This window comes from Theobroma cacao, chromosome 9 (assembly GCF_053813885.1).
Source record: "Theobroma cacao isolate CCN51 chromosome 9, ASM5381388v1, whole genome shotgun sequence".
NCBI classification, from domain to species: Eukaryota; Viridiplantae; Streptophyta; class Magnoliopsida; order Malvales; family Malvaceae; genus Theobroma; species Theobroma cacao.
Window position 1 is genome coordinate 48,858,729 of NC_142647.1, and position 60,948 is coordinate 48,919,676.

General features: G+C 33.7%; 4 protein-coding genes, 1 long non-coding RNA gene and 5 pseudogenes across 12 annotated transcripts; 6 read left to right on the forward strand and 4 right to left on the reverse strand.

Moving 5' to 3' along the window:
• Positions 1-17,843: 17,843 nt before the first annotated feature.
• LOC108663305 (uncharacterized) lies at positions 17,844-19,373 on the forward strand (annotated as a pseudogene).
• A 3,207-nt stretch (positions 19,374-22,580) lies between these two features.
• On the forward strand, positions 22,581-23,931 carry LOC18590806 (uncharacterized; annotated as a pseudogene).
• A 2,035-nt stretch (positions 23,932-25,966) lies between these two features.
• On the forward strand, positions 25,967-27,480 carry LOC108663365 (chitinase 2 pseudogene; annotated as a pseudogene).
• Positions 27,481-27,925: 445 nt separating this feature from the next.
• LOC148761058 (uncharacterized) lies at positions 27,926-28,767 on the reverse strand (annotated as a pseudogene).
• Positions 28,768-29,301: 534 nt separating this feature from the next.
• Positions 29,302-30,506, forward strand: LOC18590809 (uncharacterized). The gene is made up of 3 exons (XR_016028653.1): positions 29,302-29,359; positions 29,746-29,924; positions 30,169-30,506. It is a non-coding gene; the product is annotated as an uncharacterized LOC18590809 (long non-coding RNA).
• Positions 30,507-34,706: 4,200 nt separating this feature from the next.
• Positions 34,707-35,959, forward strand: LOC18590810 (uncharacterized). The gene has a single exon (XM_007016550.3). The coding sequence runs from the start codon at positions 34,733-34,735 to the stop codon at positions 35,921-35,923; it is 1,191 nt and encodes a 396-aa protein (XP_007016612.3). The 5' UTR covers positions 34,707-34,732; the 3' UTR covers positions 35,924-35,959.
• A 2,251-nt stretch (positions 35,960-38,210) lies between these two features.
• LOC148761059 (uncharacterized) lies at positions 38,211-38,744 on the reverse strand (annotated as a pseudogene).
• Positions 38,745-38,798: 54 nt separating this feature from the next.
• LOC18590811 (DNA-directed RNA polymerase III subunit 1-like) lies at positions 38,799-44,616 on the forward strand. 3 transcript variants are annotated; one of them, XR_001929560.2, is made up of 7 exons: positions 38,799-39,512; positions 39,603-39,656; positions 40,030-40,250; positions 40,454-40,645; positions 42,229-42,569; positions 42,751-42,953; positions 43,977-44,616. XR_001929560.2 is itself a non-coding variant. In XM_088809510.1 (4 exons), the coding sequence occupies exons 2-4, from the start codon at positions 40,143-40,145 to the stop codon at positions 42,256-42,258; spliced, it is 330 nt and encodes a 109-aa protein (XP_088665636.1). In that variant the 5' UTR covers positions 38,799-39,656; positions 40,030-40,142; the 3' UTR covers positions 42,259-42,456. The 3 variants fall into 3 exon arrangements, 2 of the variants coding, with proteins under 2 accessions (XP_088665636.1, XP_088665637.1); XM_088809510.1 differs by lacking the exons at positions 42,751-42,953; positions 43,977-44,616 and having other exon boundaries at positions 38,799-39,656; positions 42,229-42,456; XM_088809511.1 differs by lacking the exons at positions 42,751-42,953; positions 43,977-44,616 and having other exon boundaries at positions 38,799-39,656; positions 40,030-40,208; positions 42,229-42,456.
• Positions 44,617-44,628: 12 nt separating this feature from the next.
• Positions 44,629-47,807, reverse strand: LOC18590812 (BTB/POZ domain-containing protein At5g60050-like). Its single transcript, XM_018127958.2, has 2 exons — positions 46,753-47,807; positions 44,629-45,797 (listed from the first exon to the last, which is right to left on the reverse strand). The coding sequence occupies exons 1-2, from the start codon at positions 47,335-47,337 to the stop codon at positions 44,844-44,846; spliced, it is 1,539 nt and encodes a 512-aa protein (XP_017983447.1). The 5' UTR covers positions 47,338-47,807; the 3' UTR covers positions 44,629-44,843.
• A 1,348-nt stretch (positions 47,808-49,155) lies between these two features.
• PHOT1 (phototropin 1) lies at positions 49,156-60,434 on the reverse strand. Of its 6 annotated transcripts, none has more exons than XM_088809509.1 (24): positions 60,067-60,434; positions 59,581-59,645; positions 57,867-58,609; positions 57,551-57,733; positions 56,343-56,434; positions 54,936-55,206; positions 54,637-54,853; positions 54,451-54,521; positions 53,808-53,914; positions 53,501-53,550; positions 53,246-53,350; positions 53,060-53,119; positions 52,888-52,977; positions 52,541-52,617; positions 52,350-52,434; positions 52,015-52,095; positions 51,574-51,677; positions 51,257-51,306; positions 51,073-51,179; positions 50,885-50,959; positions 50,637-50,688; positions 50,283-50,395; positions 49,924-50,064; positions 49,156-49,542 (listed from the first exon to the last, which is right to left on the reverse strand). In XM_088809509.1, the coding sequence occupies exons 3-24, from the start codon at positions 58,589-58,591 to the stop codon at positions 49,441-49,443; spliced, it is 2,958 nt and encodes a 985-aa protein (XP_088665635.1). In that variant the 5' UTR covers positions 58,592-58,609; positions 59,581-59,645; positions 60,067-60,434; the 3' UTR covers positions 49,156-49,440. The 6 variants fall into 6 exon arrangements, with proteins under 6 accessions (XP_088665635.1, XP_017983116.2, XP_017983115.2 ...); XM_018127627.2 differs by having other exon boundaries at positions 50,837-50,959; positions 57,867-58,593; positions 60,067-60,433; XM_018127626.2 differs by having other exon boundaries at positions 50,837-50,959; positions 60,067-60,433.
• Between the last annotated feature and the right edge of the window lie 514 nt (positions 60,435-60,948).

The following is a 60,948-nucleotide window of genomic DNA, read 5'->3' on the forward strand; positions in this document are numbered from 1 at the left end:
ATTCCGTTGGTATTATTATTTTGTTAAACTTTTAATTCTAAATATATTAATAATTATTTTAAAATTTATTAATGCTTTACATTAAGAAAATTAAATATATACATAGTGAGTGTGGCTTTAAATATTTATATATGTTTTCCTTTGGTTATTATTTTTTGTATATTTTGAAAACTTATAATAGAACCACAAATATTATATAACAGTTCCAAATTCAGTAATGTTTTTTATAAAATGTTTATAAAAATAACATAATAAATATTTTAATTTTATAAAAAGATATTATAAAATCTAATATATAATTAAATAAAAAATAATAATACTTTAGGGTCTAATACTATAGCTAATATAAATTAAGAAGACTATTACATATATAGTAAACTTATTAATATATAATATGTTTAAAATATATTAGTTTATTATATGTATATATAATATATTAACATTTTATATATATACATATTAATAAGTTATAATTATTAGACCTATATATATAATAATAATATTTTGTAATAGATAATATTATGTAAATATATATCACTGTATAATTATATATGTATTAGTTAAATATAATATACATATATTTAATTTATATGTAAATATTAATATAACTTATAATAAATTTTATTTATATGATTACACTTAATGATAATTCTATTTTATAGAATTATTTTAATCTAAATTTGTTAATATTAGCTAAGTCCTCAATTTTCAATTATAATTTACTTATTTTTAGTTATTTTTATAATTAGGTTACTTTTAAGTTAGTAATTTTAATTTATGTTATTCCTTTTGATTTGGTTATTATTTATTAGTTTTTATATTTTTTTGTAGGATTAAAAGTAATTGGGCTTAATTTTGGAAAGTAAGGTGTTGAAAGACCTAGAATCTGCTTGCATATGCTTTAGTATTTTGGTCATCTCTCGAGTTACAAAACTCCAAATAATGCGATTCTTACACCATGGGAAATATAAGAGACACAGCTACAACTTTTATGGAGATCATTTTGCCCAGTTCTACTTCGAAGATAGAGAAAATTGTATAAAAAAAAAACTGCACGTACTGTGTCAGGGATGGAAATTTGTAAAGGTGGACAATTGATTTTTGGGCCTTTCATTACACTTTTAAGCCCAATTAAACCCCACGTCAGCTTAAGGAACTTTAGGTTAAGTTTATTAGTATAAATAGGATATGTTTAACAATATTAGGAGCACAGAACTTTTGAAAAATTTAAAAAGTTAGAAGTTGAGGCTGAAACTTGGAGTTCAAGATGACAATTATTGTTTTGTTTTCTTCAGTGACTTTTATTTTTCTTGTTACTTTCAATGGTTGAATTTATTATAATGTTATTTGTTTTTGCAATCATGAGTGGCTAATTTTTTTTTCTAGGATTGCAATTGAACTCATATGTAATTTAGATTTTTAATCTCTTTCTTATCTTTAATGGGATTTGAATTGTTTATTCCAATTGTTTTTAATGCTTTTTAATTGCCTGATCACCAATTAAATTGATTTATGAACCTAAACAAAGTTGGGAAATGGAGTTTAGTGTAGACTAAAATTGGGATAGCATATGATTATATCAATTGATTTGCGTATATGATAGAGATATACCTGTAGGCCATATGTAGCCAGATTAGAGCTTGAACTTAATGAGTCTGTTTTAATTTCAATTCATATAGGGATATAGTGTTTTGGTTAAAATAGATATTTTTATAAGATGAGTCGAGAGACCCTTATAAATAATTTAGGACTCAAGTTAGCAATTCAACCCATTGAAATAAGTTAAGGAATAGAGGTAAGATTTAGATGAAGTGTGAGGGATATTGTAATCCTAGACTTGTTTGATTTGATTTTTACCCAATTATATTATTGTTTTGATTTTTCTTTTTAGTATAAATTTTGGTTAATTAGTTTTAGTTAATTAATTTAGTTATTCTAATTTGATTGTTTGAATAAGATTAAATTGTTATAATTTTAGTACTTAGTAAAATTTTAAATCAATTATCTGAGAGATCGATACTCTGCTTGCTAATATACTGTTTATTCGATACGTATACTTACGTAATAAAATTTTAATTGACACTTAATAATTTTATAATAAAGTTATTACCTTAGTTTTTATAACATATATATATTTACAATTAGTTATTAATTATACAAAATTTGTAATTATATATAACATTATAACATTATGATTTACATTGATCATATATTCTTATTAGGTAATTCTAATACTACTTTGAGTATGTCATCCTTTGCGATTAATTTCATATTATAATTTTAATAATTGAAATCATGGGTATTTATAAATATATAACTATATATATAAGTTATACAATAATAATAATAATTGATGTACTAATATTGATTAATATAAATTATTAAGAAGAATGATAGTAAACTAATCAATTAATAATATACTTAAAGTATATTAATTAGTTTGTTATACGTACATATACAAATCATAATCATAGTAATTTAAATTTAACTATGTATATTTATAAACCTATATTAATATGAAATTACAGGTGATATATATTTTAAATGATATAACTTAATGTTAATATTAATATATGATAGTAAATATCTTTCGTATTAATATATTATAATTATTAAAGTTATATATAGTAATGTTTAGTGTCACGACTTGGAACTCCTATCGGGCCCGTGACAACCGCCATGACGTCCCGATAGGCACTTATTACCCCGAATGACGATCGAAACCCCGCAAGGCTTAGCATCAGCTTCCGCATCTCCCTGGTGAGCGAAGTTATTAAATCTCGCATTTCAAGAAATCATAAGTCGTTTTCAATTCAAAATAATAAAATACTATTTTCTGGCTCACAAAGGCATTTTTATCGTTTTTCTTCGAAAATACAGAAACCCACCAAAAATATGGTGTAAAAGCTAAATATGTTCATACATACTTCAAATCAGATAACTATAGTACAAAATTACTTTTACAGTGACACGTGAGTCCCCAACTAACCAAGAAGGTGTAGGGCTACGAACCCTTACTTTCTAGGACGTAACTCCGAGATTAATTCTCGTCTTAATTAACTATCAACAAACTATCCTAAGCCTGAAAAAAATGGATAGAAAGAGGGGTGAGATTACATAATCCCAGTGAGTAAACAATTACCATCAAAAGCATCTAAAACCGAATAGATGGAGACAATATAAAAACGTTATATTTCAATAATGTTCATAATGCAAAATTCGTTTCAATCTATACCAAACAATTTCTTTTCATCAGAATTTTCCTGGCTTATGAGTTTCTTAAACTTGGCCCCTGCCAGAATCATTCTCGTGAGTACTTTCGTCAAGGTATCCTACTGAGACAGCCAAGGCTGTTAAAAAGTCACATACCCATAAATATGTTTTCGCATCTGACACACAGTCGTTCCTTGGCATTGGCTGAGTCTCACTCTCACGTGGTGGCCCGAACGTGAGGTGCACTCAAATCTTACCTCAGGAGATACTTCATCCAAGATCTCTCTCCGGAGGTAAATATATAATTGGGTTATCGTGCCCCTCTCATAAGCAGTCCATGGAAACCCCCACCACTACAGTGACCGTTTAATATACCACCAGACCCATAAAATTTTCAATAGCATAATATGACGAATAAAATTTAATCTAGTCTACCAAAACCAATCCAAAACTGTTCATATATTTCATACCAACCCCAAAAATTTAGCCATCATGCTACCATAATGTCATAAGCCACAGTTTTCATAACATATAAAATCATAAATTCAACACAGTCTCTATATACTCAATTTTCTCAAAACAATATTTGATTTCAAAATCAATATAAATCTCATTTTTATTAAAAAATATTTTAATTGGAAAACATAATATTTTATAATTTAACTCACCATTCAATAAAAGCATCAAACAAGTATAATTACTCTAGATATTTAAGACAATAAATTGTCCACTCACAGTTCTAGGAGTCGATTTACTCCATATCCCAATCTTCAAGCACAATCTCTGTACTTTTATAAGTGTAATTTACTCACTACCTATCCACAATATACAATACATAATTCATCACATTAATGCTTGACCATTATAAAATCAATTCAGGCTCGGTGTATATGCATGATATGATATGCAACTTATCCGATTACCACTTAAATGCGGTGCTGACCTAATTCGGCCTATTCCCGATTAATGACAATTGTGTCCGATTTGGCTCCAAATTGCTCCATTTCATTTCTAATACCTCAATTCACCAAACATTATTCAAATAGCACCAATTTCAGCATCAAAACCTTCCCATTTCTTCATGGAAAAATTCGGCCATTACAGTGCACTAACAACGTGATTTTTTATACTTAATTTTCTCACCATTATTCATCATTTTCTAAGCCATTTCTCTTGAAATAATAACAATCCATCACCCACACACATCAAGGAAGATTCGGCCAATGAAGGTTCATGGGAAAAATGGATTCTTTTATTGTTGTTTTGCCTCTAAATATGCTAAACTAACTTTAATAACTAATATAACTTAAATCAAACAATTCCAACTTCATTCTCTCTCCATACCCATTTTGACCAGCCATGAATTCATCATGAAAACATGTAATTTAACCATGAAAAATAAGGAGAAATGCTTAAGGAAAATAGATTTCAAGTTTAAATTGAAAAATCTTACCTTTTTCACTTATTTTCTTTGATTTTCCACACTTTTTCTCTTCAAATTCTTCACCTAGGGTTTGATCTTCCTTTCTTTCCCTCTCTTCCTTGCTTGGCCGAATATTTGGAGAGATAATGGGCTGATTTATGCTGATTTTTAAGTTAAATAATAAAATATCCTAAGCTTGACACTTGTCATTTTTTTATTGGTCTATTTTTTAAATATTTGACTTTTAATTTTTTAATTCTCCACCACACATTTCTCATGTTTATCCATTTCTATGATGAATAAAATCTCTCAGTCTTAACAAGTGTCAAGGGTGAAAATTTACCGATTTGCCCTCAAGGTGGCAAAATTACCATTTCGCCTCTATACTCCAAATTATATCGGAATTAAAATTTTTCACTTCTAAACCTCAAATCATACTCCAATACTCAAATTATACTCCAATAAGTCAAATGGGGCCAAACAATCTTTTCTAAAAATTCTCATTTTGTCCCCACGTAGCAAATGACCATTTTACCCCTAGATAGTAAAAATTTCGGTTTGACTCCAAATTGATCCTCGAACTCCGAATTACCATTTTGAGTCATCCCTGAACTATGAAACTCTTAATTTCACATTCAAATTCCTATTTGAATTAGTTCGAGGCTTAATCGACTTAATGGTACCATTAGGGGCAATATCATCTTTTAACGATTCTTCGAACTTCCCAAATATGCAAACATTCTATTGAGCATGTAAATGACGTCGTAATTATTTTATAGAACAGGGTTTGACATTTAGTGTTAAACTGATAATATATATATTTAATTTATATATAAGCATTACTTAACTTATAATAAATTTCAAGTTAAATAATTACAGTTAATAATTAATTTTTATTAATTATCACTTTTATTTTATAACATATTAGTTATAATTAGTTATTATTTATACAAACTATGTAATATATAACATTTTATTTTACATATAATTTGTGTTATTTCATATATACACAATAAAATAATACTGGGTTTGTTTAGAACTTAATAATATTAAATATATTATATTATACATTAATGTCTAATATATTATGATTATTTAAATATATTGTTTTTGTAATCTTTATAGTTTATATAGTAAAGTTTAATATGAACATAATAAAAGTTTATTATTATTAATAAAATATAAAATGTTTAAATTTTGTTGTGTGTGATAAAAAATTAAGTATGCCTTTACCAACTCTACCACCCATTCAACATTTTCTAATGTAAGGTTTGGTATGAGGGAAGTGGAAGCACATTCTTTATAATGTGCTCAATTAAATTACATTACAATGCTTGTTTTTCAACAGATCATTGTAATGTAAGATTGCAAAACATTACAGCTAAGGGATGTAATGTGATTACAGTCTAAAACTAATGAATCACATTTCATTGCACTTTGTAATGTTATTAAAGACATTTTTACCTTTCAACTTTATTATTTTGTTAAAAACATTTTATAATGTTATAATTAAAATAAAAAATACTAAAATAAAATATATATAATATAAGAATAAAAAATTAAAATAAAAAAATATAAGAAATTAAAATTTATATAATATAGGTAAAAAAATCAAAATAAAATATATAATATAAAAAATTATATTAAAGAAATGAAAATAAAATATATAAGATTATGATAAGAAATGAAAATAAAATATATGACATTAAAAATATATTTAAAAGATGATATTATATAAAAACTAATAATAAAAAATACAAATATATTAAATTTACGTTTTCATAAATAAAGGTTATTTTGAAAATTAGCATTACATTTTTAGCAAAATACTTGTAAACTAAACACTGCAATGTTATCTTTCTTGCATTTTAATCATTATTTTACTTGTATACTAAACACTGTAATGTTATTTTTCCTAAAACTGCATTGCTTGCAATCACATTATTTGCAATTACATTACTTGTAATCACATTGTATTATAAAGTTCCAAACGTAACCTAAGAGTTTGCTTATTTAGCAAAATTAAACATTCCCTAGGCAGATCCCCAAATCCCAAAACCTTAATTTTTAGCCAAATCCCCCTCTCATTTGAAACCCATGGGAAGCCCTTGACCTTTGCCCCCCTTCCCATGCCGAATGACTGCTGAAGCTCCTTTGTCGACTGAAGCTTGCTTTGCTCTATTGCTGTGTTGACTAAAGCTTCTCTCCAAACTCTCCATTTCCTTTGCAATTTCGATTTTAAGGTCCAAAGGTTATGATCTTTTTCTGGTTCTGTTTGCTTGAACCTTTCCATGTCTTGTCTTTTCTCCTTGTTGCCAAGTTCCTGTTGAGTTTCTATTGTTCCAACTACTTCACCTTTTTACTGGCTTTTCTGCTAGGTTTTCTACTTTGGTGTTTTGGTTTTAAGATATTGATTTGGAGGACTTTTAGCTGTTTTGCTTTTTGTTTTTGCTGCTTCTTGGCTTTAATGTTGCTGTCTTGGTTTTTTTTTTTCTCTGTTGTGCTAATGTTCTTTTGATGTTGAGTTACCATTGGTTGATTGATCTCTTTCATCTTCAACAGGCCCTGGTTTGGCTTTCTTGTACAGTGCTTTCTTTCATTGTGTTATGTTTTGTAACTTTGTTTTCAAGGTCTTTTTTCTATTTCCTCTTTTCTTTTTCTTTTTTTACCATTTGGGGGTTTTTTCCTGTTTTGTATTGATTCCCAAGAAAGGATTTCGCTCCTGTTTGATTAATGAATTGTTATCTTTGTCAACTTTACTTACTTTCTTTCCTTTTTGTCAGGTTAAGCAGTCCAATAATCTTAGAGATTTACTTTTTCTTTGATCTATATCTGTCCTATATCAAAATATAGTTCAAGTTATGTCAAATTTTTGTCATAATGTTATTACTATAGGATGAAAATTGAATCTTTAATTTCTAAATTTTTGGCAAATTATCATAGTATTAAATTAATTAATTGATTGTGATTATGTATAAGAGTTTAAAACTCTTTTTGTGGTGGTTTAAACTAAGTTCAAAAGGGAGCTTACTAGGATTGGAAAATTAGTGTGAGTTTAACATTTTTCGGGTGATACTTTTTCCCTTTTGTAAGTAAAGGTGCATACCTGGGAAATTGTCAGTTAAAATTCTACTACGTAAGTATACATATCAAATAGATAGTATATAAGTAAGTAGAGTATTGATTCCACAAAAAATTGATTAAAATTTTTACTAAGTACTAAAATTAGAACAATTTAATCTTATCCAAACAATCAATATCAAATAATTAAATTAACTAACTAAAAATACTTAACCAAAATTTTACTACAAAAAATCAAAATAATAATAACTTAAGTAAATATCAAATCAAACTAGTCAAGGATTACAATATCACACACACTTCATCTAAATCTTACATTTCTTCCTTAACTTATTTCAATGGGTTAAATTATTAACCTGAAGTCCTAAATTATTTATAAAGATCTCCCTACTCATTTTATAAAAATATTCATTTTAACCAAAACACTATATCTCTATGTGAATTAAAATTAAAACATATTCATTAAGTTTAGGTTCTAATCTAGCTTCATATGGCATATAGGTATATCTCTATCCTATACTCAAATCAATTAATATGATCATATGCTATTCCAATTTTAGTCTACACTAAACTCTATTTTTCAAGTTTGTTTAAGTTCCTAGAACAATTTAATTGGTGGCCAAGCAATTAAAAGTATTAAGAATAAATTAGAATAAACAATTCAAATCCCATTAAAGATAAGCAAGAAAGAGATTAAAAATTCAAATTATATATGAGTTCAATTGCAATCCTAGAAAAATAGTTTAGTTCATAATATCTAATAAAAACTTCATCCAAAGAAAATTAGCCATTAATCCAAGTCAAAGAAAATAAGAAAAACACAAAGTAGAGAGAGAAAACTAATAGTTGAAGCTTTGTGATCTTGATTCTCCCTCCAATTCTCTTGCTTTCTTGCTTTGGTTTTTGCTCTTTTTCTCCAGAAAAATTGCTTGTTGCCTCCTCCCAGAAACCTCTGAAAAAGGCCCCTTAAATAGCCTCCAAAAGCCCTAGCTTCAAAAATCCTATAAGCTTGTTATTTTTGAAAAATATAGTGAGCACGGTGGCTCTCATTTTCCAGAGCCGCGACTCTCAAAGGTTCTGCCCATTTTTGTTCTTCTAGTGTAGTACTTTCATTTTGACAAAGATTTTGACTACCTTTCGATCAGAACTGGCTAAAGTGGTAGTATCGAAGTTGTAGCCCTGCCTCTTATCTTTCTAATGGTCTAAAAATCATGTCATTTGGACTTCTATAGTGGGAGATATGCCTGAAAAACTGAAACATATGCAAACAGAGCAACATTCCATTATGCACCTTTCTTCACTAATTGAAATTATTTTTGATCCTACTCCTGCAAAAGCATAAAAATAAATATAAAAAACATAAAACTAACATTATTAACTTAAAATGAACATTTAAACATAAATTAAACTAAACTAATAAAATAAATAAAAACACCTAAATTCGATCCTAAATCTAGTCTAACTTAGACTAATTAGGTATTTAATCTCCCGTTAAATATATGTATTTGATGCACTCATTAGAAACTAGTGATTTTAAATTCTCTATTCAAAGCATCATTTTGACATGTTCAAAATTTTTGTGAATAATTTTTTACCCCATAATTTTCTTTGGTTTTGACCTCTGTTAAATGGAGCGTTCACAAATATTGGCATTACTTGTTATTAGCCGAACTTGTTCCATTGTTTGTTTCATATGGTTGTCAAACATGAGTTACATATCTAGGTGCATGCCCTCTGATGCACTAAACTAGAAATTAGTTTAATGTGTTCTTTGCTTTTGTTGATTGTTTCGTATGAGCTTGCTGGGATTGGGACAGCGCTGCAACGCTAAAAACGCACAAGCTTCTACCTTGGAAGCTTGATTGGGACTGGGACAGCGCTGTAGCGCCCAAGCTTCCAAGGCAGAAGATAATGTGAACTTACTTTTGAGGATATGCAATTTAATTATCATTAACTACAAATTCATAGTTCATAAGTAAACTTACTGATTAAATATTAGAAGTTATTAATTTAAAAATTATTTGCAAATATATTGAACAACAAAAATGAAATAAACCTTAGATATTAAGACTTGGAAGAACAAAAGAATCCCCCATAAGACACGTCAATAACTATTCTTGAGCATATGGAAAACCAAGTTGATGGACTCAGGTAGATTACTGAAAATTTTAGGAGAATCAATTTTGCTTTTCTTGATGAACAAGGCCAATTTGTACAATTCCTTACTAAAAATATTAAGAAAAATAATGTAACAATGGTAGAAATTACCTAGACTTAGTCATGAAATATCAAAAGTTGCATGAATGTATGTAACATTATATATATAACATGGAGTATATAATATTTTATATATATATATATATATTAATGTCGAATGCATGGCTAATTTCTTGTAGTATTTGTACTAATACCGACTTAGGTTTTTATTTGCAATTATTTCTATGAAAACAATATTAGGACTACAAAATGGAAAGAGATCGATCTTGGATGTATTAATGACTAAACCCTAATGGCTTCATGAGGGATGAATTTATGAATGGAGTTCAAGAATTTATTGATTTTGTAGTTTTTAACCCTACATTTACATAGGGGGACAAAATTAGATGTCTTTGCTCTCAATGCCAATATTTAAAATTATGTACTAATGCTTTTCACTCTTTTTATTTGTAGGGTACATATACTGCTATATTATCACAGAAGCACGGTGAAGATTCATCTTCACAGCCAAAATTTGATTAGCATTCTTGGACTAAAGCAATTGGAGGAACACGACTACACACACTCATCTTTATTTTTATATTTGCATATTGTGTGTTTGTAATGATTTTTAATTCTGTTAAGTCGACTTTTATTCTTTTCTCTATTACACGCACCATGGTTTGATATTTTTGCATAATGGTATTGATTAGTGTCTAATATTACGTTTTATTCTTTTCTCTATGTTGGATGTATAGTTTACTGCACTTTTATTTGTCTATTTTTTAGAAAAATTTAATGTTTTATATTGTTTGAATAAACTATCGAAAACATTTTTTATTGTTGGAATCAAACGAAAAATATTTTTCGCCATCACTAGTAAAGTTATTTAGGTATTAAGATGATAAATAGAAGTTGATTATAATGCAATGGTATCATTTGATTTTCACTAATTTGAAATCAAAATAAAGAATGGATATGAAAATAGGTAAAATCAATAATAATATTTCTCAAAACATTTAACCCGTATCCATAACTATATATAAAAGGAAGCTAGTGTCTTATCTTTGCGCCACATGTAGTGATAGTTTTGTGTCATGAGGAGCTCTAATTGTGTCACCACCCGGAACTCTCATTGAGCTCGTGACAACCGTCGCGACTTCCCGATAGGCACTCAGTACCCCGAATACCGATCGAAATCCCGCAAGGCTTAGCATCAGCTTCCACATCTTCCCAGTGAGCGATAGTTATTAAATCTCGCATTTCAAGAAATCATAAGTTGTTTCCAAATCAAAATAATAAAATATTATTTTTTAGCTCACATGGGCATTTTCGTCATTTTTCTTCGAAAATATCGAAACCCGTAAAAAACATGGTGTAAAAGCTAAATATGTTCATACATACTTTAAATCAGATAACTAAATTATAAAATTACTTTTACAGCGACACGTGGGTCCCCAACTAACCAAAAAAGTGTAGGGCTACGAACCCTTACTTTCTAGGACGTAACTCCGAGATTAATTCTCGTCTTAATCAACTATCAACAAACTATCCTGAGCCTGAAAAAAAATAGATAGGAAGAGGGGTGAGATTATATAATCCCAATGAGTAAACAATTACCATCAAAAGCATCTAAAGCCGAGTAGATGAGACAATATAAAAACGTTATATTTCAATAATGTTCATAACGTAAAATTCGTTTCAATCTATACCAAACAATTTCTTTTCATCAAAATTTCTCTGGCTTATGAGTTTATTAAACTTGACCCATACCAGAATCATTCTCGAGGGTACCTTCGTTAAGGTATCCCACTAAAACCGCCAAGGTTGTTGAATGTCCCATACCCATAAACATGTTTTCACATCTGACACACAGTCGTTCCTTGACGTTGGCTGAGTCTCACTCTCACGTGGTGGCCTGAATGTGAGGTGCACTCAAATCTTACCTCAAGAGATACTTCATCCAACAACTCCTCCCCGGAGGTAAATATATAATTAGGTTACCGTGCCCCTCTCATAGGCAGTCTACGGAAACCCCCACCACTACAGTGACCGTTTAATATATCACCAGACCAATAAAATTTTCAGTAGCATAATATGGTGAATAAAATTTAATCCAGTCTACCGAGATCAATCCAAAATTGTTCATATATTTCATGTCAACCCCAAAAATTTAGCCATCATGCTACCATAGTGTCATAAGCCACAATTTCAATAACATATAAAATCATAAATTCAACACAGTCTCCATATACTCAATTTTTTCAAAACAATATTTGATTTAAAATCCAGTATAAATCTCATTTTTATAAAAAAAAAATATTTTAATTAAAAAATATAATATTTTATAATTTAAACTCACCATTCAATAAAAGCATCAAACAAGTATAATTACTCTAGATATTTAAGATGATAAATTGTCCACTGACTGTTCTAGGAGTCGATGTACTCCTAATCCCAGTCTTCAAGCACAATCTTTGTACTTTTACCAGTGTAATTTGCTCACCACCTATCCACAATGTACAATACATAATTCATCACATTAATGCTTGACCATTATAAAATCAATTCAAGCTCGGTGTATATGCATGTTATGATATGCAGCTTATCCGACTACAACTTAAATGCGGTGCTGACCTAATTTGGCTTATTACCCGATTAAATGACAATTGTGTCCGATTTGGCTCCAAATTGCTCCATTTCATTTCTAATATTTCAATTCTCTAAATACAATTCCAATAACACCAATTTCAGCATCAAAACCCTCCCATTTCTTCATGGAAAAATTTGACTCTTACAGTGCACTAACATCGTGATTTTTTCTACTTAATTTTCTCACCATTATTCATCATTTTCTAAGCCATTTCTCTTGAAATAATAACAATCCATCACCCACACACATCAAGGAAGATTCGGCCAATGATGATTCATGGGGAAAATGGATTCTTTTCTTGTTGTTTTGCTTCTAAATATGCTAAACTAACCTTAATCACTAACATAACTTAAAATCAAACAATTCCAACTTCATTCTCTCTCTATACCCATTTTGACCAGCCATGAATTCATCATGAAAACATGTAATTTAACTATGGAAAGTAAGGAGAAATACTTAAGGAAAATAGATTTCAAGTTTAAATTGAAAAATCTTACCTTTTTCATTTATTTTCCTTGATTTTCCACGCTTTTTTCTCTTCAAATTCCCCACCTATGCTTTGTTCTCTTCCTTTTTCCCTTTGTTCTTGGTGTGGCCGAATATTTGGAGAGAAATGAGGGGTTTATAGGCTGATTTTTATAGAAAATAATAAAATATTTTAAGCTTGACACATGGCATGTTTCCATTGGTCCATTTTTAAAACTTTAAAAATTTTAAACCTTTTATCTCCACCACATGATTAGTCAAAGGTCAAAATGAGGATAAGGGAAGACCATGTGCTAGACAAATGTCCTGGTGGTGGAAATTTACAATTTTACCCATAGGGTGGTAAAATTACCATTTTACCCATATACTCCAAATTATACCGAAATTAAAATTTTTCACTTCTAAACCTCAAATCATACTCCAATAAGTCAAATGGGGCCAAAAAAAAATCTTTTCTAAAATTTCCATTTTGTCTCCAAGTAGCAAATGACCATTTTCTCATAGATAATTAAAATTTCGGTTTGACTCCAAATTGATCATCAAACTCTGAATTACCATTTTGAGTCATCCCTGAACTGTGAAACTCTTAATTTCACCTTAAAATTCCTATTTGAACTAGTTCGAGGCTTAATCGACTTAATGGTAACATTAAGGGTAATATCATCTTTTAACGATTCCTCGAACTTCCTAAATATGCAAACATTCTATTGAGCATGTAAATGATGTCGTAACTATTTTATAGAACAGGGTTTGACAAATTGATTGTCATATGAGTTGGTTGAGTTTGGAGGCTTTTAGGCTTGGGTTTGGACTTTTTGGACTTTCGTTCTAAACGTGTGGGCTTGAGGTCTCTCATGCCTATGTTTTTCATTTTTGAATTCTTCTATTTTCTCAGTATGATCTTCTTTATTAATTCTTCTATCCACATAAATTTATAAATTTCTCTATCAATTTCGTTACTTTATCCTCATTTATGAGATTTCAAATGATGGATTAGATTTTTGCCTTTTGCCTCAATCAGACTTTTTTTAACTTGTGAAATCATATTTGCTAGGTTATAGGTTTTGAGGCATGGGCTATCCATTTTTGTTGACCCATAAAATTGAAATTGTGAAAGCTAGATGGATGCATGGCCTGTCAACTTGGTAATAAATCCTGCTAACTGCCTCACACCTCGTTTGCATCCTTGCGGGTGTAGACCATTTGTGCTCTCCTATTGCCAATAGTACTGTCAGCATCTGCTCTGTATAGAACCCAATGCTTTCCTTGCATAAATCATCTACCTTTGCATGAAAAATAGTTTACAGCAATTAAGTTTTTGGATACGATTAATGGGTGTTTATAGATATCAGTTAAGTATGCTCGTATCGAAGTATTTTATTTATACGACCTTTAGTTTATAATTAAAGTAAGCTCTAACTTTTAAAAAAAATTCTATCTCATCACTTTTTTATCATAATACTATAAAAATATCAATATTTATCAATTGTGTAAAATATTCAAAACCTATATTTGTGTATTCACTATGAAAATATCAATATTTATCAATTGCGTAAGACATCAAAAACTTATAATTATATATTTTCATCAAATGATGATTATTGAAATATTTTTTATTATAATTATTAGTAAAATTTATTTAATTTATAAATAAAAAATTTAATTGCATTGAATAGTTTCATTAAAAAATATTTTATAATTTTAATAGTATTGAATAATTTAAATATTATTATTTTAAGTTAAATATTAATGTATTTTAATATTTTATGTTAAATATTAATATTTATTAAATCTATATTTCTAGACTTAATATAAGAATTTTTTTCTGTAGAAACTTCTCCTCATAGATGTAAGACATTTTTCATGGTCAACGATTGTTTTTCTCATTGATTTGTAAAATGTTTTACATTTGAAATAAATTTTCGTCTTCCAAACAAGTATAAGTCCTAAAAACATTTTCTAAAAAGTATTTTATATCAAAACAGACAGATCCTAACTTAACTAATATTTGAATTGACTAATAAATCGCCTTAACAAGGGTTAAAAGACTTAGACTATTTCCTCTAAATGAAATGGTGAGTTTTGCTTCTCAAGTGAAACTCTGCGTTTTATTCTTTTCTCTATGTTCAGTCCAATCTACTGCACTTTCATTTCTTATTGGATCGGGGACCTTTGTTCCTTGCTTATTAATATCATCTTTGGACTTATTCATCATCTTACTGTCTAATATAACCCAGGGGCAGAGCTAGCCAATTTTTGTTGAGGAGGCAAAAAATAGAGGAATAAAGGTTAAAAATTTTAAAAATTAATATGTTGAACCTAACCAATAATCAAAAAATTGATAATAAAAAAATTAATTTTATATAACATGTTAATCAAAAAAAAAAAAGACTTACAATAGTTCTTTAGGAAAGTTATGCTAGATCGTGTTTTTTGGATTCAAATTTATCAATTATTAATTATATATTGAAAGGCATCCATTCTTTAAGATTTGAGTGTTATATGTTTTGATTTACATTACTCTTATTCATAAGTTGAAGCATTGAGATTTAGTGGCTTAAGTATAGAAGAATCATTTGAACGATTTGTAATCTTTCTTTTAAAGAATTTGTCAATTGTTTTTAACTTACTCATACTTTAATCAAACTTGAAAAAAATTAATGCAGACAACTTTCAATATTCTTATTTTATTTTATTTAAACTTAAAATACTAAATATAAAACTATAATGCATAAATATAAATATTTAAATGTGATATACAAGATTAATAATTTTCTCTTATATGATTAGGATTGTTTAAAGGCTATATATTCGAGATAATTTCCTTTCAACTAAATATAAAATGTAAAACATATAAAAAAGATATATGTAAGATAATTTCCTCTCACACAATCAAGATTAATAAAAAAAAAATGATACATTGATGAAATTTTAATCAATAATGCAACACTACAACTTATATTTAACAACTACATAATAATTTATTAATTTTTAAAGATTAAAATCATAGAAAATAAAATTCATATAACAAAAAACAGAAGAACATGACAAGTTAATAATAAAACCCACACATGACATAACAAAAAAGAAAAAAATATTGTTGATGGTTAGTAGAAATTTGAAAAAGAAAATTTATAGAAATTTAAAACATATGAATAAATAGAATAAAAATGCAAAAAATAAACAAATATAAATAAAATAATAATATGCATTCGAGTATTTGGTTCATTGGTTAGTGCATAATCTCTTTCTAAAAAAAAATTAAGTTTGAATTCTCTTCCTCAAATATATAAAAATAATAATATAAATTAAAAGAAAAAAATAAAAAAATTAAAGTCAAGTGAGGCATGTGAGTTTATTTTATTATTTTATTATTTAAATTAATTATTAAATAAAATTTATTTTGACAAGGTGTAAGGAATATATAAAAAAATTTAAAAATTTTACAAAATTTTTACAAATTTTGGGGCCATGAAATAAAGAAGGCTCTGCCCTTTTATCTACCCCTCATATAACCCATCATAAAATGATATGATTAAATTACAGGAGAATTGGTTCAACGCGGACCTTGAGGCAACTATTAGTGAGGCCCTTTTGACCTAATGAGTGAGATAGACAAGGAAATCTTAGCTGAGAGTTTTACACTTTCTTCTTTCCTTCTCGTAGTCGAGTAAAAGCATATTTAGCTTGGCTTTTTTATTTTTTAGTTTAAAAATTATTATAAAATTTTTATGAAAAATAATAACTTTTCAAATTAAGTTAAAATTATTTGCTAAATTTATTTTTCTATAAGCTTTTTTTTTTATAGATAAGCTATTTGGTAAAACAACTTATATAAACTTTAGTTTTGATTGAAATTACTATAAAGGGTATTTAGTAAATGAGGAGAAAAAAATTGAATCGAATAAAAAAAGATGAGTGTGAAAAAAAATAATTTTCCCTATAATATTATGAATTGCTGAAAGATAAATGAAGAATATAAAAAAATATTTGTTGTTTTTTTTTTTAAAGATTGTCTTGAAATTTATGACCTTTGGAACTGAATAAAATTGATATTACATACAAGGGAAAGAATCTAAGAAAGAGAATCTAACGTAATATTAATAATGGATCCAACTAGGTCAGGAAAATCACGTTTAGCAATTGATTTGGCAATTCATTTTCCTACTGAAATCATCATCACTAATTTCATACAAGTCTATCAAGGTCTTGATGTCCTAACCAACAAAGTTCCCTTGAACAAAAAGGTTTTGGCTTTTGTATTTTTTTCTTATTTTTTAATGGGTTATTTATTTTGTCAATGAGTGCCACATCATCTGTTGGGTACTATTAGCTCAAATGTGAAAAGGATTTTGCAATTCTTGTTACCAAAGGAATTAAAGTTTATTTCAATTTTCTTGTAGTACAACATATTGTTATATCTAAAAGAAAAAATTCTTTAAAATGAGTTATCACAAAAGAGTATAAATATTAACTTTTCAATTTTCATCTAATTTATCTAAATAATTATTGATTTATTTGACTAATTATTTTAATTATAATCAATAAATATTATATACACCAGAAAGAAGTTAAGAACAAATAAACACTACATAATTATCATATCAAATAATAAATTGAAAAATATCAAATAATGAAAAGAGTTTTCAAAACCAAAAAAAAAGAACGATAGAAAATAAAATGAAAAACAAAATAGAGAGAAAAAGAAAAAATAATACTTGAATGCAGTTTTGATTCTTAAATTTTCTTTTACCCTTAACTTTTGTAAGAACAAAAAAAAACCCTAAAAGGATGATTTGCAAGAAGAGGAGAGAAGAGGGAGATCGATTGCAAGAGAAGAAGGAGGTATTTTTCAAGAGAGGATCATTTTGAAAAAAAAATTAACTCTATTAAGAAATTGGTGTATTTTTTTTAAAAAAAGAGAAAGCTCTTATTTAGAGTTTTTTTTTAAATTCTTTTTATTTTAAATTTTGTTAATTAAAAAAATTATTTTTTTAAAGGCCAAATACACCCAATTTGTACTTTTAAGAATTGGACAATAAGCCAAACAGACACTAAGCGAAAAGAGTTTTACACTTACTCGATTTTTGTTTTCCCCTGGTGTCTGTAAACGTGGAAACCAAGAAAGTACCATCTTCGAAGTTTTGCAGCGTCACAAAATAATTGCTACGCAAAGTGTTGTGCCAAATTAAAGGTTGAAGATGAAGTTCCCTTCACAATCTTTTGAGTTTGGGCAGCAACCGCGCGGTTCTTTCGACGGGTAAAATACATCATCTGCTGGGATTTCGAAACGGACTTTAGGTGCTTACAAGCGTGGACCAGAAGGGTTGATTGCGGACAGTCGAACTGAGAGGAGGCGAAAGATGGATCGCAGTATGACTCAGAAGTGTTTTGCCCATGTTAATGAATCAAGACGGAGTTGTCCCAACGGCCAGCTATCCTGATATTACTCTTTCCCCAAGAAGTCAAGGCCATCTGAGGAGAAGGTTTTGAAGGTGCCTTTGAATGCAAGAGCAGCAGAAGTTGAGCTTCCTAAACCCGCACAGAAGTGTGTTAGCAGGTTGGCAGGAAAAAAACTTTCAAAAAGGCACCAGTAGTGGTGGGCGTGCTCATGGCTCTATCAATGCCAAGCCACCATTGAGTCCAGGTGCCTGCAAATGCAGTTCATGTGGCAGCATTAAGTGTCAATGTAGCCTTCCAAGTGATTCAAACCATGCATCTTCCAGCGATGTGACTTCAGAAAGATCATTGGGTGGAGATCTTAGAGTGTGTAGAACTGATGCCTCTAAACTGGATTGCCCGGACAAAAGCACATTGGCATCACCAATGAGCAAGTCTGATCCAGATTCTGATGGAGCTGTAAGTTCTATGTATGATGAGAACGTTTGTCTGAGTTCCCAACTTGCAACTCTTGCAACAGATGCCGCTTTTGGTGAAGGATTGTTAACTCCTAGTTTTGACGTGCAAATGTCATCGAAGAAGGCTCTCTGAGCTGCAATGCTGAAAAGCCGTTATGCAGACACCATTTTGAAACCTAAGCACATACTTGATCATGGTGATGAAGCTGATCCAGTGAAGATGCAGCAGCAAAAGGGAAAATTGGAAAGAAGGCAGCGAGAAGAAAAAGCAAAGATTGAAGCTCAAATCAGAGCTGCTGACGCTGCAGCAAAAATGAAGGCGGAGGTCGAGTTGAAAAAGCAACGGGAAAGAGAAAGAGAAGCTGCTCGGAATGCATTGCAACAGATGGAGAAAACAGCTGGGATTGAACAGAATGTGGAGATTGAAAAGGAGTTCGAGATGCTGATTGGATTCCCTATTTAATTCTCGTGCTTTTTCCTCCTTAGTGCCAAAACACAAAGATGGCGATAATATTTCTGGCACTCAAGTAGCATGTACTGAACAAAGTGGTAGGAAAGTTGACTTCTATGATTTTCATTTTTCATTAGAATTTGTGAAATACTTGGAGTATATTTTTAGTATAGAGAGGAAATTTTGGAGTACCTCTTTTTTTGAAAATGTAGATGTCATTTGTTTAATGATGGAAGTGTTGGGTAGAGTTTTAATGATTTCCCATGCTTCGTTAATGAATGCTTCACCATAAAAATTGCAATAACTGTCAATGTGCAGACTGATGTGTCAGCGCCTAGGCGCCTAAGGTTCTGTTTTATGGTTATTTTTAACATGATGGACAGTGCAATTGGCGCCTCGGGGCTGAGAGCTGGGGGCTTAAGCGCCTAAGGTGAAGTTTGCTGCAGTCAGTTGATTTCCTCCACATTTTTTACCATGATCCCTTTTGAATTGGGTGAAGTTATGAACATCAACGCTGTAGCTCTTCCTTTTATCTTTTCATAGGTACAAGAATCATGTCAATCGGAGTTTTGTAGCTCAAGATATGCTTGGATTATTGCAGAATGGTCTAAGGTCAACTTAAGCAAAAGTGCATGATCCTTTGCAAATTTGCCTTCCAAACTCTTTTGCACCTTCACCAACATATAGTACAATCAATAGAAGGGATAAATAAGACTTAATAACATGAAAATAAACTCAAATTACTTACTTAAACTACTAAAGCATGCATATAATAAATACTAATAAAAATGTAAAAATAATGTTTACATTATTTAAAAACAAGAAGACATTGGTCATTTTTAAGCCTAAAAGAATATAAGATAATTCTATAAAATAGAGTTATCAAGAGCAAACTAATTTTTTTTTTGAGGGGGCAAAAGATAGAGGACATTGGTCATTATCACTCAGTTCACTTTACTCCAACTAGAAGAAACGTCTTGAAGATTTTTTTGGGCCATTCTTTTTGGAAAATTGACATAAATCAGTATCTATTTAACTATTTAATAATTATTTCGCTGATGCATGTGATGTTAGGAGAGGATTTTTTGTTTGTTTTGTAACACTGAGGTCTGAAAATATGTCAATGCAGGAACTTCCTCACATTTTTATGAGATAATGAAATTTCTGTTGCATTTTGGGCTTCTGAGCTCATTTTTACAACTGCTTTGGGGAGCTATTGGCCCATGCCAAGTTGTTGGCTTTTGATGGCTTTCACTTCCAAACCAAAATTGGGCTTGAATTTTACTTCATATATTTTAATCATGCGATCTAAATTGCAAAAAATATTATTTTTCCTCTAAAGATAGTACTAGTAATTATATGTTTGCCAAGGAAACAAATTGTTTCACAATCACTTAACATTATATTAAACCATATATCTCTTTCTTTCTCATTTATAAACAAATGACATAATTTCTAAATTATTAAAAAAATTTATGAGTTTTTATAACTTTTATTACGTTAAACTAAACCCTAATATTTTTATTTTTAGCCAAATAAATTTATATATTTTTATTTTTAATAAAATAAACTCATACGATTAATAATTGGCTTATATAAAATGTCACTTGTCATTGTCATTGTACGTCATGTGGCGTTAACGTGACATTAATATAAGATGTTGATATATTATAATGAATGATGATATGACATATTTATGTTGCATAATGACATGATCATATTACATTTTTCATCTTCCACAATAACATTACATCAATGCTACATAGGTATAAAATGACAATAGATATTTGATTAATTGCTATTAGTCAACAATTAAGATCATAAGGATTTATTTGATCAAAAACGAAAATATAAGGGTTTGATTAAATGCAATATAAGAATAAAGACTAATTTAAAATTATTTTGAATAGTTTATGAGCTTTTTTAAATATTATGCTTAAATAAATTTAATATGAAATTATTGATTAAGATGCCATATTACTTCGCAACTTCATGTGTGCATTATATACTTGTATTTATTTTTTTTAATCCTAAATACGATTTTCTTGCTCCTTTATTACATTTTTTTAATTAATCACATCTCATTGAAAGAATCAAAGGGTACAAAATGTTTATATACAGCTACCTTAACTAATCTAAAGGAGAGAAAAATAATCCTAATTAATTACATCTTTTAAGTAACTTAACTAATATTTGAATTGACTAATTAGTAGCCTTAACAACAGTCGACGTAGACTATTTCCTCTAAATGAAACGATGAGTTTGGCTTCTCAAGTGAAATCTTGTGTTTATTCTTTTCTTTTTGTGCGGTGCGATGTCCAGTCTATTGCACTTTCATTTCTTCAAACCAAATGCCTCTAATGCTTATAGGTTATGTTTGATATGTTCTTGAAAATGTGATTGTCGATAAGATAACTTTAAAACGTTTAATCTAACATGAGAAAGTGATGATTGAAAAGAATATGATTGCTGAGAAGAATATATTGCAGTATTAATTTGAAAGCACTATACTAAGAATGTAGTGTAAATTTACAAAATTTTCTATTATGTATGAAAATATAAAATTGAATAAATTTACATTTTTTTAATATAAAGTTTTAACTTTTCAACTTTATCCTTAAAATAATAAATAATAATATGATAAAAATAACATAATATTTTAATATTAATAATTTAAATATTAAAATATATAAAATTACTAAATATTTATTTTTACTAAATATTTAATTGAGAGGGGTATATTTGTCCAATCTATTCTTTTGTAAATGTATCTTTCCTATGGTCTTGCAATGTCATTACATTGTAAGAGAACCACATTAAACGTGATAAGGCGATTATGTCCAATTAAAATCCCTGTAAAGTGCTTTAACTTCCTCAATCATCAAAGGGGACCATAGACTCCCAAATACATTATACAACTGCTATTCCGAAGCTAGTACAATCTTATAAACTATATATACATGAAAGACCTATTTAATTCAACTTCTTGACATGCAACTTCCAAAGCTGAAGAGGGTGAGATAGATAAGGAAACCTTAGCTGAGAGTTTTAAACTTTCTTCTTTCCTTCCTGCAGTAGAGTAAGTGTAAGAGTTATACACTAGATTCGATTTTCCTTTTTTCCTGTAAACGTGGAAACCTAGAAAGTACCATCTTCGAAGTTTTGCAGCGTCACAAACTAATTGCTACGCAAACTGTTGTGCCAGATCAGAGGTTGAAGATGAAGTTCCCTTCACAATCTTTTGAGTTTGGGCAGCAACCGAGCAGTTCTTTCGATGGGAAAAGGACATCATCTAGATCTGCTGGGATTTTGAAACGGAATTCAGCTGCTTACAAGCGTGGACCAGAAGGGGTGATTGTGGACAGTCGAACTGAGAAGAGGCGAAAGATGGATCGTAGCATGGCGCAGCAGTGTTCTGCCCATGTTGATGAATCAAGACGGAGTTGTCCTAAAAGCCAGCTATCCCGATATTACTCTTTCCCCAAGAAGTCAAGGCCATCTGAGGAGAAGCTTTTCAAGGTGCCGTTGAATGCAAGAGCAGCAGAAGTTGAGCGTCCTAAACCCGCACAGAAGTGTGTTAGCAGGTTGGCAAGAAAAAACTTTCAAAAAGGCGCCAGTAGTGGTGGGCGTGCTCATGGATCTATCAATGCCAAGCCACCATTGAGTCCAGGTGCCTGCAGATGCAGCTCATGTGGCAGCATTAAGTGTCAATGTAGTCTTCCAAGTGATTCAAACCATGCATCTTCCAGCGATGTGACTTCAGAAAGATCATTGGGTGGAGATCTTAGAGTGTGCAGAACTTATGCCTCTAAACTGGATTGCCAGGCCAAAAGGACAATGACATCACCAATGAGCGAGTCTGATCCAGATTCTGACGGAGCTGTAAGTTCTCTGTATGATGAGAACGTTTGTCTGATTTCTCAACTTACAACTCCTGCAACAGATGCTGCTTCTGGGGAAGGATTGTTAACTCCTAGTTTTGACGTGCAAATGTCATCGAAGAAGGCTTTCCGAGCTGCAATGCTGAAAAGCCGTTATGCAGACACCATTTTGAAAGCTAAGCACATACTTGATCATGGTGAGAAAGCTGATCCAGTGAAGATGCAGCAGCAAAAGGGAAAATGGGAAAGAAGGCAGCGAGAAGAAAAGGCAAAGATTGAAGCTCAAATCAGAGCTGCTGAAGCTGCAGCAAAAATGAAGGCAGAGGTCGAGTTGAAAAAGCAACGGGAAAGAGAAAGAGAAGCTGCTCGGAATGCATTGCAACAGATGGAGAAAACAGCTGGGATTGAACTGAATGTGGAGATTGAAAAGGAGTTCGAGATGCTGATTGGATTCCCTATTTATAATAACTGGCATGGTAGCAAAAATGGATCTGGAAAGGTGACTGGAGCTTATGGAGGAACTCTGTGAATTCACTGCATCAGCTGGGTTTGTTCATCGAAGATGAGCATGCAGTTTCTTTCTTCTTGATTATTATTTGTTCCAGCTCCTTGTTAATAGTTTTTTTCTTTTCGTGGGGGACAGGAAAAAAAGAAATTAGTATTTGTAAATGAGGTATTTTTTTACGGAATTGGAATTTTTGTAAACAAACAGTACATAGTTATATTTGAAAATTATCAGCCTGCTTCCATTAACACCGTAGCATCAACAAAACACCCACTCAATGCATGATCACACATTGAGACTAACAGCCAATTCACCAGCAAGAACAAACCCACAAACTCATCCACTCACATCATCACAAAAGGCAGAAAACAAAACAAAAAAAACTTACCGAAACACTCTGAAGGACCTCACTTTGTACCTGGACTCCTCCCTTTGCAAGATCATCTGCCCATGATGTTCTCAGGTACTCCCTTGATATCATAGGTGGATCCTTTGTGCAGCTTTGCAATATGGAAGAATACATCTGTATCTATAAACATATAAACTGAAATAAAAAATGAAGAATTAATATTACTAAGCTTACACTATTTTGGCACAATTTAAACTGTGTAAATGAAGCAGTGCATAATCCCAAATGGTGAAATGATAAGCCTGATGCCTTAAGTTTGAATAAATGCATTGACCTAAAACATTTTGAGATCATATAATCTGTGAAAACCTCATATGCTTCCCCGGAAGACAAATTTGTGCCAAAAAACAATGAGTCAACTTCTTTGTCTTTATCAAGTTATATGTTTCCCATATGCTTCAAGTCATACACAAACTTTTTTTTTTTTTGAAGATTTTTCATTGATCTTCCATTCCATCTGGGAAAAACCCATCAAAAAGGTAACATAACATCAAGAGCTAAACAAATAAGGACCGTAAGAACTTCAACCTCGTCGACCCTGTTGAAAGGAACACTATTAGTGTACCATCAGGAGGTTGGGTGGCATATCGTTTTCTTGCAGACAATCCAGGTGGGTAGAAATAATAACATGCTGTACTTAGTATTCTTGTTTTGTTTATGTTTTTAGCTGATAATGACAACAAGTTACACGTGCCAACAGGGGTGTGGTTCATGCATTGCCACCTGGAAGTCCATACAAGCTGGGGCTTGAAGATGGCATGGATCGTCCTGGATGGAAATCTACCCAATCAGAAGGTGCTTCCACCCCCAGCAGCTCTTCCCAAGTGCTGGGGAACCCCTCTCTAGATAGAATTTGCCTTATCATTTTCCTTTTTAAACCTAATTTTGATTCTTTTTTTCTTGACCCTTTTGTCTTTGGCCGGTCAATTCTGAAGATTCACTAGGGAGAGAAAGAATGGTGTGGGAAAATTTTGTAACATTCAGATCCAAGATGTCACTGAATTAGGTCCAATAATATCTCAAATAAAAAAAATTTCAGCCCTACTAGAAAGTAACAACAGCTTTGTTAATTATGTTTTGGAGTTTGTGCATCTTTGTCTTGGAACGTTGAATCTTTCTTGTTTCATTGAAAGTTCAGAAACTGCAATGTTTTCTCTGCCAGCATTCACATAGTTTCTTTGACAAAACTGGTCTATGTCGTATTGTCAGCTCCCAATAATAGGCAAATGTTTACCGCCAGGACTTCCTCCCTTGGGCCTTGGTAGTTGCTCTGTTGCCGTCCTAGAGGCAGCTCCCTAGCTACTCTCTACCTCGTCTTTTACATTGTTCATTTTAAGACATTCACCTACTCCTAATGGAGTCCATTCATTAAAGAAATACCAAAAATTGGTATCAGAATGAAGTAAAGCCAAAAGCATAGGGATTTAGATCTTCATGGTCAATGATAATCTTCTATACTAAATTCAACATTTTCACATAGAATAGAGACTACACTCAGAATTTTATCTCTAATAATTGTCTATGGAGTGCCTGTCAAAGTTGACTGATCGATGAGAACCAGGGGCAAAAGGCTATGACATCTTTTTCCATATAAACAAATGAAAAGAGACGGTGTTGTAGGTGAGTGCCGGCATCTGCACAAGTGCAAATCCCTCGTGAATCTGCACAAAGAAGGAAAGAAATGAGTTTTAATGAAACCAGACACCAAGACAAGAACAAATATCTTGTTTGTAGATAATAATCTAATATCTACCATTGTCCCTTATAAATACCTCTCTTGAAACCTGCTACTCAACACTCAACAACTACAGCCATGAATTCACATATGCTTGTTCTTCCTCTTATTCTTCAAATTTTCATTGCTCTGTTTTCCTCAAACCCTGCAGTAGCAGCTAACTCAAAACTTTTTAGAGAATATATAGGAGCTGAGGACAAGGGTGTTACGTTTTCAGATGTACCCATCAATTCACAAGTAAATTTTCACTTCATCCTCTCCTTTGCTATTGACTACACAAACTCTTCAACTCCTTCCCCCACCAATGGTGATTTTGGGGTTTACTGGGATACAGAAAACCTCAGCCCTTCTCATGTATTCTCCATCAAAAGCCAGCATCCGAATGTCAAGGTAGCTATGAGTCTTGGGGGTGATACGATAAATGATGAGCATGTATACTTCAGCCCCAAAACAATCAATTCTTGGGTTCGAAATGCCATTCATTCCATAACAGAGATATCAAGAAAGTACAATTTGGATGGAATAGACATCGACTATGAACACTTCCATGCAGATCCTGACACATTTGCTGAGTGCATTGGACGGCTTCTTCTGTTCCTCAAACAAAATGGGGTGGTGTCGTTTGCATCAATAGCACCCTATAATGATGATTCCGTGCAACCGCATTACTTGGCCTTGTGGAGAAAGTATGGGCATCTAATAGACTATGTCAACTTTCAGTTTTACGCTTACCATAAGGGGACAACTGTTTCTCAATTTTTGAAATACTTTCATGAACAGAGCTCTAACTATAGAGGTGGTAAGGTCTTAGTAAGCTTTGGTACCGATGGAAGTGGAGGTTTGTCTCCTCAAAATGGGTTTTTCAAGGCCTGTCGCAGGCTTAAGCGTCAGGGCAAACTTCATGGCATATTTGTTTGGTCAGCGGATGACTCCAAGAAAGCTGGTTTCCTCTATGAGAAGCAGTCACAGACCTTGTTGGCCAGATCAACATGATCTATCTCATACATAGTTTTTTCCCCGTTAGAGATGAATAAAACAGATGTATTGAAAATTTAGTTATATGTGTAGCAGAGAAAGGTAACTCTATGACTAGTGAGGTAAGTGAAATTTCTGAAGGTTCACATGATCGGACAATAGAAGTCAATGGAAACAAAGGCAAGGCAATCACAATGAAGTCCATCTACTCAACACTAACTTCCCCAAGAAAGATTTTTGAAAGAGAGAAGACAGAGTTGAAAACGATTACCAAACCAGTGGCCTACTCCAAAATATAACTGAGCAATTATTTGCATGCTAGATAATCTATCAAGAACCAGAAGTTGACAAAAATATTTGCTGTAAAATTCTTCTGATACCAAACTATTGCTAGATTAGATAGCAACATTAAGGCTCAGAAGAATACCTAACATTTATCACCAAGAAATGCAGTGTGATTACTATAGCAGACACTTGCATGCTTCAGATGCCAACAATTGATCAATTAGCCTGGCTTTCAGCGGTCCCCTGACCCAGGAATTAGTTTTGGCACTCATGTAACGATCATTCTTCATACATTTTGACATGTGTCATCAGAGTTCCCAGTTGTTACATTGGTTATCTTTCGAGCTAAGAGTTACTGAAATTCACTAACAAAATATGCTTCCTATCAGCTTTTACATGCTGTTTCTATTTCAGTTTTAGCAAAATGTAAGTTTTCACAAGAATCTGCAAGTCATCAGGCAGGAAGGTCTCATCAAGCTAGAAGAAGATCAAAAATGGGACATGGTGTTGTCACTGTGTTGAAGCCCCATTGGCTGTAGATCAATTAAAACGACAATAATCAAATACCAGTGACTATGCTCTGGAGATTAACCATCAATTGATTTCATTCATTCTAAATTAACAAACATATTTGCTCAACATTATAATGGAAAAGATTATCCAAAAATGAGTACTCATTTTAACAGCGGAGCTAAGAATTGCCTCCAAAACAAAACCTTCCAGGCTGCCATAAGAAACAACAACAATAAAAGTTGCTACATTGCCTCAAATCAATCAATTATCCACTTCGTTTTTAATCTTCTTCTTCTTCTTCATTGGCTCTCAAGAAGAATCATTTTCAATTCCCTCCTCAATCCCTCTACTCTTCCGTTTCTTCTTGTTCTCCCCTTGCCCTTCTGCTTCATGTCTCATTTCACCCTCAATTTTCACCCCATTTCCCTCAATTTTCATCCCATTTGCCAGGACATTTTCAATTTTTCGACCACTTTTCTCCTTCTTATGCTTCTTTTTCTCACTTGGTTCCTCAAATACCATTTTTTCCTCGTCTTCCTCAAAGTTACCAATCTCATTCTTCTCCTTCTTCCTCTTGCTCTCTCCATCCTCAACAAGACTTTTGCCTTCACCATCCCCGACATTACCAATTTCACCCTTCTCTGTCTTCTTCTTGTTCTTATGTTTCTTTCCATCACTATCCCCATACCCATGACTCACCTCTTGACTCAGCTCCACAGCACCATGAGTCAAGTTGAATACACTCGGTTCTAGACTCGACTCGCCGGCACCTTCCACTGCGGTCTCAGACTTGGGTTACACTTACACAACAAGAGGGAGTCATATCCAGCTCCCATCAGACCTTGTAGTGGGAAGCCCCAAGCTTTAACCATTGAAATGTCTCTTTGTTAACTGGTTGAATGCTCTTATTGTAATCATATTTGGTATTGCCTTTCCTTATCCTTTAGATGAATTAAAGTATGGAGAGATACTTTAAAGGTCAACTATTAAAGAGGCTAAGTAGGAGCTAATTCTTATCTATCTTTCTTATTTTCTTCTGCTGTTTTCTGGTTTCCTCTGTGTACAGTGTATGATAGAGCTGCTTTCTTCCTCTTGTTTGACATATTTGAAATGAGTCATATTGGCTTGTAGGGCCACCTTTACATGATCCCGAGTTTAGAGCTTGAGATCACTGCAAGATGACATTTTTGGATGGCTCTTAAAGGGGCAAGCTTGGGTTTTACTAATTGCTTTAGGATTAGGACTGGATGTAGTATCTAGCCTATTTGTGATTCCCCCTTCCTGTTATGGGTTTGTAGGGCCCACGCTCAGTTGAACTCTTCTGTGATGAACTAAGCACATGCTGAAACCCAGTAGAATAGTTTCCAGCGAGCATTCTAAGCATTGTACATATTCTATCTGTTTGGATTATTTTAGACGCCAATTGTTAATGTAAGACATTAATTGTTGTTTTTGAATTTTGTTAGCTACTTAATTTTAATTTAAATTTTTTTAACATTCTGGAAACGCTCTTTGGCTTGACATATGTGGACAACAGAACAATAATTTTCAGGTTAGGCTCTTGACATTTTCAATTTCTTATATCCTCCAAAATGAATCCCGAAAATGGCAACAAGGATGGACTTTATTCTTTCTTCTCAGGGACTACAATGCACATGCTGCTGCTGCCTGCATGAATCGGCTAGCTAAACTGAGGTAACCAATTATAACAAGACTTTGGTTGCCAAATTTCATCTGTCATTGTTTCTTAAGTTCATATGTGAACATTTTGGCTGTTTGAATGACTCCATGCTAATGCAAGTTCTTCATGTTTTTGTGAGGGCAAGTTCATAATTTTTCCATTCTTTCGTGAAAAATTTTCTTTAAAATCTTAGTCTAGCGTAATATAACATGGATTTCGTACTGTTTATAGCAATCACATGAATAATACATGTTACTGTTTCTACAGAATCTTTTTCACTTTCCAATTTATTTTGTTGCGTTTAATGTAATTTCAGGTCTTAATTTGACTTTGTATTCTCTTTGTTCTTCTGTTAATATATTTTCTTTTTATATGCTTCTATGCAGTGCTCGATGGATAGGGAATCATGGCTTTTCAATTGGAATTGATGATGTCCAACCGGGGAAAAGGTTGAATGATGAGAAAGCAGTAAAAAATTCAGGAGGTCATAAGAAATGTGATGAAGAGATACAGATGGTCAATGAAGGAAAACTAGAGCCTAAACCTGGTTGTGATGCTGCTCAAACACTAGAAGCTAATGTAAGTGCAATATGGAATAAAATTCGGGACAAAACGGGAAGGTAATGATTGGGGCTATGTTGTAGTATTTTCTAATTTCTATTTGAACGTGTGAAATGGTCACTGCTAGAAAACTTAGTTGTGTTGCTTTAATCTTTTAAGTTTATATCATCTTCCATACACTTGGAACTATGCATTTGTTTTTAGAATGATGATTACTTGAAGACTATTTGGTTGATGGTTTATGAGAATTGCTTTGAAACAGGTATGCATGAAAGAACTACATTGGAGAAACAGTCCATTGATCATGTCGCAATGTGGTTCCAAGGGTTCTGCTATAAATATAAGTCAAATGATTGCATGTGTTGGTCAGCAATCAGTTGGTGGTTGTCGTGCTCCTAATGGATTCGTAGATCGTAGCCGTCCTCATTTCCATAGAGGATCGAAAACCCCTGCTGTAAGTTTATTTTACATTGCTTTAGCTCTGAAAACCTAATTTTCTTTGTTGATTGTGCAAGTACTTAAGCTTATAGATTGATTTTAGTGTCTTTCACATAAAACAAGGAAAAAGGCTTAATACTTCTCAGTGAGTATTATTTCTCATGATATCCTGTATTATATTAACATGTCATTGTTATTTGGAATAGCTTGTGTTAAGTTGATATGTGTATAAGATGGAGTATAACTTCTAAATTTTTGATGTCTGAAATCTGTCCTAAAGTTCAGTATTGGTGTTTATTTTGTCATTTTGTTGGTTTTATTAATGAATGTTTATTTAAATTTCCAACTTTCACTCAAAGGGTTATTGGTTGAGTTGTTCATATTGGTTCCTCACATTCGCGCTAAAGATTATGAGTGATTTACACTTAGAAACAAATACTCTTTATCTAGGTTTAGAGGACTATTACACCATATGACACTGTTATTTTTCTAATTTTCAATCTAGCATAGGGTTTCTAGGGTTTGATTCGTTGTGTTTGTTCTCTTTAAGTTAGTTGGCTGGTGACTAATTACATTCTGAATCTAGTGTAAGGAATAGTTTCATTCTGTATACATTTTTAGGCTTTTACCAATGAAACTATGAGCTAATTTGGATATTTAGGGCTTGAGGCATTGTCTTTGCTGGGCAACCCTCTCTTACAGTGATTTTCTGTTATTAAAAATATCTTTGTTTTATCCATGCTACTGTGATAGTTGAATTAACTTCAACTTAGCCTTGGTTTCCTCATTCTCCAAGCCCTTGAATCTATTTGTAGCCTTGAGACCCTTCAACAACCATTAAGCAAACAACCTGGGAACCTATAATGAAAGCTGCTGTCCAGATCATTCCTGCAACTTAATCCTCTGCTTCCAGCAAAGCTATATCAATACTTACACTTTCCACCATCTGTTTGAGTTCTATATTTCAAACCATTTCTTCCAAATAAAAAACTTGAATAATCAAGTGTATTCAAGGCTCTGTTTGTTTTGACGTAAAATATTTTTCAGAAAATATTTTTAGGACTTATGCTTGTTTAGAAGATAAAAAATTCATTCCAAATGTAAAATATTTTATGGGTCAATGGGAAATACACCTGTTGACTACGTAAAATGTCTTATGCCCTTAAGGGGCGTAAGACACTTTCTAGAGAACAAAAAAAAACAAAGAAAGAACTACACAAATTGCAAATGAAGAAAATAAGATTTCTTACGATTAAGAGAAATAGGGATATAAAATGTTTTACATTTAAAATAAATTTTTTGTCTTCCAAACACGTATAAGTCTTGAAAATATTATTTGAAAACTATTTTACATCAAAACAAACGAATCCTAACTTAACTATTATTTGAATTGACTAATCGATGGCCTTAACAATGGTCAAAGGACTTAGACTCTTTCGTCTAAATGAAATGATGAGTTTTGCTTCTCAAGTGAAACTCTACGTTTTATTCTTTTCTCTATGTTTAGTCCAATCTACTGCCCTTTCATTTCTTCTTGGATCAGGGACCTTTGTTCCTTGCTTATTCATATCATCTCTAAACGTATTCATCATCATACTATCTAATAAAACCCAAGGGCAGAGCTATTGCTAATTTATCAAGACAATTTACTTTAAAACTTTTATCAAATTAGCAAAACATCATATAAGTGTACATGGTCAACAAGTAATCTTGTAGTGAGTGAGTTATTGTCTAATCTTATCCAAGGAAATCTAGTGTAGAATTTAATTGAAAATGAAAAAAATTAAAGTAGCCAGGCTAAACTAGTGAACTAAGCTAAAAAAAATACAAGTAAATTGAGTTTGAAAACAATGGGGAAGTACCTAGGATTATGGTTTCAATTAATGCTTCATTTGGAGTCAATATTAACTAATTACCTAATTTTATGGAAAACTAATGCTAGCCTAAGATCCTTAAGAATGAAAGATTCTCCGTCAAGCTATCGTATAATGGCCTAACTTAATTTAATTCTTTATATGTCTACAGTTAATTAATTAAACTAACTTTCTTAAGTATAAGTCATAAAAACTGACTGTATATAGTTAATACTTGTATGTTTATCCTATTAATAAATCACCCAATTAAGTTCTAATTGCAAATTTGCCTTCCAAGCTCTTTTGCACCTTCTCCAACATATAGCACAATCAATAAAAAGGATAAATAAGACTTAATAATATGAAAATAAATTCAAATTACTTATTTAAACTACTAAGGCATGCATACAAAAAATACTAATAAAAATGTAAAAATAATATCTAAATTAGTTAAAAACAAGAGGACATTGATCATTTTTAGGCTCAAAAGAATGTAAGATAACTCTATAAAATATAATTATCAAGAGCTAACCAATTTTTATTGAGAGCGCAAAAGACAGAGGACATTGGTCATTATCACTCAGTTCACTTTACTCCAACTAGAAGAAACGTCTTGAAGATTTTTTTGGGCCATTCTTTTTTGAAAATTGACATAATTTTTCCTCTAAAGATAGTACTAGTAATTATATGTTTGCCAAGGAAACAAATTGTTTCGCTATCACTTAACATTATATTAAACCATATATCTCTTTCTTTCTCATTTATAAACAAATGACATAATATTTAAAAAAATTTATGAGGCTTTATAACTTTTATTACGTTCAACTAAATTTTTATATTTTTATTTTGAGCCAAATATGTTCATATATTTTTATTTTTAATTAAATAAACTCATACGATTAATAGTTGACTTATATAAAATGCCACTTGTCATTGTCATTGTACGTCATGTGGCGTTAACGTGACACTAACATAATGTGTTGATATATTGTAATGAATGATGATATGACATATTTATGTGGCATAATAATATGATCATATCGAATTTTTCATCCTCTACATTAACGTTATATCAATGCTACATAAGTATAAAATAACAATAGATATTTGATTAATTGCTATTAGTCAACAATTAGGATCATAAAGGATTTATTTGATTAAAAATGAAAATATAAGGGTTTGATTAAACGCAATATAAGAATAAAGACTAATGTAAAATTATTTTGAATAGTTTAGGAACTTTTTTATATATTATGCTTAAATAAATTTAATATGAAATTATTGATTAAGATGCCATTTTACTTCGCAACTTCATGTGTGCATTATATACTTGTATTTATTTATTTTTATCCTAAATATGATTTTCTTGCTCCTTTATTACATTTTTTAATTAATCATATCTCATTGGAAGAATCAAAGGGTACAAAATGTTTACATACAGCTACCTTAACTAATCTAAAGGAGAGAGAAAAATAATCCTAATTAATTACATCTTTTAAGTAACTTAACTAATATTTGAATTCACTAATTAGTAGCCTTAACAACGGTCGAAGGACGTAGACTATTTCCTCTAAATGAAACGATGAGTTTTGCTTCTCAAGTGAAACTTTGCGTTTATTCTTTTCTTTTTGTGCGATGTCCAGTCTGCTGCACTTTCATTTCTTCAAAACCAAATGTCTTTGATCTTATAGGTTATGTTTGATATGTTCTTGAAAATGTGATTGTGGATAAGGTAATTTTAAAGCGTTTAATTTAACATGAAAAAGTGATGATTGAAAAGAATATTTTTTTTTTTATAATTAAGAAAGGGGGAATTCGAACCCTATTTTTTAGATAATATTAATTTGAAAGCATTATACTAAGAATGCATGTAGTATAAATTTACAAAATTTTCAATTATGTATGAAAATATAAAATTGAATAAATTTATATTTTTTTAATATAAAGTTTTGACTTTTCAACTTTATCTTTAAAATAATAAATAATAATATGATAAAAATAACATAATATTTTAATATTAAAATATATAAAATTACTAAATATTTACTTGAGAGGGGTATATTTGTCCAATCCATTCTTTTGTAAATGTATCTTTCCTACGGTCTTGCAATGTCATTACATTGTAAGAGAACCACATTAAACGTGATAAGGCGATCATGTCCAATTAAAATCCCTGTAAAGTGCTTTAACTTCCTCAATTATCAAAGGGGACCATAGACTTCCAAATACATTATACAACTGCTATTCCGACGCTAGTACAATCTTATATACTACATATACATGAAAGACCTATTTAATTCAACTTCTTGACATACAACTTCCAAAGCTGAAGAGAGTGAGATAGATAAGGAAACCTTAGCTGAGAGTTTTACACTTCTTTCCTTCCCGCAGTAGTGTAAGGGTAAGAGTTTTACACTAGATTCGATTTTCGTTTTTTCCTGTAAACGTGGAAACCTAGAAAGTACCATCTTCGAATTTTTGCAGCGTCACAAAATAATTGCTACGCAAACTGTTGTGCCAGATCAGAGGTTGAAGATGAAGTTCCCTTCACAATCTTTTGAGTTTGGGCAGCAACCGAGCAGTTCTTTCGATGGGAAAAGGACATCATCTAGATCTGCTGGGATTTTGAAACGGACTTCAGCTGCTTACAAGCGTGGACCAGAAGGGGTGATTGTGGACAGTCGAACTGAGAAGAGGCGAAAGATGGATCGTAGCATGGCTCAGCAGTGTTCTGCCCATGTTGATGAATCAAGACGGAGTTGTCCTAAAAACCAGCTATCCCGATATTACTCTTTCCCCAAGAAGTCAAGGCCATCTGAGGAGAAGTTTTTCAAGGTGCCTTTGAATGCAAGAGCAACAGAAGTTGAGCGTCCTAAACCCGCACAGAAGTGTGTTAGCAGGTTGGCAAGAAAAAACTTTCAAAAAGGCGCCAGTAGTGGTGGGCGTGCTCATGGATCTATCAATGCCAAGCCACCATTGAGTCCAGGTGCCTGCAGATGCAGCTCATGTGGCAGCATTAAGTGTCAATGTAGTCTTCCAAGTGATTCAAACCATGCATCTTCCAGCGATGTGACTTCAGAAAGATCATTGGGTGGAGATCTTAGAGTGTGCAGAACTTATGCCTCTAAACTGGATTGCCAGGCCAAAAGGACAATGACATCACCAATGAGCGAGTCTGATCCAGATTCTGACGGAGCTGTAAGTTCTCTGTATGATGAGAACGTTTGTCTGATTTCTCAACTTACAACTCCTGCAACAGATGCTGCTTCTGGGGAAGGATTGTTAACTCCTAGTTTTGACGTGCAAATGTCATCGAAGAAGGCTTTCCGAGCTGCAATGCTGAAAAGCCGTTATGCAGACACCATTTTGAAAGCTAAGCACATACTTGATCATGGTGAGAAAGCTGATCCAGTGAAGATGCAGCAGCAAAAGGGAAAATTGGAAAGAAGGCAGCGAGAAGAAAAGGCAAAGATTGAAGCTCAAATCAGAGCTGCTGAAGCTGCAGCAAAAATGAAGGCAGAGGTCGAGTTGAAAAAGCAACGGGAAAGAGAAAGAGAAGCTGCTCGGAATGCATTGCAACAGATGGAGAAAACAGCTGGGATTGAACTGAATGTGGAGATTGAAAAGGAGTTCGAGATGCTGATTGGATTCCCTATTTATAATAACTGGCATGGTAGCAAAAATGGATCTGGAAAGGTGACTGGAGCTTATGGAGGAACTCTGTGAATTCACTGCATCAGCTGGGTTTGTTCATCGAAGATGAGCATGCAGTTTCTTTCTTCTTGATTATTATTTGTTCCAGCTCCTTGTTAATAGTTTTTTTCTTTTCGTGGGGGACAGGAAAAAAAGAAATTAGTATTTGTAAATGAGGTATTTTTTTACGGAATTGGAATTTTTGTAAACAAACAGTACATATATATATATATTTATATTTGAAAATTATCAGCCTGCTTCCATTAACACCGTAGCATCAACAAAACACCCACTCAATGCATGATCACACATTGAGACTAACAGCCAATTCACCAGCAAGAACAAACCCACAAACTCATCCACTCACATCATCACAAAAGGCAGAAAACAAAACAAAAAAAGCTTACTGAAACACTCGGAAGGACCTCACTTTGTAGCTGGACTCCTCCCTTTGCAAGCTCATCTGCTCATGATGTTCTCAGGTACTCCCTTGATATCATAGGTGGATCCTTTGTGCAACTTTGCAATATGGAAGAATACATCTGTATCTATAAACATATAAACTGAAATAAAAAATAAAGAATTAATATTACTAAGCTTACACTATTTTGGCACAATTTAAACTGTGTAAATGAAGCAGTGCATAATCCCAAATGGTGAAATGATAAGCCTGATGCCTTAAGTTTGAATAAATGCATTGACCTAAAACATTTTGAGATCAGATAATGTGTGAAAACCTTATATGCTTCCCCAGAAGACAAATTTGTGCCAAGAAACAAGGAGTCAACTTCTTTGTCTTTATCAAGTTATATGTTTCCCATATGCTTCAAGTCATACACAAACTTATTTTTTTTTGAAGATTTGTCATTGAACTTCCATTCAATCTGGGAAAAACCCATCAAAAAGGTAACATAACATCAAGAGCTAAACAAATAAGGACCGTAAGAACTTCAACCTCGTCGACCCTGTTGAAAGGAACACTATTGGTGTACCATCAGGAGGTTGGGTGGCAATTCGTTTTCTTGCAGACAATCCAGGTGGGTAGAAATAATAACATTGCTGTACCTACTTAGTATTCTTGTTTTGTTTATGTTTTTAGCTGATAATGACAACAAGTTACACGTGCCAACAGGGGTGTGGTTCATGCATTGCCACCTGGAAGTCCATACAAGCTGGGGCTTGAAGATGGCATGGATCGTCCTGGATGGAAATCTACCCAATCAGAAGGTGCTTCCACCCCCAGCAGCTCTTCCCAAGTGCTGGGGAACCCCTCTCTAGATAGAATTTGCCTTATCATTTTCCTTTTTAAACCTAATTTTGATTCTTTTTTTCTTGACCCTTTTGTCTTTGGCCGGTCAATTCTGAAGATTCACTAGGGAGAGAAAGAATGGTGTGGGAAAATTTTGTAACATTCAGATCCAAGATGTCACTGAATTAGGTCCAATAATATCTCAAATAAAAAAAATTTCAGCCCTACTAGAAAGTAACAACAGCTTTGTTAATTATGGTTTTGGAGCTTGTGCATCTTTGTCTTGGAACGTTGAATCTTTCTTGTTTCATTGAAAGTTCAGAAACTGCAATGTTTTCTCTGCCAGCATTCACATAGTTTCTTTGACTAAACCGGTCTATGTCGTATTGTCAGCTCCCAATAATAGACAAATGTTGACCGCCAGGACTTCCTCCCTTGGGCCTTGGTAGTTGCTCTGTTGCCGTCCTAGAGGCAGCTCCCTAGCTACTCTCTACCTCGTCTTTTACATTGTTCATTTTAAGACATTCACCTACTCCTAATGGAGTCCATTCATTAAAGAAATACCAAAAATTGGTATCAGAATGAAGTAAAGCCACAAGCATAGGGATTTAGATCTTCATGGTCAATGATAATCTTCTATGCTAAATTCAACATTTTCACATAGAATAGAGACTAAACTCAGAATTTTATCTCTAATAATTGTCTATGGAGTGCCTATCACAGTTGACTGATCGATGAGAACCAGGGGCAAAAGGCAGGAAGGTCTCATCAAGCTAGAAGAAGATCAAACATGGGACATTGGTGTTGTCACTGTGTTGAAGCCCCATTGGCTGCAGATCAATTAAAACGACAATAATCAAATACCAGTGACTATGCTCTGGAGATTAACCATCAATTGATTTCATTCATTCTAAATTAACAAACATATTTGCTCAACATTATAATGGAAAAGATTATCCAAAAATGAGTACTCATTTTAACAGCGGAGCTAAGAATTGCCTCCAAAACAAAACCTTCCAGGCTGCCATAAGAAACAACAACAACAAAAGTTGCTACATTGCCTCAAATCAATCAATTATCCACTTCGTTTTTAATCTTCTTCTTCTTCTTCATTGGCTCTCAAGAAGAATCATTTTCAATTCCCTCCTCAATCCCTCTACTCTTCCGTTTCTTCTTGTTCTCCCCTTGCCCTTCTGCTTCATGTCTCATTTCACCCTCAATTTTCACCCCATTTCCCTCAATTTTCATCCCATTTGCCAGAACATTTTCAATTTTTCGGCCACTTTTCTCCTTCTTATGCTTCTTTTTCTCACTTGGTTCCTCAATTACCATTTTTTCCTCGTCTTCCTCAAAGTTACCAATCTCATTCTTCTCCTTCTTCCTCTTGCTCTCTCCATCCTCAATAAGACTTTTGCCTTCACCATCCCCGACATTACCAACCTCACCCTTCTCTGTCTTCTTCTTGTTCTCATGCTTCTTTCCATCACTATCCCCATACCCATGACTCGCCTCTTGACTCAGCTCCACAGCACCACGAGTCAAGTTGAATACACTCGGTTCTAGACTCGACTCGCCGGCACCTTCCACTGCGGTCTCAGACTTAGGTTACACAACAAGAGGGAGTCATATCCAGCTCCCATCAGACCTTGTAGTGGGAACCCCAAGCTTTAACCATTGAAATGTCTCTTTGTTAACTGGTTGAATGCTCTTATTGTAATCGTATTTGGTATTGTCTTATTGCCTTTCCTTATCCCTTAGATGAATTAAAGCCTGGAGAGATACTTTAAAGGTCAAATATTAAAGAGGCTAAGTAGGAGCTAATTCTTATCTATCTTTCTTATTTTCTTCTGCTGTTTTCTGGTTTCCTCTGTGTACAGTGTATGATAGAGCTGCTTTCTTCCTCTTGTTTGACATATTTGAAATGAGTCATATTGGCTTGTAGGGCCACCTTTACATGATCCCGAGTTTAGAGCTTGAGATCACTGCAAGACGACATTTTTGGATGGCTCTTAATGGGGCAAACTTGGGTTTTACTAATTGCTTTAGGATTAGGACTGGATGTAGTATCTAGCCTATTTATGATTCCCCCTTCCTGTTATGGGTTTGTAGTAGGTTAGAGGGCCCACACTCAGTTGAACTCTTCTGTGATGAACTAAGCGCAGGCTGAAGCCCAGTAGAATAGTTTCCAGCGAGCATTCTAAGCATTGTACATATTCTATCTGTTTGGATTGTTTTAGATGCCAATAGTTATTGTAAGACATTAATTGTTGTTTGTGAAGTTCGTTAACTACTTAATTTTAATTTGAATTTTTTTAACATTCTGGAAACGCTCTTTGGCTTGAGTTATGTGGACAACAGAACAATAATTTTCAGGTTAGGCTCTTGATATTTTCAATTTCTTATATCCTCCAAAATGAATCCAGGAAATGGCAACAAGGATGGACTTTTTTCTGTTCTTCTCAGGGACTACAATGCACATGCTGCTGCTGCCTGCATGAATCGGCTAGCTAAACTGAGGTAACCAATTATAACAAGACTTTGGTTGCCAAATTTCATCAGTCATTGTTTCTTAAGTTCATATGTGAACATTTTTGGCTGTTTGAATGACTCCATGCTAATGCAAGTTCTTCATGTTTTTGTGAGGGCAAGCTCATAATTTTTCCATTCTTTCGTGAAAAATTTTCTTTAAAATCTTAGTCTAGCGTAATATAACATGGATTTCGTATTGTTTATAGCAGTCACATGAATCATACATGTTACTGTTTCTACAGAATCTTTTTCATTGTTGCGTTTAATGTAAGTTCAGGTCTTAATTTGACTTTGTATTCTCTTTGTTCTTCTGTTTAAATATTTTCTCTTTATATGCTTCTATGCAATGCTCGATGGATAGGGAATCATGGCTTTTCAATTGGAATTGATGATGTCCAACCGGGGAAAAGGTTGAATGATGAGAAAGCAGTAAAAATTTCAGGAGATCATAAGAAATGTGATGAAGAGTTACAGATGGTCAATGAAGGAAAACTAGAGCCGAAATCTGGTTGTGATGCTGCTCAAACACTAGAAGCTAATGTAAGTGCAATATTGAATAAAATTCGGGACAAAACGGGGAAGGTAATGATTGGGGCTATGTTGTAGTATTTTCTAATTTCTATTTGAACGTGTTAAATGGTCACTGCTAGCATACTTAGTTGTGTTCCTTTAATCTTTTAAGTTTATATCATCTTCCATACACTTGGAACTATGCATTTGTTTTTAGAATGATGATTACTTGAAGACTATTTGGTTGATGGTTTATGAGAATTGCTTTGAAACAGGTATGCATGAAAGAACTACATTGGAGAAACAGTCCATTGATCATGTCGCAATGTGGTTCCAAGGGTTCTGCTATAAATATAAGTCAAATGATTGCATGTGTTGGTCAGCAATCAGTTGGTGGTTGTCGTGCTCCTAATGGATTCATAGATAGTAGCCTTCCTCATTTCCATAGAGGATTGAAAACCCCTGCTGTAAGTTTATTTTACATTGCTTTAGCTCTGAAAACCTAATTTTCTTTGTTGATTGTGCAAGAACTTAAGCTTATAGATTGATTTTAGTGTCTTTCAAATAAAACAAGGAAAAAGGTTTAATACTTCTCAGTGAGTATTATTTCTCATAATATCCTGTATTATATTAACATGTCATTGTTTTTTGGAATAGCTTGTGTTAAGTTGATATGTGTATAAGATGGAGTATAATTTCTAAATTTTTGATGTCTGAAATCTGTCCTAAAGTTCAGTATTGGTGTTTATTTTGTCATTATGTTGGTTTTATTAATGAATGTTTATTTAAATTTCCAACTTTGACTCAAAGGGTTATTGGTTGAGTTGTTCATATTGGTTCCTCACATTCGTGCTAAAGATTATGAGTGATTTACACTTAGAAACAAATACTCTTTACCTAGGTTTAGGGGACTATTATACCATATGACACTGTTATTTTTCTAATTTTCAATCTAGCATAGGGTTTCTAGGGTTTGATTCTTTGTGTTTGTTCTCTTTAAGTTAGTTGGCTGGTGACTAATTACATTCTGAATCTAGTGTAAGGAATAGTTTCATTCTGTGTACATTTTTAGGCTTTTATCAATGAAACTATGAGCTAACTAGGATATTTAGGGCTTGAGGCATTGTAGTTGCTGGGCAATCCTCTCTTACAGTGGTTTTCTGTTATTAAAAATATCTTTGTTTTATCCATACTACTGTGATAGTTGAATTGACTTCAACTTAGCCTTGGTTTCCTCATTCTCCAAACCCTTGAATCTATTCGTAGCCTTGAGACCCTTCAACAACCATTAAGCAAACAACCTGGGAACCTATAATGAAAGCTGCTGTCCAGATCATTCCTGCAACTTAATCCTCTGCTTCCAGCAAAGCTATATCAATACTTACACTTTCCACCATCTGTTTGAGTTCTATACTTCAAACCATTTCTTCCAAATAAAAAACTTGAATAATCAAGTTTATTCAAGGGTCTGTTTGTTTTGACGTAAAATATTTTCCGGAAAACATTTTCAAGAGTTATGCTTGTTTAGAAGACAGAAAATTCATTCCAGATGTAAAATATTTTATGGGTCAATGGGCAAAACACCTGTTGACTACGTAAAATGTCTTATGCCCTTAAGGGGCATAAGATACTTTCCAGAGAACAAAAAAAAAAAAAACTACACAAAGTGCAAAAGAAGAAAATAAGATTTCTTATGATTAGGAGAAATAGGGCTATAATAGAGAGCTGCTTGATGTGGTGTACTTCTGTGTAATTACCTTGAGCTCAATGAGGCATTGGATGTACAAATTGAATCTGATGAAGGAATATAGACTTTTATAATCTGAGTTAAGTGATGGAACAATTAAATTCCGGCGGCAAAATGGAAAGGGCATGGAAGGAGATGAAAGCAGAAAAAAGGAATTTAACATGTTAATGGATAGTTCTTCAAGCACGTTTTGCTTGTGTGATGTTTATTGTTGTTAAAAAAATTATTTCATCCTTCACCATTTCCTACTTTTTGAGAGCTACTTCTTGCTAACTGTTAGAAATGTCTTGTGCATGTTTGCAGCACGGCACTCCAAGCAGTTATGGGCATTGAAGGAATTGATGGACGGAGGACATGGAGTAACCATGTAATGAAAATGGAGCAGATATTGGGAATTGAAGCTGCAAGAAAATGCATAATCGATGAGATAGCACAAACTGTGGAACATCATGGCAGTTATGGGCATTGAAGGAATTGATGGACGGAGGACATGGAGTAACCATGTAATGGAAATGGAGCAGATATTGGGAATTGAAGCTGCAAGAAAATGCATAATCGATGAGATAGCACAAACTGTGGAACATCATGGAATGACCATAGACAGACGCCATATGATGCTTCTAGGAGATGTGATGACATTTAGGGTTGGTTTTTCATTGACATTCATTGCCTGTTGTCACTTGGAAACTAAAAATGAAAATTAGTTTTTCTTTTCCATTTTTCTTTCCTATAATGAAAATCTAGATTATGTTTTGGACCTCTGGTTTTGTGTACATAATTTTTTTAGGACAATGTATAACTGCATTTACATTATTATTGTATCAGGGGGAAGTTTTTGGCATCACAAGATTTGGAATCCAAAAAATGGACAAGAGCATATTGATGCTGGCTTCATTTGAGAGGACAGCTGATCACCTTTTCAATGCTGCTGTTAACGGGAGGCATGACAAGAATGAGGGAGTTACTTAGTGCATCATCATGGGCATCCCAATGCAGATAAGCACTGGAATACTCAAAGTTATACAGAGGTAAGCATGCAATACATTTTCTAATAATCTGTTTTATTGTCCTGTTATTATTTATACTTTTCACTGGGCAATCCATCAATAAATTAAATTTATTTGTGGAGAAGTAATTTGAATTATTGAAGACTGACGAAGTCGGTTTAGAATGTTCCAAGTTTCTGGCCTCTGGTTATTACTGATTCTTTTGACTACTTGTTGCCATACTCAAATTCAGTGCTGTTTTAATCAAAAGTCTTGATGTTTGTTATAGATGTCTTTTGTCTCTTTTTCACATGTTCCATTACTGCTGTCCTTTGCAATAGATTCAATATCCAAGAAATATGCATTGCCTTGCATATTGTTCTATGAGTCATAAATTACAGTTGATGGCTGACTTTCTAGTGCAGACAGATACGAACTTATCTGACAAGAATGAGTTTTGAGGATTTGGTGTAGCTATATGTGAATTTTTGTATTTCCTGCTGGTGGAGAAATAAACTACTGAAGTTTCCAATTGTGGTGCTTGGTAACAATACAGCTCGAATGTAATCCTTAAATCTTTCCCGTTTAACCTAAAAAGAATGATTTGAGTAATCTGGTGCTGCTTTGTGCAGACTGTTGGAGTATCCCCTCTTATGGAGAAATTACGTTCTCAAACGTTCATCCTCTTGCTGCTTCTTTGACAAATAGCAACCTACTATAATCTGCAGATCTCTCCTGTTTTGGTTTGGACCTTTAATCATTGTTGCTTCTATGATGACCTACTTACTGATTCTTGTTGGCATTGTGTGGATGCCCTAACTTTTCTGTTGGGGTTGTCGATAACCTGGAGGTTGGAAGTAATGGTGGACTGATGCTCATTCACACTTTAAAGATACAAGTTTGCATGCTTGGAATTGCATGTTCTTATGAGGAACACTGAAAATGGGTGCCATATTGTTAATTAAGCCCTGCATTGACTGAACATAATGTTTTGTTAGAGAAGATTTTTCTTAACTTCCATGGGTTTTTAAGAAGTGTTTGTTAATTTTCCTTTCCTACTTGCAGAGTTGATCCACCTCCTATGCTACGATATGGACCAGATCCAGTTTTATCTTGAGTTCATCATCATTTTGGAAATTATCAAGCGGAAATTTGTGCAGTCAACAGTATGCTCTATGTTGATTATGCATCAGCATCATCCATTCAGAGTTGCAAGATGTCAAGAGAAGAAAACGCGGCCGCCCCTCCCTTTTTTCCCCTGACAGTCACCAGTATGGTCGGAGGGCTGTAGCATTTGAGTGAAAGTTTTGCACTTTCTCGTTTCCTAGAAGCTGGCTGGCTCCTAATCAAGAATGCTGTTCAACATGGCACTTTCTCTGATCAGAGAAGAGAGGCTGATTGCATTTATCTTATTAAAAAGTCCCAAGAATCTCATCAAATGTGAAATATAGGGACCCTTAACTGTTTCCTCTATGATTGGAATATCTTGTAAGGAGGGCAATCTCTTGGCGACTTGCCTGTGGTTGCCGTATAATAGATGCTGCAGGCAGTTTCCAAATGTTGTCCAGTAAATGAATTTTGATAGAACTAGGTCTGATTACTTTATGTTTGAACTCAACTTCTTGTACGTGCTGTGCTTCATGCAAAAGAAGTTTGAACTTGGATCAAGATTTGTTACAAGTTTTCTGGGCATATAAAAGAAATGGCATTTCAACAATTTCTAATGAGTCAAACCGTTTTCATTTCCATACACCAATGTTCTTACCATACATGACCTCTGGCCCCAGCTATAGAAGATAAAAGCTTCAGAAAAAGAACAACAATTTTCATGTGGACTGAAGGAAATCAAAAGTACGGAGATGAGCTGACAAATTACAAAAGAATGTCACTTTGTATATACATACTTGGCTTTAACTTTTATTGGCATAGCTTTCAGGTTGGATAACTGCAAACAGTTATTTGCAACTGGGAACTATCCTGCACATCAGTGTACTGTCTGATGAAAGCTCTTCTCCACCAAACTTCAAATGCTGTCTGGATATTGGGACAGTCATCCCCTTTATTGAGAAACCGATCAAACCAACTGAGCAAGATAACCTGCTGTTGCCTCAAAGAAAGGGTAAGAATTGTCTTGCTTAGTCCATCCTCCACTAGTTTCTTATCTACAGATCTAGAAGCCCTTCTCATCCATCCAAAGTCTTCATAAAGAGCTTCCAACCATGTGGACAGCAAAGAGAACCGGCTATCTTTCGGCACCAAGATGTTTCCTCTACCAATTGCGATACATAGTTGAGCAGTGATTCTGCTGATTTCATGCCGGTACATAATGGGAATCTTTGAATGAAGCGCTGCAAGTTCCCTCTGGTCTGCCCATAATTTCACAAAGTCATTCGCCATTCTTTTGTCAATTAGGATATCAACAATCCACTGCAAATTGTCAGCTTCTCGAGCTATTTCAGCCATTAAAACCCCTCGATCTCGCCTGCTATTGTCCATGCCTGTAGCTTCAGATAAGCAGAGGACAAGAGAACTAAGACATCTGTGACAGAGATGATAAAGGGTCTCTTTGGAGACATCAAGCCGATGGTCATCATCAAATGAATCTTCTCTAAGTAACTGTGAAATAAGAGTTTTCATTTCCCGACGCGCTTTATCATCCTTGGCTTGAAGAACACCACTAAGTAGCTGCAAGAAGATGTCATCAGCTCTTGCAGAAGTAGATGGTTCAGATGATACTCTCTGAAGAACCTCAGTCATTGAGCTATGAAGCTCAAGTTGGCTGAGATGAGATATGACTTTCTCCTCTTCCTCCTCAGACCATGGGACAGCTTCCAAATACTCCAAGCAAGAGCTAATTCCTGCATCAAACATAATGGCCGCAGAGACCTAAAACAAACACTAATATTACAAATGCTTCACTACAGCAGAAATAAGAAGAAAATAAAAAACGAAAAGAAAAATTTCTGTCACACTGATGATGATATAAGCTACTGAGATGCAAAGCAAGATCCTTTTGTGAACACTATTTTGTTAATGAAAGAAAATTCTCTGGAATGTGGATTAAGTTATAGGGAAGGTAAGTGTTGAGTTGTCATGCAAAATGAAAGGATTGGAAAATGCACTCAAATTTAATTTTCCTTAAACCTTCTTTACCAGGTTTCCAAGAAAATACAAACAAAATATTTAATTTGATGTCACTCAGCATGCTTCTAGAGGAGGAAAAGAAAAGATGTTTGTTCCAAACAAGGCAAAAAGTACAAGCTACTTTTTGAGTTAATTTCTGACAGACAAATAACAAAATTCAACATCTAAACATGCCTGAATCTTAATTATGCTGGGGTTAGGTACATGGCAAACAATGTATAGTACAAATTACAGAGTAGTTTTATAGTTCTCTTCTGCGACAAATGGGAGGAAAAGTTTGGCCAAAAAACAGACATCCATTTCAAACCTATCAATGATAAAGTTTGACTACTGTCAATCATAACTAAATCCCATTGCATTTGATCTTGGTGAAAACAACTCATCTACCATAGTCCCCAAAGTAATAAAAACTTAAGCAGCAGGCTATAGCTCAAAGGAATTTGCATGAACTAAAACAAAAAAAAAACAGACTTACAAACCTTTGGTTAAACAAAACAATCAACAAATAGTACAGTAAACATTTAATCTCTACTATAGATTCTGCGAACATTCGTTAAGGTTCTCAAATATGATTCTTTGACTCATTGAACATAAAAAATATGAATCAGAAAACCTCTAATTAACCAAACTTAAGAATTAACATCAACTAAAAACTTATAATGAAAGCAAAATGAATGAGGATTAAAATGAATAATACCTTAAGCAAAGCCAAGACTTTGTTAACATCTTCACCAATCAACCTCTTCTTTAAATCATCACAATACATCAAAACCACCGTTTCCACATAAACCTCCACATCATCACATTCACTGATTTCCACTGTATGAGAAACTCCTTTTTCTCTTCCTTGACTCAACTTCTCAGCAAAGAACCTACTTTTCTCAGACAAAACTCTTCTGTGCACATCCATTGACACTCTATAGCCATCTCTAGAGACTACTGTGAGCCTCACATCACCTGATCCCAACCCCCAGCTGTTAAAGCTACAAATTTTGAGTTCAGTGAGGAATTTAGCAACTCGGTTAGTCTTTCTGCGAGATTCTTCGATGGTTTTGGAGTCACGGAGGTGTTCCTCAGACATCATTTCAAACAGGGTGGGGTTGTGATTCGGGCGAGTTGAAACAGTTGGAGGAGGAGGAGGAGGCGGAGGAGGAGAGGAAGGAGAGTATAGTCTTGAGAGAGTTGTTGTGGGAGTTGTTCTTGATGGAGAGAAAGATAAAGAAAATGTTGGGTCCGAAATAAAGCCTTGTTTTATCATCGTTGATACTTCCCTTGAAGCCATGAGAAACAAAAGCAAACAAAAAGAAGGCTTTTCCTATATAGAATATCAACAAACAAACACTGGGTTTTGCTTGGATTCAAAAAGAAAAGAACTAGCTTGATGCCATTGATTTAAAAAAAGAAGCTTTCTTTGAAAAGAATATAAAAAAAAAAAAACTGGGTATTTCTTAGAATCAAGATATTAGAATTGATTTCTTGGCAAGACGGCAATCCTGTGAATGAAGTGGTATTTTCTTGCAAATAAGAAGAAAGATAGAGAGAGAAGAGGAAAAGCTTCTTCTTCTTCTTCTTCTTCTTCTTCTTCTTTTCTGGGAAAGTCGAGAGGGAAAGCTGAATTATCTTGGGAAAGTAGAGAGAGAAAGAATCCAAGAAGTGGAAGGCTTTGGATCTGTAATTCGACGGAGACGATGTGGCCCTGTAAAGCAGTGCAAAAGAGTGTTAAGAGGCAAATGTTGATGCTAATTATGCTTTTTTCGCCTATAACCTAGAAATATAAACAAACGGTTTCTATTTTTTAGAAAATTGGAGGGAGAGATTACTGCCAGCACGTGTGAGCACGTGATTTCCCTCTGTGATTGATCATGGGGACCCCTGGAAGAAAAAGAAAAAGGAAAAGGAAAGATCATTAGCCAAGAAACTGTTAAATAACATGGTTTTCTTTTGTGGAACTTGAAATGATCTGATTGGCATGATTGATTCATTCTATGATTGCCTTCATTTGATGTTCCATAACTTAAAGACAATTCTTAGAGGTTTTGGACTTCTATGAAAGAGTTAAATATTCCATATCAATACTATTTCAGATTTTCTGAGCTCGAGATCACAAGATTAATGAATTTTATTCGACATTGATGAAAAGAATTTTGAGTTTTTTACATATTTTATTATTATATATTTTCTAGTTTAGAATTACACAGTAAATAAATGAGTTCATCCTAACATGCTGCTTTCCCAGCATAACAACTGTCAACTGGCTTATCCTTCGATCTACCTTCAACTTTATGTCATCTTTATTAGGTCACTGTATCAAAGTGTATGATTGCCCTTGGCTTCATGGTTCTTGTGCGGGATGGGTTGCACATGGAGGTAAGTACACATGGCATTTCTTCCCAGAATCATGCAACAAACCTTGGGAGTCATAGTCCTTTGCTGCCAAATTCATGTATAAATGCAATACAAGAAACAAAGATGATAAGACAATGTTTCTGGTTTACTTTTTAGCTTTATTTCTTTAGAACGACAGATTACTAGACTTTACATGTATATAGGCAGCAGTAGTAAAATAAAGAAGAAGAAAAAACTCATTATATGCTTTTACAAGAGAAGAAAGTGAGACTAAAGGTGGGAGAGTGAGCATGTCAAGTCATTATTTCATTTGGTACATCTGATCAAAGGTGAGTCTCCACCCAAAAATATGCATTCAAGTGGTGAAATTTTGTGCAGTGAGCTTGGTGTGGTGGCCAGGAGGTTGTGGACGCTCTTGATTGATTTTGTGAAGTCTTATTTAGACTCGTTTCGACTTTAAAGCTGCACACCATACGTTTAAGGTACTCGACTCTGACCCCTGTACGTAGCAATATTGGATTATTTGAGGAGTTGAAATAAATCGAAGTTACTTGGTGCATCAGCTAGAGCTTTAAATTGTCCTTTTTCAACAATAAAACCATTGTCATCAAAATAAGGGGCATGAAGGAAAGTGATGTCTGGCAATAGAAAGGGCAGTGGGGTTTCAAAACAGTTGAGAAAATGAAGTGTGACATACACAAAATGGGGTATGTAGCTTAGGAATCTAGAAGACGAAGATATTGGACAGAGAGAGTAAAACAAACCGATAATTATTTACCAACCAAACATAGATTACAGAAGATTACATCCAGCATATATAATTAATCCAAATATAGAAAGAATATTACAGAACACACAATCAAAAATACTTTCCTCTTGCAATCGACTTCCTGGCTGTAAAGCTACTGATCCTCAGCCGAACTAGGAGCTAACCAGAGCCTCTGATGGTGTTTCCTTGACAATATGAACTTCATGGTAGCAGAAAAATTTGTTGCTCATAATGCGTTTTGAGAATGAAGGATCATAGAATGCAAACCTCTCAGAAAACATTTTTCTGTAAATCTTGTAGTTCAGGGTCCACTACTTTGTCTTCCTCCCCAGCTTCAGTTGCAAAGAGAGGGGCTTCAAGCTCAGGTGCATTCTGGGCATGGGCATTAAAGAAATGTCAAGAAAGTAAACTCTAATAACAAAACGGACAAAGGGAAATGGGGAATTAGTGTGAAAAACGACACAACTACTTTTATCAGTTTACAATATGCAGCTTTGTTTATTCATTCAGAAAAACAACAGCAGCTTTGCTTTACTGTAACAATGGTAACTGGGGAGGTCGGCCATGTACGTCATCTTTGGTAGGAGGGGGCTGCCAAACCAAACATCTATGAATATAACCCTCTATCAAGGCTGTACTGTTCTATAATTTCCATCCTCGGATACCTCACCGACTTAATGAATCAAATGTACCATATGGTAATGCTACAAATGCACTTCTAAATGATGGGGGTTCAAGGATTTGGAAATTTACCATGCAGCGGACAAGAGCCCAATTTACACCTTTGAAGAATGGATGTCCCTTAATTTCACTGGCTCCTTCACGAGAACCTAATCTGTTTTTGGGATCTTTATGTAATAACCTGTACATCAACTGCTTTCCATGGAGACTTACCTGCATTCATTCATGCATTATGTGTTAAATCTGTAATATGTATAAAAATTAATCTTAAATCCAACGGTTCTGGAATGAGCCGCAACATCACACGCTCAAGTGAAAAGAACCGCTTCAGGACAAGACCATATTGGATTGCACTGTAGTTATCACCCATTCTTAAGTCTTAAGGTAATAAGATTCAGAAGAGAAGATTTTGAAGACAGAAGAAAAGTTACTTGTATACTTCTTGGGAATTTAAGATCTTTCTGAAGAACATTGGCAAATGTCTTCTGTCTTGTCTTTCCCCTGAATGGTGTATACCCATAAAGCATTTCATAGAGAAGAATGCCTGGAACAGAAAAACAAAAGCAAACAAAAAAATATCTTCTGCATTAGATTGAAAGCTAGAATCCCATTGATCAATCAGCACAAAAAGGTATGATTTCTCATTTTCCCATTTGTTCTTATTCAGTCACTTCGTCTGACAGGTAAGGAAATTATAACAATGATCTTAGTAGGAAACTTCGTTATGAAAACATGCACTTTCCCCAATTTTTTATGTTGCTTTAGAAGGAAAAATACAAAATTACCTAAAGCCCACCAGTCCACTGCACTGGTATGGCCTGCCCCAGAGATAATTTCCTGCAAAGAACAGAAAGAGAATGAGCATTCAATAGAAAAAAAGTAGAAATGGCTGATGTGAAGAATGCATTTCTACAGTTGCAACCATTTCTTTAGCAGAAAACAGACAAATATATTTATGTATAGACATTTAAGAAAATAAACTAACAGGGGCAATGTACTCTTCAGTTCCCACAAAAGAATTTGATGCACGCACAGGTTCTGCCATGAAGATTGGATTCTGCTGACTTTTATGGCGTTTCTTCTTTTCATCTGTCGTTGGAATCAGCAGCTATAAACACCGGTAAAATTTATCAGGTTTCTTGATGTAGAGAAAAAAATGGGGGATAAAGAAAAAACCCCAGAGCTAAACAGGGGCCAGAAGATAAAGAAAGCTTTAGATACCTGTGGTTTGCAAGATGTCAAGCAAGATAAATCAAAATCGGTCAGGGTCACATGTCCATTGCTCTGGAGGAGAACATTTTCAGGCTTTAAATCTCTGTATATAATTCCTGTCGGAAGGGCAACAGAATGACTCAATAACTGATTTATTGACATGGAAGCATGTTCATAATTGACTTCAACCAACCTTGACAGTGAAGGTACTCCAATGCAACAACAACCTCCGCAGCATAAAATCTACATTCATAGAAACTTAGAAGTTTAGTTCCAAATCAGACTTGGTAACAAACTGGAAATTGCTGAAGTGGGTTTGAAAGGTTAAAACAAATCCATCATTGAGTATAGGCAAATTGTCAGATGATATTCCTAGATCCTAGTATCCAGTACAAGTATCAAACACCAGAAAGTTTAAAAGACAAAATAAGTTTACATGACTCTATTGGTGAATCAGAGAATTTCTAGACAAGGTTAAGGTAGTGTTAATTGTGGTAAAAAGATAATTACCTGACTGCATCTTCCTTCATGACCTTCATTGGTTGTCTGTCTAAAAGCACGAAGAGTTCTCCACCAGGACAGTAATCCGTAATCAGACAAATATGTGTTTTAGTCTGCAAAGTATCTGAAAGTTAGAATTTTCATGTCTCCCATCTACAGTAAGCAAGTAAAAAAAATGAGGATCTAATCTCCAATGATCTTCAATTTAGTTGAATTGGGACCAGATTTAACAGCAAACAGATCAAGAAATAGATATATTGAATTTACAAAAATAAGGCAGGCAAGTTTCGTCTGATTGAATATTGAAGCATCAAAGCTTTATGTTCATGCGTACAAAGAAATTGAAAAGATCCAAGTCTTATATTCACACACAAAAAGAAAATCATATTTCAGACAATTATCTAGCTAATCTTGTTAAAACAAGCCTGCAGTTAATATCAGTTTTCTAACCTGAAATGATGCATACAATGCTGGAAGAAAAGGGTGATCCAACATGTCAAGAATTTGTCTTTCTGCACAAGCTCTATGCACCTACAGAAAAGGAAGGCATCATGTAAACAAAAACGAAGAAGAATGCCCTTCATACATGGATATCAAGAGAAAGTGAAACTATGGGAAATAAAGAGGATAATGACAAGCTAAAATAAAAACTAAAGGAAAACTCCTCTCCTGGTCCTTGTTCAATGGTTATATGCACTTCAAGGCTTATCATTAGATAGCATACAAATGACTATATAGGTATTTTTTGGTTTGAAGATTAATACTCAAAATCAATGCAATGATACCTTGTTCCGGTTGAGCATAACACCTTTATCCATAGCTTTCATGGCAAAGTACAGGCCAGTTCCATATAGTTCCACCAAATGCACACTGCCAAAAAAAGAAATAGCTGATATAAAAGTTTCTGTGAAAGAATAAGTACATGCATTATACAGCAAAATTGAGTGTAAAACAGGAGAAGAGGAATTAGACAAACCTGCCAGTGTCGCCTGATCCCAATGGTTTTACAGGCCTAAAATGTTTCAGACCTATCCTTTCTCCACTGTCATGAATCTACAAATACAAGAGCAATGAGACATAAAAATCACATATATACTCAACGTGGAAGGGTTATCAGAATGGAAGAATCTGGTGTAAAATGACAGATATAAGTTGAAGAACAAATGCAGAATGACAATGGAAATATAGGTTCTTTCTTGTTCTTAAAATTTTTTTCAGCACCATGCTTCTTCATCATTAAGCCCAGAATCCAAAACCATTTTAAATGATATGTTGGTCCCCTATAAATTATGACTCAGGTACATAAATATGAAAGAATAATACCTTTTGAATAGCTTTCCAAAAGGGACTATCCTTCCTGTGAGGTTTTGGGTGAACCACCTTGGAATGATTCATCCATAGATCTTCTGGATTCTGCAGGTAGTGAAATTTGTTGTAAAGATTTTTGTAAAAAAAAGAGTTTTTCTGGAAAAGTGGATTAGGATTCAAACATTACCATATTGGCGTCTGGAAGTTCCCTCACTGCTTCATCAACATTTTCTGCAGTTTTTTTCACCTGCAAGCAGGGATTGTTTTAAGCCTCCAAATGTTAAGGTAATAAAGGAACTTATTTAAGAACTTAAGGATTTAAGAAAGCAGGAAAAGAAAAAACAAATGGGAAGACAGAGAAAAGAGTTGAGACCAGTTGTTCACTCTCTTGTGCAGCACTATCTGGAAGCCTGTTATGAAGTGGATCAACTTTTGCACTGCCATCTAGCTGCACTCCGATAAAATACTGAACTTCTCCCTGTTCACAGAACCCCAAAATAAATCAGAGGTAGTTTTGTTCATCAGTCCAGAAAGTCATATGTAGGCGAATTTGATGATCTGCTTAACAAAGGAGTTACATAGCAAAATACAGCATTTACTTTCCAGTCTGAATATTTGAGGATTTTACCTTCTGGTCACGCATAGGCTGCAGATGGAACAGGTTCCAGAACTTCTTGCCTGAAATGTGTACAAATAGCTTTGAATCATTATAGGAAGAGATAATCCAGAACATCAAAAATATTAGTAACAGGACTAGAAGGATAAAGACTTTCATAGTTACACTATAAATAACAATGTATAGACTTAGCCTTGGACCACTGAAAGGCAAGAACATTACATGCATGACATGAATCAGTAAACTGAATATTAGGCATCTTCTGGAAACATTTTCCGGGTGTCATATGAAATCTAGAACTTGGAAATTTTAAGCATACCACTCTTTGTGTAGTTGATGAGCTGTACAGTTACTTCTGCTTGGTTATCTATTGCCTCTCGGATCTTCCTCACAGTAGCTGGATCAGTTTCAGGCCCTTGGAGAAACCTGAAAGGATTTCACAGATTAAATGAAGTGAATTCCATTTTTTTATAAAACTCATTATATTGTTTACCTTGATTTTATCTTAAAGGCTAAGGTATAAATTCATTCTTTATCTGCCTTTCACACTATTTAAGCTATCTTCTTGCATACAGTTCAAATTGAAGAAAGGAATGGTATTGCTTGTTAAATAAAAAGAAAGAAACACAGAATTAAATAAGCAAGCTTAAGATTCAAGAACCAGCTGCTTATGCCTAGCTAGAACTAACATGAAGCCACTCAATCAAAGATAATAACTTTGCTAGATAACTTCTTAATTTGGAGAGAACTTCCTGATCAAACTAATTTTCCACCAACAATCCTACTGAATAAAACATCATATAATACCATGTCAAAACTTCCTTCAGATGTTTAAGAGCATCATTGCAAATTCAATTTTCAACTTCAGACTGATGTTTTAAGCCTTGCAGGGTGGAATGAGAGGTCAAAATGCTTAAAATTTTGATGTTATGATTTGCAAGTATAGGGAATTTGAGGCACACCTGCAATTTCTGCCCAAGATTTCTTCGCGGCTGTACTCTGTCAGCTCTAAGAAGCTATCAGATGCAAAGATCTGATCATTAAGACAAGTGGAAACATTAGTTTCTTAAAAATTGACCTCTACTTGCATGACCTGATATTAAATATATATTAGAAACTATATATTTAGCTGGAATTCGAAGTCTTACAATGGGATTATCAGGCAGCCTTGGATCAGTAATGACAAAGTTTTTCTCTATACGTTCAAGTGTGGTGGCAAGATCAATACCCTTTCTCATTTCCTTTTGTCTAACTTTGTCATCAACACTGTCTGGCCTCTCATCATCATCACTCTCATCCTCATCAGCATCCAACAGGAGACTATTGTCAAAGCTTTCAGTAGTAGACTGACTTTTCCTCATAAGCCTGAAGCATGGAAAGAGAACCTATGTAAAATGGCTGCTTTCATACTATACCAAGTGATCAATCAGAAAGTTCTTGATCATACCCCATGAAAGAGAGACGACTAGATCTTCTCTGTTTCTTTTCCGGCACCTCACTAATACGCTCCATTGAGATTCTAGGACCCCCACTAGATCTTCTTTGTGGAGGAACATTTTCCGAGTTTCGCCGTGCCAAACCTCCCGATCCTTCTCGCTCTCCGCCACCACCTGATATTCTAATGAAAGGGTGGTTTGTTGATTCACTAAGTGAACGAGGTTTCCTAACTGCTTCCACAAGTTCCGTTACTGAACCGGCAGCCATGTCCTTTTGGCGGGCTGCAACAACAGGTATTCTTAGAGGCCAAATGTTTGCTCAAACCAAGCGTTTGAGTAGCGCCAAAAGCCATTACATTAACAAGAATTAGGTACTCCATGACATTCATGCTAGAATTTAACCCACGTTAGAACTCTCAAAGGGTCACATCGCATTGAAAATTGAATGCAACGATTACATGTTCTGGCAAATTTCTGTTGCTTATGGATCAAATGAGTGTAAGAAAATGATACCAACTCAAAACTTTCAACTCTTTTCTACTCATTTATAGAGAGCTCAGACCTATTGCATGCAATTTGCAAAAATTCAGATCAATCTTGCATAAAGAATAGTACTTGAAATCTCGAGAGTATTTAACCAAAAATAAATGAATACGTACATCGCCTCCCCATGCATGTATCACTTTACTTTTTGGGGTGGAACCATGCACGTATAATTAATTAAACAATTCTTTTTGATAATAAATATAGGAAGAAAAATTCCCTACTCTCATTTAGTGTCATTTTCATAATTTTTCATTAAATATTCAACAAACTTCTCATATTATGGTTTATAATTTAAGATTTATGGGTTAGAGATAAGGATTTTTAATTGATAATATAAAACTACATACATGACGTAAAATTATGAAAAGAGACATCAAATGAAGACAAAAAATTTTTATTTTATATATATATATATATTTGAAGTTAGATTTTCCTTTTTCAAATAAAAAATAATGCAAGTACTATATATATATAATTAAATAATTCTTTTTGATAATAAATATATGAACAAAAATTCCCCACTCTCGTTAAGTGTCTTCTTCATAATTTTTCATTGAATATTCAACAACCTTCTCACATTTATAATTTAAGATTTAAAAATTAGAGATAAGGGTTTTTTATTGATAATATAAAATTACATACATGAGGTAAAATTATAAAAAGAGACATCAAATGAAGATAAAAGATTTTTATTATATATATATTTAAAGTTAGATTTTCTTTTTTCAAATAAAAAATAATGCAAGTACTATATAATATATATATATATATATCTCTTCATTGTTACTGTTATCCATAATAATTTATGTAAGAGGAGTAGGGGGTCCATGGTAGCAGAGACAAGAGAAAAAGGATAATGTTAGAATATATACCATCGTATCGAATCAAAGACTCTGGCAATCCATTGGGCCGCAATGCCTTTTCCTTGGCCCCTTCTGTATGCTTGCTCACCTCCACTTGCATTCTGCCAAATCATTCAAACACAAATACAAATAGAAATGATGAGGACACAAATCCCACCGTGGCATATTATCGTCTTCCTAATCATCCTACATACATTCCCTCTATTCAGTTCTGTCACCGTCCATCACCCAATCAGACGGTTGGAAACAGCAGTCCCCCACAGTCCATCACCATCAAGAATTGAATCTTGTGGGTGACCACAAACAAGGATGTGAGCCAGCCAGCCAGCCAGCCCCTCCCAGTTGCCAACTCAGTAAAAGCTTTCTGCAATTATCCGATGTGACATAAGGGGACAAGGAAAATGGGCATTTTCTTCTCTTGCTCATCACTTTGCCTCTTGTGCAGCAATCATGTGACATGTTTTAGGACATATGCCCTTGCACCTACACTCTAGCTAGGTTTGAGGGTTTCTGTCCTTGATAAGCAGATCCCATATATCAAATGTTTTAAGATCTTTTATCAGTAAATTAACTAAACCTTCTTAGTCCCTGGCTATCACATGTATCGATGGGCCTGCTGGGGTCTGCTTGTATTCATTTCATGAATTGTGTATACAGCTTTACGATGGCGAACCACATAAGGTCAAAAACTCAAAAATACAGGGAACCCATTCTATACGCTTAAAAAAATGGTAAATTTTCCCCACATTTTCTGTGAATTCAAATTTTCTCACGTCATATTTTATAATTTTTTTTCACAATTAGCATTCTGTGAGTGTTTTGCTTTTCAATTAGCACCCTTTGAACAATTTTGTCCCCATGAAAGATTATATTGTTAATTTTACATAGTAAAATTATAAAAACACTCTTAAATGTGAACAAATTAGCTAATTTTGAATTGAAACTATTTTGATAATTTTATTAGAAAATATTAACAATCTAATCCTCATAAGAACACAAGTTGTCCACAATGTTAAAATTGGAAAAAAAAATTCACATGGTGTTAATTGAAAAGAAAGATATTCAGAGAGTACTAATTGTGAAACAAAATTATAATATATATTATATGAAAAAAGTTAAAATCACAAAAACTGTAAATGGAGTTTTTTTTTCAAAAAAAAATTGTTATGTGGTAAAAACAAATGTCTAAAGGATAAAAGAAAAAAAGTGAAACTAACCCAATAAACTTCAAGACTTTTCCATTTTCGTCCTTGATAGGTGAAATAGTAAGAAGATTCCAAAAAGGAGTTCCATCTTTCTTATAATTCAACAATCTCCCACAATAATTTGTCCCTGCCTGCAATGCCTCCCTAATCTTCGCCACATCTTCCGGGTTTGTACCCGCACCCTGTAAAAACCGACTGGATCCCCACCCACCCACCCAACATTTATTAAAATGTCAATATTACCCTTCCTTGACCGTTATTACAGTTAATAAAGTCATAGTATTAAACAAATTAATGACACAAATATAAAGAAAGAATTGATCTTTACCAGTTCCTGCCTATGACCTCCTTCGAAGTGTATCCAGTCATCTTAAAGAACCCGGCACTTGCATAGAGAATCGGGTAATCGGGTTTGGTAGCATCCGCAACTACGAATGTTTGTTGAAATGTTGACAATGCATCCTTCAAGTCCTCGGATACTCTGGGGAACCCTCTCTCCTTACTGAATTCGTTGTCTGATTCTTCGGAGCTCCGAACCGAATTATTCGAGTTCCTACGAGAAGTACCAGGTTTGATATTCGGGTCATCTCCACCCGAATTCCTGACAACAACTCCTTGTGGTTTACCAGTTTCATCGTCGGTTTTTAGTACCAGCCCCCATTCCGCAGCTCTCTTCGCAGCCACTCCGGCTTCATCCGAAGGATTGGGACTCGCGGTTCCGCCATTATCACTGGTGATCGTATGAACAAGCGGTGATTGTGATAGTGAAGATGATGGTGGTGGTGGAGATGGAGCTGATGATTTTTCCGTGAGTGCCATCCATGATTTTATTTCTTCAACCCGACCCGACTTGGAGCCTAGCTTGGAAGGGTCAGCTTCCGGGCTACCACGTGGTTCTATCAAGCTTTGCCACGTGGGTTGCGACCGAAATGCGGGGTTGATGGGTCGGGTTGAGAAAGTGGACGGGTTGAACACTTCAAGCGAGCCCCGAGGGTCCCTTGGCAATGGTGGGAACGAGGATGATTGCTTGGATGATTTTTCTGTTGGGTCCATATCTGCATAAGACCAAAACTAATGCAAATAATAGTGAAAAAAAAATCTATGTCTGGATAGTTTACATTGTCTAGTCATGCATCACAAGGCAGAGGGAAAGAAAACACATCATAATTCAAATCCATGCAAATATTTTCCAGTGGGGACGAGGGAAAAAAAAAGAAGACAAAACAGAAAGAATCCAATACTTCTAACATGGTTGAAATTTATGGCTTCATCTAAGTCTCATATGCCAATGTTTCATTGTCAACATCAGTGGTGGGACATGAAAATGAACTGGGCTAGGAGCTTGGCGACAGAAGTTTTGGAACTGGATTATGAGGTGATAAAAGAAGCACAAAAGTTCAGTTTGCAAAGTTACCAGGGGCTTCCAGGTCATTTCAGGTTACTTTCTCCATCTAACTTGTGTCTAAACTTCTAGTTTGGTGACCGCAAAGTTGTCTGAGAACCTCATGTTTTTTGGGGTAGTTTAGTCATGGGGAGTAGGTTGGGTGGAGATGTGGTGGGGGAAAATCAGGCCGGGCCAAGCCACTGAAAAACAGCCTGTTCACTTACCAGAGCTCTAGGCCATTATCTAGATGTTTCCCTGATTAAAGCTGTCACAAAAAAAAGAGCTCTTTGCGGCCCATGAGAGTGAAAGAAACCTAACAAAGTTATGTTACGGAAAACAAGAATACTTTCAGTACAGATTTTTTAGCAGAGAAATTTCTGTCATCAATCTGTTTTAAGATCATGCATTCTAGAGCTTGAGACCCAGACGCAGATTTGTTTTAAGTTCAGAGAAAGTAAACATGGAATTGAAGAGTACTCCAAGACACAACCCCAAGAAAAAATGATGACAAAAAAATCCTGTTTTCTGGATGATCTTTTTCTAGCTGGAACTGCCGACTGCTGTGTACTTCTTGAGAGAAATGGAAAATCTTTGGAAGTAAAGAAGAAGCAAAGAACTTCGAATGTGTAAAAAAGCAAACAAATTACAAAGAGGCTACCTCAAGTGAATCAAGCTGAGTCTTCAGAATCAGATCCTGGTTTGTTTTGCTTGCTAAAAGAAACTCTGCAAAGATATAACAGCTGACGGTTCTCAAGTTGAGCAAACAACCAAAACCTGGTGGAGTAATAGTTCCAGGTAAAAGAACCACAGAAAGAAAAAGAGGCTTAAAGATAACAGAGGGACAGAGAGAAGGAAGACGAGAAGATAATGGAAGTGAAACTACTTTTTAATGGCAATCAAAAAGGCCACGAAAAGGAAGGCAGGAAGGAAAACAGAGCAGAATGATTGTCGTAAAGGTTTGGCTTCCCATCCCTCTGGACCTGAATTTCACATGGCTCTTGCTTTTCAGCTCGGATCCCTATAACTCAATCATGGAAACATCTATATATATATTTTCCTTAAAAAGAAAGCTCCGAAGAAACATAAGATAATTGTTTTCTTTCTATCAAAATATATATATACATTTCCCTACAAAACCACTCACCTTATACTGATTTCTCGATCCCTTTGGGTTTGGTATATACAGTCTGGAAATGGGTTGGCAACAAAAAAGAAGAAACAATAACAACAAAAGCAGAATCAGTAGAAACGGAAGCAAATTTCTGAAGCACGTTGAAACTTGCAGGACTATCCCCGACCGTGGTGGTGGTCTCTTCAAGCAATGCTTCCTTGGTGTCTTGGTTGTCTCCACTCATACAAATAAGCAGCCAAAAACTTCTTCCTTTCTTTTACTTTAAGGATAATTCATTACTCTAAGACTTATCATCATGAAAACAAAGTAGAAAAAGGAAAGGAAATATCTTTTCGAACTTAACTGCAAATTGTTGAGGATGACAAGGAAATAGCAATATGAGAAGGGAAAAAAGCAAGAACGGCCGGTTTCTACCATTTTAGAGGTATCATGATGGACACGTGGCATAATTGGCTGATGTGGGGAAATTGAGTGGTCGGATGGTGGAAAACTTTTGTCATCATTTGATTTGATGGAAACTGCTCAACATGAGAGTTAAAAAGGATAGGACTAAATATAAAGAACCATCTCTTTACATTTTTCCTTGCTTTGCTTATCCATTTAACTTTTTGTTTGCAACCATAATCATAAAAGTACGATTAGAATCCCATTGCTTGCATGCAAGACTTTTGATTAAAGGGAATGATTTAATTGTGTGGTTGGAGGATAACGTTTTCAAGGCCTGCATGAACTCGTCTGTAAAAGAGAACAAATTGCAATTTATTCAATTAGCATTAACATGTCTATTATTGTGGCTTGGCACATTACATGTTACCATCTAATAAAACATTATTGTTCAAGTTAAAACATGCTTAGATTCTTCTTTTTTTTTTGGCTTATATATCATGTATCATT

What these genes read in the sequence shown, in the direction of transcription:
- LOC18590810 (XM_007016550.3), top strand. Translation starts at nt 34,733, where the DNA reads ATGAAGTTCCCTTCACAATCTTTTGAGTTTGGGCAGCAACCGAGCAGT.
- LOC18590811 (XM_088809510.1), top strand. Translation starts at nt 40,143, where the DNA reads ATGGTCAATGAAGGAAAACTAGAGCCGAAATCTGGTTGTGATGCTGCT. An exon ending in TTCGGGACAAAACGGGGAAG is followed by an intron (nt 40,251 to 40,453) that starts GTAATGATTGGG and finishes GCTTTGAAACAG; the next exon opens with GTATGCATGAAAGAACTACA. An exon ending in GAGGATTGAAAACCCCTGCT is followed by an intron (nt 40,646 to 42,228) that starts GTAAGTTTATTT and finishes GCATGTTTGCAG; the next exon opens with CACGGCACTCCAAGCAGTTA.
- LOC18590812 (XM_018127958.2), bottom strand. Translation starts at nt 47,337, where the DNA reads ATGGCTTCAAGGGAAGTATCAACGATGATAAAACAAGGCTTTATTTCG. An exon ending in AAGTCTTGGCTTTGCTTAAG is followed by an intron (nt 45,798 to 46,752) that starts GTATTATTCATT and finishes TGTTTGTTTTAG; the next exon opens with GTCTCTGCGGCCATTATGTT.
- PHOT1 (XM_007016557.3), bottom strand. Translation starts at nt 58,591, where the DNA reads ATGGACCCAACAGAAAAATCATCCAAGCAATCATCCTCGTTCCCACCA. An exon ending in ATCTTGGGCAGAAATTGCAG is followed by an intron (nt 53,915 to 54,450) that starts GTGTGCCTCAAA and finishes AAATCCTTTCAG; the next exon opens with GTTTCTCCAAGGGCCTGAAA. An exon ending in AACTTCCAGACGCCAATATG is followed by an intron (nt 52,978 to 53,059) that starts GTAATGTTTGAA and finishes CACTACCTGCAG; the next exon opens with AATCCAGAAGATCTATGGAT.